The sequence below is a fragment of the Salvia splendens genome, chromosome 22 (assembly GCF_004379255.2).
Source record: "Salvia splendens isolate huo1 chromosome 22, SspV2, whole genome shotgun sequence".
Classification (NCBI taxonomy): Eukaryota; Viridiplantae; Streptophyta; class Magnoliopsida; order Lamiales; family Lamiaceae; genus Salvia; species Salvia splendens.
In genome coordinates, this window is record NC_056053.1 from 6693566 (window position 1) to 6765654 (window position 72089).

General features: G+C 38.4%; 6 protein-coding genes and 1 long non-coding RNA gene across 13 annotated transcripts; 5 read left to right on the plus strand and 2 right to left on the minus strand.

Moving 5' to 3' along the window:
- Positions 1-504: 504 nt before the first annotated feature.
- On the plus strand, positions 505-7571 carry LOC121787526 (rac-like GTP-binding protein RAC13). Of its 6 annotated transcripts, XM_042186277.1 has the most exons (7): positions 505-696; positions 789-876; positions 1215-1324; positions 6675-6762; positions 6853-6917; positions 7053-7096; positions 7207-7571. In XM_042186277.1, the coding sequence occupies exons 1-7, from the start codon at positions 598-600 to the stop codon at positions 7211-7213; spliced, it is 501 nt and encodes a 166-aa protein (XP_042042211.1). In that variant the 5' UTR covers positions 505-597; the 3' UTR covers positions 7214-7571. The 6 variants fall into 6 exon arrangements, 3 of the variants coding, with proteins under 3 accessions (XP_042042211.1, XP_042042210.1, XP_042042212.1); XM_042186276.1 differs by having other exon boundaries at positions 510-696; positions 7053-7571; XM_042186278.1 differs by lacking the exons at positions 505-696; positions 789-876; positions 1215-1324 and adding an exon at positions 1806-2104 and having other exon boundaries at positions 7053-7571.
- Positions 7572-11712: 4141 nt separating this feature from the next.
- On the plus strand, positions 11713-13770 carry LOC121786654 (WUSCHEL-related homeobox 9-like). Its single transcript, XM_042185288.1, has 4 exons — positions 11713-11821; positions 11919-12539; positions 13268-13443; positions 13765-13770. Exons 1-4 carry the CDS (start codon positions 11713-11715, stop codon positions 13768-13770), a joined length of 912 nt encoding a protein of 303 aa, XP_042041222.1.
- A 2457-nt stretch (positions 13771-16227) lies between these two features.
- LOC121786121 (ras-related protein RABA1f-like) lies at positions 16228-17620 on the minus strand. Its single transcript, XM_042184660.1, has 2 exons — positions 17270-17620; positions 16228-16753 (listed from the first exon to the last, which is right to left on the minus strand). The coding sequence occupies exons 1-2, from the start codon at positions 17488-17490 to the stop codon at positions 16321-16323; spliced, it is 654 nt and encodes a 217-aa protein (XP_042040594.1). The 5' UTR covers positions 17491-17620; the 3' UTR covers positions 16228-16320.
- Positions 17621-21657: 4037 nt separating this feature from the next.
- On the plus strand, positions 21658-22128 carry LOC121786655. The gene has a single exon (XM_042185289.1). The coding sequence runs from the start codon at positions 21658-21660 to the stop codon at positions 22126-22128; it is 471 nt and encodes a 156-aa protein (XP_042041223.1).
- A 710-nt stretch (positions 22129-22838) lies between these two features.
- Positions 22839-24173, plus strand: LOC121786395 (diacylglycerol O-acyltransferase 3-like). Of its 2 annotated transcripts, none has more exons than XM_042185022.1 (2): positions 22839-23331; positions 23570-24173. In XM_042185022.1, the coding sequence occupies exons 1-2, from the start codon at positions 22987-22989 to the stop codon at positions 24029-24031; spliced, it is 807 nt and encodes a 268-aa protein (XP_042040956.1). In that variant the 5' UTR covers positions 22839-22986; the 3' UTR covers positions 24032-24173. The 2 variants fall into 2 exon arrangements, with proteins under 2 accessions (XP_042040956.1, XP_042040957.1); XM_042185023.1 differs by having other exon boundaries at positions 23582-24173.
- Positions 24174-42874: 18701 nt separating this feature from the next.
- On the minus strand, positions 42875-44233 carry LOC121787148 (cyanidin 3-O-galactoside 2''-O-xylosyltransferase FGGT1-like). Its single transcript, XM_042185802.1, has one exon. It carries the CDS (start codon positions 44231-44233, stop codon positions 42875-42877), a length of 1359 nt encoding a protein of 452 aa, XP_042041736.1.
- Positions 44234-48029: 3796 nt separating this feature from the next.
- On the plus strand, positions 48030-48512 carry LOC121786995. Its single transcript, XR_006047234.1, has 3 exons — positions 48030-48226; positions 48301-48388; positions 48475-48512. It is a non-coding gene; the product is annotated as an uncharacterized LOC121786995 (long non-coding RNA).
- Positions 48513-72089: the final 23577 nt, after the last annotated feature.

Below are 72089 nucleotides of genomic sequence, written 5' to 3' on the forward strand. Positions count from 1 at the left end.
CAATGGGACTGGCGTATTCTACGAATATTTTGTGAAGGATTTTCCCGCCAATATTGCGTTTAATAAAGACTAATTTATCTACCAATAATAGTACACTATGTATAGTGACAATTGGTAGCCAAGTTGGTGTAATATTACCCATTTTACAATATAATTCCAACCACCACATATACCATAAAACTATAATGTGGCACGAACACCATCCTAATTTTGATATGAAACTTCAAGATCATCATTTCCCGAAATCAGACAAAGCCAAAAAAACAAAACAGTTAAAAGTCCAACTTTCACCAATTTCCTAAATCATTTACAAACCACATAATCATAGTACATTAGCACCTGGTCATAATTTTTCATTCCTTCTACAACACTTAACCAACAAACCGTCACCACTACACCTAATTTCCTACAACATTTATATCCTTCAATTTTAAGATAACAAAAAGTCATGCACCTATCATTTTTAAGGTTGCTAAATAATTCCAAAACTCTCTAACAATTATTGATATTGCCCCTGAATTTCTTACATCAAATCAAATACTATATATTGCAGTATCATAATTATATTAGTGAAAGAAATAGGTTCTTGCAAAGAAGATGAGTGCAGCTAGGTTTATCAAGTGTGTGACCGTGGGAGATGGCGCCGTGGGAAAGACGTGCATGCTCATTTCCTACACCAGCAATACCTTCCCTACGGTATGAAATTAAATTACTTTGGAATTTCATATTATTTTCGACGCGAATGATTATAATTTGTAATTTGGGATCAAATTATTTATCTTATGCAGGATTATGTTCCAACTGTTTTCGACAATTTTAGTGCTAACATGATCCTTGATGGGAGCACAGTTTACCTAGGCCTTTGGGACACAGCCGGTAATTCAAATTCTTTTTAATACATTCTTAGGGTTCCATTACCCTAAGACCTAGAATCATATAATTTCTTTGATTCGTTAATATCAGTTGGCATCACAAAACATATCAGTTACTACTCAACAGTTTATTGATTCATGAATATCAATAAGGTTTTGTGATATTGAAAGTCAACAACTAATATATTCTCTAATGTCAACTGATATTAATGAATCACCGAACTGATATGATTCTCAGTATAATGTATTTCTCATTTGATCACAACTATATATATATATATATACACGTCCATATTTAAGTTACAAGGGTGTAACAATTTATGAAATTAATTTCATTTTTAGGGCTAGAAGATTATAATCGGTTGAGGCCTCTAAGTTACAAAGGAGCTGATGTGTTTCTACTAGCGCTTTCTATAACCAGCAAAGCCAGCTACGAGAATATATACAAGAAGGTTTACGCTTCCTTCAATATCATATATATCTCCTATTTTATTTAATTCATTCGTGCACTCATACACAATGGTGAAATTCGGTTGTTAGATAAGATAACGGTGAGATAAATATGTGACAATTCCAAAATGCAGTTTATCTAGATTTAAATTAGTTACAGGGGTAGAGGTGAGATGGATAATCAGAACAAAATACAATCTAATCTTAGCATTGTGGATACGGGCCAAGATATATTGTCACGTGATTTCTTTTGTGAATATGAATGGCAGTGGGTGTACAATTGTATAACTGTTATATTGATTTATTCACAATGAGATTATACATCATATATAGGCTAAGGAACATATTACATATGGTAAGATTCTATCAATCAAATCTCCTAATTAATCGCCTAAATATTTTCTTCAATCCCTTCCTGATCTTATGCAATCTTCTCTGTTTTGCAGGATATTCTCTTTGATCTCCAACACTCCCCCTCAAGTTAAGTGACGGGATTCCCAAAACTTAACTTGCTCAAAACTTCTTGAAAGTTCTTTGCCGATACGGCCTTGGTCAAGATATCAGCTAGTTGATCTTCGGATTTCACATATGGGATTTCCACTATCTTTTCTTCAAGGTTCTCCTTTATGAAGTGTCGGTCAATCTCGACTTGTTTGGTTCTATCGTGCTGTACTGGATTTTCTGAAATACTGATCGCTGCCTTATTGTCACAGAGTAGCTTGCAAGTCTTCTGTGATTCAAGGTTTAATTCCTTCATTACCCTTCTAAGCCAAAGGATTTCGGTGAGCCCACTTTTAATGCCTCGGAATTCAGCTTCTGCACTCGACAGAGCCACCACTTTCTGCTTCTTGCTTCTCCAAGTGACCAAATTGCCACCCACAAAAGTGAAGTACCTTCCTGTCGATTGTCTATCAATCGGCAATCTGCATCAGTGTATCCATGAATGTCGAGATGTCCATTTTTTTGGAATAGTATTCCATGTCCGGCGGTTCCCTTCAGATATCGCACTACCCTGAGTGCTGCCTCCCAATGTTCTTCTTGTGGATTATGCATAAACTGACTAAGCACCCCAACTGCATATGCAATATCAGGCCGAGTGTGAGATAGATAAATGAGTTTTCCCACTAGTCTCTGGTATCTCCCCCGATCAGTTGACGCTGCTCCTTTGATTATTTGAAGTCCGTGATTCTGCAGGCTTGCACTCGAGCATTCCTATTTCCGTCAAGAGGTCGAGAACGTACTTGCGTTGACTAATGAAGATTCCTTTTCCAGATCTAAGCACCTCGATCCCAAGAAAGTATTTGAGGTCTCCTAGATTCTTCATCTCGAACTCCGTAGCCAATTGCCCCTTTAGGTCGTTTATTTTCTCAGTATCATCCCCTGTAATGATCATATCATCCACGTAAATTATCAGACAAGTGATCTTTTCTCCTCTTCGTTTGATGAACAGTGTGTGATCAGAGTTACTCTGCTGATAGCCGTATCATTTCATCACATCCGTGAATCTCCCGAACCAAGCTCTCGGGGACTGCTTCAACCCATATAGAGTCTTCTTTAACTTGCACACCTTATTCTGTCCAAATTCCTCTTTGAAGCCTGGTGGGGCCTCCATATAGATAGGATCCTTCAATTCTCCATGAAGGAAGGCATTGGTGACGTCATACTGATGAAGTGGCCAATCCCTGTTTGCTGCAACGGACAGTAATACTCTTATCGTGTTCATTTTTGCGATTGGGGAGAACGTCTCTGAATAATCTACTCCCTGAGTTTGCGTATATCCTTTCGCCACTAACCGAGCCTTGTATCGCTCAAAACTCCCATTTGGTCTCCGTTTAATTGTGAAGACCCACCTACACCCCACTGTATGTTTCCCATCAGGCAAAGGGCCTACCTCCCAAGTACCGTTTCGCTTTAGTGCTCTCATCTCGACGAGCATTGCCTCCCTCCAGTCCTTGCTTTTGGAGGCTTTTTCAAAGGTTCTAGGAATCTCTTCTTCACATAGTGCTGTATGGAATGCCCTTGCCATTTTGGACATGTTAGCTTCAGCAAAGTTGGCCACCGAGTATCTACTTCTCCTCCCTATTCGTTCCGGGGAGTATTTCTTGGGTGGAATTCCTCTCGTACTCCGTGGAGGAAGCACGTATTGTCCTGTGTCCTGATCAATAGACGGATCTTCTTCCTCTTCTACTTCTATACCAGGTGAGTCAGGAATATAATCTGAACTTTCATAATTCGGACTAGAAATTACCTCGGATTCAGTCACGGTTGGATCAGAGGGTCACGGCGGAAGCGTCGTCAGGACTATGGTCTCAGCAGACGGCGCCGGCCACAGTGCAAGCTTGTTCTGTTGGATCCGAATCAAAGTTACTTGGCACATACCACCGAAGGGAGTCATTTTCTTGGGTCTCCCCCTATCTTACACTCTCCCCCTGAGTCCCAAGGTGGTAGCAGAATTCGGTTTCAAGGAAGTTACAGTTCATGGTGGTAATAACCCGTTTGGTTTTGGGGTCATAACATCGATAGCCCTTCTGGTTAATCCCATACCCCATAAAAACGCACTTAATTGCACACGGGGAAAATTTATTTCGCTCGTGTTTGGGAATGTGGACATAGACAGAACACCCAAAGGTTTTAGGTGGTAAGAATAAGGCTGATGGAATTTTGGTTAAGGTGGAAAGGTGATCTAGAGGGGTTTTCCGATTCAGTATTTTAGTGGGAAGTCGATTGAGAAGGTAAACTGAGGTAGCGACTGCTTCAGGCCAAAAGGTTGGAGGTACTTTTGAGTCAAATAGGAGGGCTTGGGTCATTTCAAGGATGATTCGATTTTTCCGTTCTGCTACCCCGTTTTGCTCTGGTGTGTGTGAATAGGAAGTTTGGTGTACTAACCCATTTTCGTCAAAAATTTTTGTCATAGAACTGTTTAGAAATTCCCCCCCATTGTCTGATCTTAGGATTTTGACAGACGTCTGAAATTGAGTTTGAACCATTTTATAAAACAGGACGAATTTGTCATATACTTCAGATTTATGTTTCATGAAATAAACCCAAGTAGTTCTACTGCAATCTTCAACAAATATCACAAAGTATTTAAAGCAAAAATAGTTCCTATAGGCGATGGGCCCCACACATTAGAATGAATCAGGGAAAAAAACAGTGTCAACACGAGTATCATTTGGTTTAAACGAGTTTCGGTGGCTCTTGGCCAAAACACATGCTTCACAAGAGAAGTTCTTTGGAACAAAAAGATTAGGAAATATGGATTTTAAATAACCCGGAGAGGTATGGCCCATCCGACGGTGCTAGAGCCAAGTATCTTGATTAGTGGATCCGTGAGCAAGCATCGCCTCACCATCTCGTCGAGCAACCTCATCCACAAAGTACAGCCCACGACGCTCAGTGCCACGCCCAATAATCTTCCCCGTCCGGATATCCTGTAACATACAGAAGTTTGGGTGCATCAACAGGGAACAATTTAAATTCTTAGTCACATGACTAATTGACATTAACTTCTGAGATAATCTAGGCACATAGAGGCAATTAGGAATATGAACATTTGGAAAAATTTCTATAGTTCCCGCTCCTTCTACTGGTGTTACTCCTCCACTTGCTGTTTTTATATGCGACTTAGGAGTCTTATGAATTTCCAAAAAATCATTCATGTCGTATGACATAGTGTCGGTCGCCCCCACAGTCAAAAATCCACCCCGTGTCATTAACAATATCACAATCCTTGGCTTCAAATGCATATGATAGATTTTCTAAGGGTGCAAATGAGTTTTTGCAGATAATGGGGGTAGTTTTACAATTATCAGTCACCTGGGGGCGATTTCTACTATAATTATCAGGATGGGGTCTGTTTCCATAATATTCAGAATCTAGGGGCTTAATTGAAAAAGGGATTTTACTAGGGTTAGGGATTTCGATCCCCAACCCTTTATCTGTGTCCCCTCCGCCTCTATCTAGTCGGAGCGATGCCACCATGGCTGCCGTCTTCACCCCACCACCTCCGTCGCCGCGCCTGCCACCGCCGGTTGGGAGACCGCCGTTGTCTGGTCCTTTCTCCTGGAACCCGGTAGTTTCTCGGTTTCCTGCGTTCTGATTTCTTCCTCCAGTCTCGGTTCCGATGGCAACTTTCGCCTTCCCGGTTTTGTCTTCTTCCCACCATTCCGGGTATCCCACCAATTGAAAGCACGTCTCCTTTGTGTGTTTGTGCATTCCACAGTGCGAACACCAGAGTTTGGGCTTGTCTGGTTTGCCGTTTCCCCAGCGGTTGGTGGCGGAGCGTGATGTAGGTGGCTGACCCCTGTTCTGCGGCTGTGATGGGCGGTATTCTAGGGCTCCAAATCCAAATCCGACCCCCCCGATGATGTTTCGTTACCGACTGCGATGGAGTGCGAATCGGACTCCGATGACATGACTTTAAGTCGAGCTGCCTCCCGTTTCACCCATCCATACGCTACGTCGGCTGAGGGGTATGGCTCCTCTTTGAGGATCTCGCGTCGGATCCAGTCATATTTCTCATTCAGTCCGGTGAGAAATTTAAATAATCGCAGTTCCGATTTGATTTCTCGGTATTGCTCGACTCCTTTGTCGCAACAATTGACTGTTTTGTGTGAACACCGATCGATGTCGATCCAAAGTCCGTGTAGTCGGCTCTAGTAGGCTTCCAGCATTGAGTCCCCTTGTAATATCTTGCTTGCCTTGTCTCGCAGGTCGTATATCAGATACGAGTCCGATGAACTCGCAAATGTGACAGCGAGTGTGTCCCATAGCGACTTCGCCGTCTGATGATGTGCGAAATCCGCTATGAGATTGGTTTCCATGTTGTCAATAATCCACGGAAAGACTATTAAGTCTATTTCTTCCCAATCGGTAAATCCGACTTCGCCCGGTTGTGGTGGTGACGGTACTCCAGAAATATGGCGGTAGACTCCTCGGCCGCCAATGGACACCTTCATTAATCGTGCCCATAGTGAGTAGTTTGAGCCGTTCAATTTGAAGGCTATGGTAACACTCTTACTCGATCTAATCTTTTCGGCAATGGGTTCGATTTGGGGTTTTTCTGGCTTGTCTTCTGCCATTTTCAGGCTGGCTGTTTCTTCTCGCCGTTTCGGTCGAGAGAGGTATATTTTAGGGGGCTATGATGATAGTTTTCTGAGCCTAACCTGCTCGGATGCCATGTAGAATTGTATAACTGTTATATTGATTTATTCACAATGAGATTATACATCATATATAGGCTAAGGAACATATTACATATGGTAAGATTCTACCAATCAAATCTCCTAATTAATCGCCTAAATATTTTCTTCAATCTCTTCCTAATCTTATGCAATCTTCTCTATTTTGCAGGATATTCTCTTTGATCTCCGACAGTGGGTTCCCGAGCTAAGGCACTACACCCGGAACATACCAATAGTTCTTGTGGGAACTAAATCGGGTAAGATTCAAATAAATATGATTAGTCCTTTATCATTTTGATCAATAAATAGACAGAATTATTCACGAATTTATTCATTTACAAAAGCAGATTTGAGAGAAGATAAACAATATGTTGGTGATCATTCTGGTGCAGTAGCTATTACAAGAGAGCAGGTATGGTTTTTATGTATACTTCTCCTATATTTTTTCATATTGATAGAATATTTTTGGCTTACAAATAGTAATATTAGTAGTACTAGTAATTAGTGAATAATATATCATGATTATTTTATTTTTACTGTGTGGCAGGGTGAAGAACTGAGAAAGATTATTGGAGCTGTGGCGTATATTGAGTGCAGTGCTAAAACTCAACAGATAAAATTAATTTATTATTATTGTTATTATTATTATTATGTGGTTACCTAATTATAAAATTTTATATATTTTTGCACTTATTTTTCAGAATGTGAATGCCGTGTTTGATAGATAAAAGTTGTTCTGCGACCTCCAAAAATGAAGAAAAAGCTTCACCAATGGAGAGGATGCATATTCCTTTGATATATTCAAGATTAATTTCTCAACAACTTTATATTATTTTCTATTATCTTTCACCCTTCCTTCACATTCTCTTGTATCATATTTTCTACATTTTGGCTCTTAATTACCGAGAAAATAAGTTTCGGCCATGTTGATTTGAAAAAATGGTGAAAGATAAGCCCAACTTTAAAACATTCATGTTACCGTTTATTCAAATAAACAAATAAATAGCATATGTTCTATGTACTCTTGTATTTTGTGATGTATAAAAAGATTTGGATCCTTTATCAATCCTTATATTCTTCTTCATAATTGTTAACATATACTACATATTTGAAGTCTAATATTCTAAATGGAAATGAGGTTGTGCACAAAATAAATAAATTGGGAGGGTACTTAGTATATGAATATATGATGAGTTTGTGCCTACAATAAATAAATTGGAAGGGTACTTAGTATATGAATATTTGTCTGATCACATCTGCAGTGAGGTTAATAGTTCTTATAATAAAAAAGAAAACCTCAATTCCCAAGAATTAGTATATATTGCCAACTAGGTGTAAATGTGTAATAAAGGATGTGACCGTGTTTTGCGGATCATGACACAAATTTCAAACTATAATCTATTCTAGCTATATATATGGCATGCAAATCATACAAATCGATTAATGGAGTTGATTATTTAAACTCGAATTCTACAAGCATTATATATATTCCACATAGAATATGGGAAGGGATAGGAAAGTCGGCAATTGATATGTTAGTAGATAGATTCAAATTTAATTCTCTCCGTGCTCAAAGTACGTCACAAAGGAGTAAAAATTCAGTGGTCACGAAGAAGAGAAAATATTAATGTAATGGTAATCAGCTAGATATATCGTATAACAATATGTTTGGATCACTGAATTTTTATTTAAGTAGTCACGGAGGAGCAAAGTGTAAATGTGGAAAATGGCTAAATTTGGGAAAAAGAAAAGTTAAATAAACGAATATATGAGAGATAAAATTGTTGCATTAAATTAGACCCATTTATGGCATTTATTAAGAGCACGTTTGCATTAGTGAAGGCTGTTGGCGCATTTCGTGCAAGACTCATAGTATAATTATTGCATTTTATAAACAATATTTATCTATATTTTACAAACAATCTTTGTAAACTTTTATTTGTCTTTGTATGATATACGCATTCTATATAATGTAACTATGTAAGCACATTAGGGACGCACATAGAAATAAATTTTGAAAGGGGTTTTACTAAAAATTTAAATAGGTAATATGAGTTGTGATATACGGAAATCACTATTTTAATGCATAACTATAGACAAAACGTGTAGTTCACTATAAGAACAAGTTTACTATAAAGACGTGTTAGTTCATGCATAGATTTGAAAATACTGAGTGAACCAAAACATCATTATTGTGAAGGATTTAGGGTTTAATTCACTATAAGGGCATTATAGTTAACTATAAGAACATTTTAGTTTCCATAAAGGCATTTTTTTCGTAGCACGAATTCTAGAATACAGAGTGAACTAAAATGCTACTATAGTAAGCTCCGTGTTTTTAAAATCCATTCATTCAGTATCATCCTTCCATTTTTTTTGATATAATGACTGAGATTTTGTCAAAAGTTATGCATTGATTACTCTCATATATAATTTTTATGATTTTTATAGAGTAATTTTATTATTTATAATATTATTTAATTATTTAAATTAATTGATAATTAAAAAATAAAAAAATTGAAATTAAAGGGAGGGGTGTTATGCAAAATATGAATAGAGGTACGACGAGAAGTAATTTAGTGTTGTGATGGCCTTATCTATAGACACTTTAATTTATAAAATAGATCAAATATTCCTTGAAAAAACAAAATTGTTGAGGTCAACGTGGACTGAGACTATGTCTCAGAATTAATATAGTACTATATTCTACCAAATTTCAATCTGAGGAAAATGTTAGAGCATGATCTCGAGTGAATTTCAGTGTCTGACGCCTCACCCCCTAATTAATTACATCAATCATGTTTATTATGCAAGTAATATATATATATATAGGGTTGCGTTAAAGATAGAACCATTCTTAAGTGTAGAACCTAGAACTCTACATATTTTATTCATTGGAAGAGGAAAAAATGACGATCAAGATTAAAAATCATACATATTAGACTATGTTTTCACGACATTCCGGACTCAACATGTGAAAAAACTCACATGTTGATGGAAGAATGAATGAAACGAAGAAGAATCCATGCATGCTTTATTTTTTCACTTATCTGCATTCACCCATTAATAATAGTTTTGGTTGTAATGGGAAGTTGTTGTGCAAATCAACACCATTGGATTAAAAGATCTAACGACCTCCGTTTGGCATTTGTTCTACGTTTAAGAATGGTTCTACGTTTAAGAATGTTTCAACCTTGATCACAATCCTATATATATATATATATATATATATATATATTGTAATATTATAGGTCATAATTGATACTTTATTATAATTTTCAATTTAAAAATTATATTTTCTATTTTTGAATTTATCAAACTCTAGTAGTCATTTTAATTAACAAAAATGATACTAGAAAAGTAATTGTATACCTTAATTTGATGCAATAAACTCTTAATAATAAATTCTCAATTAAATTTAATTTTAATATAAAATTTTAAAACAAATAGAAAACAAATTTATATAAAAAACAAAATGATACCTAGAATGAGACACAAATTATGAACAAATGAATCTCATTCCATAAATTTTAGTATTACACGTAGGGAAAGCGTGAATTTAATTGTCTTTGTGAAAAATATCTATTGTTATAAATTTAACAACTGTCAAAAGCCTTTGACCAAACTCATATCCAACATATTTGTTGCAGACAAATTGGTAAAAACAGAAGCTGCAGAAGACGAAAAGCTGACATAAATATGGAAGTTGATTATCTTTTATTTGAGATATTACCAAGTACATTAGTTCTATTTTTAAGTTGGGAATTTATTGAATTTATTTAAGAGAGTGCGACATGAAAGGATTCTATTTCTAGGGGTTGTCCAAAATTTAGATCATCGTTCATTTTACTCCATAAAACATGAGTTCAATTTATTCCAACAAAATAAGATACAATCGAGAAATAAAATCAATTAGTCACGCATGAACCATATCAAATGTACGAGTTAGTCTAATAGTAAAGTGGTTAATGACTAAGACCAAAGGTCTCATATTCAAATCCACAGCGATGTGATATTTAAATTTATGTTTATTTGCCGAAAAAATTCCCTATGTACATGCACTTGAGATGATTCCAATCTCACTTGAAAACATTTTTAAACTGAGTTTTATTTCATTTTCATTAGCATTAATTAAACACAATAACTAAATCATCATAAAATGCGCCTGAAGATGATTAATATAGGATTCAATATTCGAGACAATAATATTTATCCTATGTTTCTAGTCAAATGTACAACGGCCTTCCAACTTTTCACAACTAAATTTGCCTTAAATAATGCATTTTTTCAGGAGTCACAAGGCGTCATTAATTCTTTCAATACCAAGAACCATTGAAAGTACAAGTTTGACAACAAAGGAGACGAATTCATCATATTAAATTTCGAATTAATCAAATCTATCTTAATTACTTCTTTTTTTCGAAGACTTCGTACGACCTAATCAATAGCCAAAATTCCATCTCATCCTTAGTCTCATTCTAGTTTATGTTTTTCCACGTATAAATAATTGCATTAATTAAACTATCAAATTAAACTCCCATTAAGGATATATTTGTCCATACAACCCAAATGTGGGCAAATTCGCAAGCATGAAAAAGTAGAAAAAAAATTACCTAAATGTTTGTGATCGAATGGGACTTGTCCATCCTTAAATCAAAGGTAAATCTAACAAAAAAAAGTAGGAAATTTTTTACAGTAGTCGAGTGAGACTGGTCCATCCTTAATAAAAGATTCTAACAAAAAAATATAAAAAATTACTCTCAAGTGAGACTGGTCCATCCTTAATCAAAGATGAATCTAACAAAAAAAGGAAAGTAGAAAAGTAATAGAAATGGGTGTTCGTCTCTATCCCCACCGCTTCCCCGGAACCCTACGTGCCACCTTCTTGAATTCCAACCCCACCATTTATTCCTTGCAACAACCTCTTCACATTACAATAATATTTATTTTATATTATCTCATCTCTCCCTCATTTTTCATTTCCCAAAAAAACCCTAAGTTGAAGCCCCCTCCCATTGGAAATTGCACACAAATATAAACCAAAAAATGCTTACAAAAACTCATCAAAACCCTCTCTCTATCTCTCTCTGATTGTGACTGAATTTGATGGAATCCTTCTTGTGCAAAAGAGTAGAAATGCTTCTACGTTCAAATGCAAAAGAGTGAAAAACCTCACCTTCCATTACACATATATATTCACAATCATCATGTCTTCTTCAAACAAACACTGGCCTAGCTTGTTCAAATCCAAGCCCACTGCCACCTCTCAATCCCACCATGATCATCATCACCTAACAAGAAATCCCTACACACAAGGTACACACTTTTTCTCATAAATTAGGTCAAGTAAGTTAAAATTAGGTAAAAAAAAATCATTCATTGACAAACTTCAATTCCAAATTGTGTACAACAGATGAGGAAAGAAGCCCCGAGCCGAAGCCGCGGTGGAACCCTAGGCCGGAGCAAATCCGGATCCTTGAATCGATCTTCAACTCGGGCACGGTGAATCCGCCCCGAGACGAAATCAGGCGGATTAGGGCTCAGCTCCAAGAATTCGGCAACGTGGGCGATGCAAACGTCTTCTATTGGTTCCAAAACCGGAAATCGAGGAGCAAGCACAAGCTGCGCCACCTCCAAACCGCCAAGCCCCGGCCTAGCCGCTCGTCGTCGTCGTCTGATAAGTCCGCTCCTAGCTGCTGCAATTCGAGCGAGAAACCCTTGCCCCCTCTCAGCTCCTCTACTCTCATTGATCTGATGAATTCTCCGACCGCGTCGGTGAATCAGCCGTTCCTGCCCGGCCCGAGCCAGTTTGTGCCCGAGCCGTTGGTGTTTCCCGGGCAGGAGGGCTCGGGTCATGGGATTTGCTTTCCTGATTTGGCTCAAAATGTTGGGGATTGCTCCGATGGTTTGGTCGATGGCCTGATGGCGGTGGGCCATGGCCGTACGAGGAAAGACGACGATCAGAAGTCGAAACTTGGGTACGCTATTGAGCCGGCCGCGGCGGATCTTGGTGGTCCATGCCCAATTTCTCAAGGTAATTTTGATCTATGTGTTTCTTTTCTATAATTGTAACTTTGGGTTTAGGAATAGGGTTTTTATTAGGCATGTACCAACTTTTGTTAGTGAATGCTACATTTGTTGGAGCCAATGATAATAAATGGTGCTTCTAAGGTGGCGTTCGGTTGCCATGACTAATATCATGAGACTATCCATCTAGGATTAAATTGTGGGATTATTTTAGTTGGAGGGGGAGGCTATGACTAATTATCATGAGACTATCCATCTAGGATTAAGTTAAAGGGTTCAATCTTATGAACCAAACATGATACATATTTAATCATGAGATTTAATTTTGCCAACCGAACACCCCCTAAGTTGACTAAATAGACATGCTAGTCACGTGATTGTTAACTGCACATTAGTTTGATAAAAGACCTCAACCTAATTAAGATTGGACAGTACTTATATATTCTTCCAACTTCCACGTTCTCAATGTGGGATGGATTTGCAATCCAACAATAAGTAATTAGTAAGCATGAACCAACTTTAGTGTATCTAAAAAACAAATTATTTTGGAATTGATTCCATGATTCATGCCAATTGTCCCTCACAACTCGTGCATTGTGACAATGTCTAATAGTGATACTGAACTACGACAAACAACTGACGTTGATTCCTCATCTTCTGGCCCAGGTTTAGTGGAACCGACGCCCCCAAAATCCATGGTTTTTATCAACGATGTATGTTTTGATGTTGCAATAGGAGTGCCCTTTAATGTTAGGGAAACATTTGGAAACGATGCCGTTTTGATACAGGCCTTGGGGCAGCCCGTTCCTACCGACGAATGGGGCGTGACCCGACAGCCCCTCCAGCATGGTGGCTTCTACTACCTCCTCCGGTCATCTGCGCCGCAGCCGGACCATAGGACCATTGATTTGGTACGTTTTCATTCCTCTTTATTCATCTACTAAAAACGTGTTGTATATTTATTTTAATACATAATTGGTAAAATAAAAGAGATTTGAATGGAATACTGTTAATGAAAAACTCTCTATTTTTATGAGATCGAGGAAGTATTTTTATTTTGAATTAGTATAGTATGAATGCATCGTTTGAAATAGAGGATCTCGTGTGTTTTTAATTCGCTTATTTTTCTTGGATGTTTGTTTTTTCTATATATTTTTCCCTTAGTTCATTTTAGTTTTTTTTATCATTATACAAAGTGTTGGAAGAGCATTAATTTGAATTATTTTCTACAGATTTAGAAGATTGTCGAGGAATTGAAAAGGAGGGAACTGCTAGTTGACTGTCACAGTTTGTAACAGATGAGGGTTTTTTTTTCTTTTTTAATTTAAATCCAGACATTAATTAGGCTCTGTGGTTTCTTTATGGCCACTTTCTCATGATGCAAAATCAATGGTGGATGTATGGTAAAAATTTTCTTAATTTGAGTATGTTTTTATTTATTATTTTTGGTTGGATGTATAGTAAAATCTTTCTTCATTTGGTGTTAGTCATGTGTATGGAACCTCAAATTGGCTAAGCTTTAATATTGTTAATACAAACTAAAATATAGATGGCATATGAGATGTCCAAGAAAAGGGTCTTTAATTAGTTTTTATGAAAATAACGTGTCTCCCAAATCACAGTATATATAGACTCTAAAATTCGACTTAGTTTTGCAAAATATAATGTCATGATCAGTTGATATTTTTGTTTTTGATATCTTTTTTAGAACCGATGGTATGAATACCGATTTCAGTAATTTCAGTTATTTTTTGTTAAGTTGTTCTATTATATTAATTTCGATGTCAATAATGTATTTAAGGATACTATTATTGAGATCTAGTGTCAGTGAATGGCACCAATCATTAAGGAATTAATTTAATGGGATTTTAGGTGAGACACCAATCATTAAGGAATTGATTCAATTTATCTTAAATAAGTATCTAGCTAGCTTAGCTACTTACTTCATTTGAAGTGTATGCAACTTGACCCAAAAATAAATGGAAAAATCGATATTTCAGTCACAAGAACAACAGCAGCACCTGTTTTCCTCTGTAAAATAGTTATTGCTGTCGTTTTTGTTCCTTTTTCACCTCTGCTCTCTCGTTCTCATCATTTATTAATTTATCTGATAGGAGTTTCCAATTTCTATGAAAAATTATTAAATTTTGATGTATATACGACCATCATTGAAAGTAGTCATACATAATTTTTTTTCTTAGATTTAAACCATTGGTGCATGTATCTGTTATTTTTTCTTGATTTCTTTTGTGATTTTATTTTGTTTTAGTATCTTGGCTTTATTGGGGTACCTATTTTAAGATTTGTAGAGAGTTGATTTTTGTCTTTATTGTTGATACTTCCTCCGTCACATCGAAGATAACCCATTTTAATTTTTTGTTTCTCCCAACCAAAATGTCTTATTAATAAAAATAGAATATCTTTATCTCTATTTTATTCCTTCTCTTTTATTTTATTTTTTCCATTTAACACATAAAATAAAGTTGCATAAAATCCTATACCACTTAAGAAATGGGTCATCTTCCTTAGGACTGAGGGAGCAATATATTTTTGCGGCAAATCTATGTCGATTGTTGCATGTCTCGTTGAACTCCTGCTCACTAGCTTTATAATTGGAGCATTTTCTTACATAATCACGCATTCTAAGTTTACTCCTGGAACTAGGTTTTAGGTCAATATATACATGTAAAAATAATATATCTGTCACAATATTGAAGAATTTACAAGACACTGATATTATATATCGATAAATTAATATATACTCCCTTCGTCCTTAAAAATTTGACAAAACTTGAAATTGACACGAGTTTTAATGTGGAATTGATAAAGTAAGAGATGGATGATAAAATGTATGAGAAAGAGGAAAAAGGTAGTGGAGCGAGTGCTAGTGATTATGAAGTCCATATTATAAATGATGTGTAGGATTATATTTGTTGAAAAACTTTCCATATTTAGACTTTTTTTAAATTTTTGGGATGACCCAAAATTATAAAACTAGTCTATTTTTTAGGACGGAGGGAGTGCTATATAATATTAGTAAACTATACATAAAAGAATAAAATAAAGTAATGATATAATATGTATTTTTTATTAGAACACATAATACTATGAAACAGTAACAGTAGAAAGTTCATTATAAAGATTGGATTCGAATGAAATGCATTAAATTTTGCAGGTATGTGCAAACAAAATTTGAATACTGGTTTGAATAAAATCTGTTGCAGCCTTACTACAAAGAATCTATAACCGAATATAAGAGTGTGTTTAATTTGTCTGTTGCAAAGAAAAAAAGCGAAAGCTGAGTCCTTCTGTGATATGATGACTACACTGCCTCCTTCAAACAGTACTCTTCATCAATTCTATTGATGCCAACCACAGTTTCCTGTTAAACATTACTCTATCTTCTTTTGAATTTTATCTTGTAACTAAATTTAATTTTATGTAGGATAATTTTAAAATTTTATGATAGTATGAAAGATTAATTTAAAATACACAATGTTTAGTTTTGGATTAATTAACATGATTAAATATTAATTCAAATAATTGCAACTATTACAAGAATCCAATCAAACAATGCAAACAACTAAGATTGTCAATTTAAGCTGATCAAATATACCACAGTGAATGAATCAATCAAGAAAACAAAAATTAACCAATATTTTCTTCTTCCCTTTTTGCAATCAAGAACTGAAGAATCTAATCGCATTTTTGTTCACACAACCAAACAACTAAATAATTGAAAGGTTTTGCAGTTACTATACATCTCCCGAGATACCTCTCGGTCGTAACTAGCCCGAGCAGCAGCCGCTGTTCTTGACAGCAGACACATCATCCTTGTTCCCGATGTTGATGGTTTGGCCCTTTGGCAGGGCCAAGGGGTCATCCCCTATGTCGAGGGCCTTCTTGCTCACGACGTGGTAGATACTTGTGAGCACCTCCGTGAAGGCATTCTCGACGTTCAAGGCCTCCAAGGCCGACGTCTCCATGAAGAAAGTGTGCTCCTTCTCTGCAAAGGCCTTGGCCTTGTCCGTGGAGATGGCACGTAGGTGTCGGAGATCCGCCTTGTTCCCTACTAACATCACGACGATGTTTGAGTCCGTGTGCCCCCGGAGCTCCTTCAGCCATCTGTCCACGTTCTCAAAGGTCACATTGCGTGTAACATCGTACACGAGCAGAGCCCCAACTGCGCCTCTGTAGTACGCACTTGTGATCGCACGGTACCTGCACTCGATCAATGTTTAAAAGATTTAGGAAAAACGCCAATTTAGGAAACACCAAGAATCAATTATTCAATTATTGTTCAAGATATGGAATAACCTCAAGCCAATTCATGTAAATTATGGCTAACATTCAAAAATTGACAGTGATAAATATATGGAAACATAACTAAGATAATAGAGTTCATCAGAAATCCATTTGGAGTTGAGTTTGAAAGAGAAATTTCACAGATCATAATCACACAAACCATCCTCTCTTATCAATTCCCAAATTCCATTTAACAAAATCACAATGATCCATGATCTCTACCATACACAGAAAAAATAAAAGGATGAACATAATAATATCGATTAGTCAGCTAAATCGAAGCATTATGGTAAAAAAAACAGATCTAAAAAAACAAGCATTAATTAATTCCACATATTGCATCTAATAACGGAAATCACAAAATCGAAGCTAAAAAAGTTCCTGGAAATGAAAATAAAAGGAATTATGGTGTAAATTCAAAGGATTGATCACCTCTCCTGGCCGGCGGTATCCCAAATCTGGGCCTTAACAACCTTATCATCGACCTGAATTGATCGCGTGGCGAATTCGACGCCGATCGTGGATTTGGACTGCTGGCTGAACTCATTCTTCGTGAATCGGGACAAGAGATTCGATTTTCCGACGCCGGAATCGCCGATCAGCACCACCTTGAAAAGGTAATCGTAATCCTCATCCGCCCTGTACGATCCCATTTGTCTAACCCTAAAATCGCCGCGATTCGATCTACAATTTAATTTTGGGGGAATTGCCGCAAATTACATGTCATTTGCGTTGATTGTTGTTGTTCATGAGCTGATTTACAAGGGTGGTGGTGATTTTTTGTTGTTGATATCTAGGAAGAATGAATGTATGGAATTTTTGGTTGTTTTGATTGTTGTTTCCCTCCACATTTTCAGGAAATCCGTTGGCGGTCCAGTTACCCTACCCGTTTAACGATCCGGGTTCGATTACTTAAATCATAGTAGTTCCAATATAATTCACGATATAACTTTGTGATTTAGCATTAAATATTATTCCCTCCGCCCCATAAAAATATTAGCTATGATGCATGAATTAAGATAAAATTAGTAAAGTAAGAGATATGAGGAGAATTGTAGTTAAAAGTAGTATTATTGGATAGTATAACAAAAATGGAATACACATATTTTTGTGGGACGAACGAAAATAGAAAGTGCACATATTTTTATGGGACGGAGCGAGTATTTGAATCGTTCATTCATTACCACATAATTTACGAGAATTCCCTAACTTTGTGATTTAATATAAAGAAAAATTACGATAGTCTGAATGTTACAATATATCAATTCACAAATGAATGTTACAATATATCAATTCACAAAATAGTTATGTGGAAATCTCTATTTTTTTGTAATTCTTCAAGTGGTAAATAATTACTTGTTTTGTAAATTACTACTCCCTCCGTCCCGACTTAGATGACACATTTCTTGGTCGGCACACATTTTTAAGAGTTATTTGTTAATGTGTTTAATTGGAAAGAGAAAAAAATGAATGTATGTATTAAAATAGAGAGAGAAAAAGAGATGAATATTTTTATTGGAGTGAGAAAAAGTAGTTAAGTGTATTAATTGGAGAGAGAAAATTTTCAAAAAGGAAATGTGTCATCTTATTCGAGACAAACTAAAAAAGAAAACGTTTCATCTTAAGTGAGACAGAGGGAGTATAATGGGGCTTGAAGAACTTCACGATATACTCCCTTCATTTTATTCGTTTTATATTAGTGGAGTCATTTTGTTATTTTGGTACGTTCCATGGTAGTGGAGTCATTTCCCTTTTTAGTAAAAGTCACACATTTCTTCTCACTTATTTTTCCCTCTCTCTTACTTTATTATCTTTACTTTTTCTTCTCTCTTATTTTATTATCTTTTTGTTTAATACATTACACATCTTTTTCTTAATATCCTTGCCGAAAAAAATGTCTCCACTACTATGGAACGAAGGGAGTTTTAATTCACAAAATAGTTAGTTTGTAGATTCACTATTCATATTACATATCAACGATATTATCATACTCAACCACCCAACAATGTTCTAGATGATAAAGCACCGACGATATCATTCACAGCCAATGGCCAACAATACAACATGGGGTACTATCTTGCCGATGGTATCTATCCGAGGTGGACCTTCATCACACTATAAACATGCCGCAAGATCCCAAACGAGTTTCTTTACGCAGTGGCAAGAGGCTGCTCAAAAAGACGTTGAAAGAGCGTTCAACGTTCTTCAAGCATGGTTCGTGATTGTGAAGGCCGACATCATTTATGCATGTATTATCATACATAATATGATAATTAAAGAGAAAGGGCCGACTGCGACAAATTGGTGCAATGATGATGCCTCTGGTGCCAAGGTATGTTGGGTAGGGGTGTTAAATCGTGCGTGTTGGGTCATTATCGGGTCAACCTGTTAACGACTCGACCCAATAAGGACAAACATGAATACGGAACCAACCTGCTACCCTCAAACCGGAAAACGACACGAACCCATTAACAACACGAACCATCTTGGGTCAACACGACATAATAACCATATGTACATGACACGACATTATAACAACACGACCTGATAACAACTGCTCTTGATTAACAAAAGTTACTAAACCTTGAATCTGATCATTAAGAGTCCAATTAAAAACCTAAAATCTAATTACACTATCTAAGTTGATGAACATAACATCAATAGATTAATAGCAACAAAATCCAACAAAAAAAATATATATCATTTTTAAAATATGAAAAGTAATAATATTATAATAATATTTCTTAACGGGTGAGATGAACCCAACACGTACATGACACGAAATTTTCGTGTTTTTAACGGGTCAACCTGGTAAGGACACGAACCCAATAAGCTTTAACCCAAACCTATTAATTTCGTGCAGATTCGCGTCAGATTATCGCGTCGTGCCAAAATTTCCAGCCCTAATGTCGGGCACCATTTTGCGAGTACATACGAATGTGGCTGGCAATTCCATTGCCCACACCCAACTCTAGGAAGATCTCATCAAACATTTAGGAGAAATTTGGCAACGATTACCGATTCCACAAAAATTATATATTTTATTGCTTATAATAGTATGCAATTTTAGGATTTCAATTATTGAATTTCGATTGTCATTTTAATTTAATATAAATGTATTTTGATAATTTTAATGTAATGTTTAATTTAAATTATTTTAGTTGAGAAAAATAGAATAAAAAAGAAATGAAATGGTAAGACCCATAAATAGTTAAGAGAGAAGATTAGGGAATGACTGGTTGCAAACCCTTAAATAAGAGATGAATTAAAAATGATTAAAAATGGTGTGTAGCCCATAAATAGTTATAAAATGAGATGAATAAGGAATTACTATTGTAAATAGTCTAATGAAACAAAAAATTATAAAAGAACTTAATAAAATAAAATATATTTGTACAAGAACCTATTGAACCAAAAATTTATGAAAAACCTAAGTCAAGGACCTCTAGAAATGTTTTGTCTTATTTGAAAAACATTACTCCTTTCGTATATGAACTATTTTTTTCATTATTTTGTCATTAAAGTGTGTAAACTTTCTAATTTTTAAATAATTGAATAACACATTACTCCTACACATCATTTTATTTACAACCTATATCATTACACTACACTCTTAATGATGTGAAGCACACTCTCCATGAACACTACTTAAACTAACATTTATCTTTCTTTCATACTTTACTAATTACACCATAAAATCCGTATCAAACAAATGTTAATACTCCCTCCGTCTCGGCTAAGATGATACATTTCTTTGCCGGCACAGAATTTTAGGAGTTATTGTTTAAAGTGTTTAATTGGAGAGAGAAAAAATGGGTGTAAGTATTAAAATAGAGAGAGAAAGAAAGATAAATATTTTAATGGGAGTGAGAAAAAGTGGTTGAATGTATTAATTGGAGAGTGAAAGTTTCCAAAAAAGGAAATGTGTCATTTTTGTTGGGACAAACTAAAAAGGAAAACATATCATCTTAAGCGGGATGAAGGGGGTACTTTTTAGGGAAGGATGGAGTACTAAACTCCCTCTTTTCCAAAAGAATATGCATTTTAGATTCACACGAGTTTTATGCACAATTGATAAAGTAAGAGAGAGATTAAAATAAAAATTTAATTAAAGTATTGCTAGTGGAGAATAAGGTGAGAGTGAGAAAAAATTTCCAAAATAGAAAATGCATATTCATAGCAAACTGATTAAAAAGGAAAAATTGTATATTCATACGAGGCATTTCTTTTCGGCATGTAGTTTAAGAATAATATGTTAAATGGATGGTGGAGATTTTTAGTCTTATTTGGAACCAGGGGTTGACTCCTACCATGTCGGTGTTCATTTGGAGGTTACTTTTTGGTAGGCTGCCGGTGGATGAGAAGTTACAGAGGAGGGGAATTGAGTTAGCGTCAAGGTGTCAGTGTTATAGGTCTCCTTCAGTAAAATCTCTCAGTCATGTTTTCTTCTCGAGTCAGTCGGCGATTTCTGCATGGGAGTATTTCGATGCCTAGTTTCCTTCCTCGCACACACCGATTCACACGAGCACCGATATTGCACTTAGACTAGGTCACTGGCGGAGGTCCTCTTTCCAGTGGGCTCCCGCCATGCACGTTAGTTTTCTTGTTCCTTGTTTGACTGCTTGGTTTCTTTGGACGGAGAGGAACGACTGTAAGCATGGCGGTGGCCCTTTTCGTCATTCACATGTTATTTGGCAGGTCACTCATCATCTGCATGTGCTAGTTCTGGCCGGCAGGATCACCTCGACCCATTGGAGGGGATGCTCGCCGTCGGTTGATTTCATGCCTTTCTCCCCAGACAGCATGTTCTGCGGTCGCTTATGGTCCTATGGCATCCCCCTGATGCACCTTGGGTGAAGTTGAATACAGACGGTGCCTTCTCTACATCTACACTGGCGGCGGGGGAGGGAGGATTGGTTCGTGGGTCTGATGGAGGCCTTCTGCGGGCTTTTTGTGCTCCGATAGCTGCATCATCGAGCTTTGAAGCGGAGCTTTTGGCTCTGATTCGGGGTTTCGAGATGGCTATGGAACTTTCTACTCACATTTGGATAGAGTTGGACTCAGCGGCTCTGGTTAGTTTGTTGTCATCTAGACACTTTGGCTCCGCGGATTTTAGACACCATATGGCTTTGATCCGGAGCATGACAGCTCAGCGGCATGTTCGATTCTCACACATCTACAGAGAAGGAAACAGGGCCGCTGATTTCCTGGCAGGTAGGGGGGTCCAGACCCCTGCCCTTATATATTTTGATCCAATCTCCTGCCCCTCGGTACCTGAAGGCGCTAGTTAGGATGGATAGCTGGGATATCCTAACTTCCGCTTCCAACTTAGAGATGTGGATTGATCTAGCTCTTCTGGTGGTTGGTTTTGGTCTGTTTTCGTTTCTCCCTTTAGTGTATTTAGTCATCTTTTTTCCACTTGATAGAATGGAGGATCTCGACTTGTGGGACCTCTATTTTGCACCTTCATGTTCTTGTTTAGATCTTAGTCACTTTTAGGCTAAGATCATGTTTTTGGAACATTACATTTTGATTTTATTTACGGGTTGGGGGTCTGCCTAAACCCCCAGCCCACAAAGGGCGTTTCTAATTAAAAAAATGTTAAATGGATGGTGAAAAAAGTAAGAGAAAAATAAAGTAAGAGAGAAGAATATAGAATAAAGTAAAAATGAGAATTACTTTTTTACAAAAGTAGAAATGATGCAATTAACTTAGAACTTCTCAAGTTAAAATAGAAAAATGACTATATTAATATGGAAAGAATGGAATGGAGGGAGTTGAATATATGAATATACCATCACAAAGGAAAATTCCTCTTTGAGATGGCAAATCCCTGCCACGTGTAATATGACGTGGTTGGAGAAACCCCAAAGCGGCAGCGATTATTAGCGTGTGAATTCATCAAAAGCACGTGGCTAATTCAAACCGCCGCGCGTACCCTGGCGCCAAGCATAATCTCCCCTCAGCCAATCAGAACCCGTCACGCATGCGTAGAGTTCGCTCGTTCTCTGGTAGAATTGTTCCTCAACAATGGAAGCAACAAAAGCTCCCCCAGATTCCTCATCGGCGGGCTTCAGATTATTTGCCATTAATAATCTCCAGCCTCTGCTTAAATTCGCCTCGTTTTTACCTCTCTTGCCGCCACCGCCATGGTTCTCCAGCAGCCAATTCGCTTTCCAAACGTCGCCGGCGCCGCAGCTGCTTCGTCTCCGACAAAGGAACTCGGGAATTCCTCTGGTAAATTCGTTCAATTGCGGCGGTGGAGGGCGAAAAACAGAGTATTATCATCTGGATTTTGCGATCGGAGTCAGCTGCAGTATTATAAATGTAGCTTCGATTCCGCCGCCTCCACGGTGCAGGATGCGGAGGTGGAGGGGGTTTCACGGCGGCAGATGAGTGGTAAGGAGAAGTCGGTGAAGAAGATGAAGAAGAAGCAATTGAAATTGCTCAAGAAATTGAAACTGCTTGATCGTATGAACGGAAACATGATCACGGTATGAATTGCTTCACAAATCGTTATATCAATTGGAGTAATTTTTCAATTTCACCTCATTCATGTCAATTGTTTTCTTAATCAAGTTCTTCAATCACATTGAGGCTTTTAACCACTTTTAATTTCGTCAAGTTTTTCAATGATAATCAACAAATCGAGCTGCTAGATATAGTTGATAACATAGATATAATAACTAAATTGGATGCCAATTTTAACATATATTCTGTCTCTGATTGAAGGAGCAACTGCAGAAGGTGAAGGCAGAAGAGAAAGAAGCGAGAAGAAGAACGAAAGAGGAGAAAGCAGTAGCAAATAGTGAAATGCCATCATCTAGTTCTTCGTCTGAATCCAGCGACAACGAATGTGGGGAAGCCGTTGGCATGAGCGGCGCAAAGGTGAAGAGGCTTCCGATCATAACTGAGGCTGCTCCGGCCCCTGTTTCTCCATCGAAGAGGATTGAAGTGTGTATGGGAGGGAAGTGCAAGAAATCGGGGGCCGGGGCGCTGCTGGAGGAGTTCAGGAGAGCTGTGGGGGCTGAAGAGGCAGTCTCAGGGTGCAAATGCATGGGGAAATGCAGGGATGGCCCAAATGTCAAGCTTGTGGGGCCCGCAGCGGCGGACTCTCTGCGCATCGGAGTTGGATTGGAGGATGTGGATGTGATCATGGCGAAGTTCTTTGATGAACATCAGCAGCAGCAGTAGCTAGGCTTTGCTGGTGTATCTTGAAATAGTTACCTAAAATGTGCAGTGTGGTTTTTTTTTCCAGTTTTTGGATAGGAAATATATTAGTAAACTGTATATACTGAATTTCCTTGCAAGAAGTTTGCATAAGTGATCATATTCACTAAAATTCAAAAACGAAAAAGCTAAATTCTTTTAATCATAAAAAGGGATTGGGAAAATTGAAGCTTAAGATTTTTATTTATGACATTCATATTAATTTGTCATTAGTACTGGATGGATTATTTGTAACAACTACTAATATACTACTCCCTCTACCTCACCACATTGATTAGTCCTTTACTTGTATAGGATTTAAGAAAATGATATTTGAAAATGATACATGTTTAGTAAGAGAGATAAAGAAAGAGTAAAGTATAATAGAGACTGAATGTTTTGATAATCGTAGTGAGTAACACCATGGTCTAGGGGCTTGATCACCGCAGTTTCTCTCCTTTTGTCTTGCTCGTGTACTGCTCCAAAAACTATCTCTTCAGTTGTCTCAGAACTTTGCTCGTAGTAGGTCTGATATTGAGTGTTCGGTTGTTTCTTCTTGAACATGAGAAACACTCCTCCTACAATGAACTAGGCAGGCATAAACATTCATCTTAATAAAATTATTTTTGTGCAAGAAATATGTCAGTTCAAGAAATTAAATCATACAACATAATGTGAAATCACCTCAAAAGTTGCATTAATAGCTTAAGGTTGATGTCTCCCTCTCTCCACCTATTATGGAGATAGTAATAACATAAATTTTGAGGGTACATAACATGCATTTTTCAGAGGAGTCACTACTTACAATTTTATTATAATATTTGAAGTGAGGAGTGAGGAGTGTGGACTACTATTAATGTTTTGATATTATAATATCAAAACTATATATGCCAAAATCTCTAAACACAATCATAAACTACGCCATCCATCCCTGGAAACGACGCCATTTGAAGCTGCGATTGATTAACTGTGTGTGCTTTTGTGCTAGGTCAAGCCTCTCAAGCCTAGAGAATCCGCTAGATCACAAGGTCTAGGAACTCAGAGGATCCTGGGAGTCTCGGTCGTCGGACACACAAATTCCACGTTCAAAACCCTCAACCCGCTATACTATGAATTGGTACAGGGAAGTAGGGATCGATCCCACGAAGATGGATGCGTAAAAAGGCATTCAAGAGATTCTGGAAACGGGTTTGGCTGCTGCCACACAATTTTAGGTTGAGAAACTTATAACTAGGTTGAGAAATGAAAATTGGTTGACACTAGACCTAGGAAACAGAGAACATCATTCAAACATGAAACATCATCACGACTTCAATAACTCAAACGAGCTTCCTCGACCTAGTAAACAACTTCCTAATCTAGCAAAACAGAGATAAAACGAGCAGCGGGAACCATTTCCAGAAAAGGTAAAGTACGGATGAAAAGCTGCAAATAACTAATTCTGGAATTAACAAACAACGATCTGCATCTTAACAACAGATTCAAATAGAATAACATAATTCGGACGTCGGAAACAATGCGATTAATCGGAAACTGAACAGATCTACACCTACTAGACTAAGCAAACAGAAACACAGCAACGAGTCATCAAATTCATGCACAATCAACCAACTCACCTTCAGATCCACACGTCAGACGCTTAATCCTCTCCGGATCTAAGCAATCCGAACCAAACTACAACCCAAAACAACTCCATGAACTCTGATTCAACAGATCCACTCCGATCAACGATAATCCAACCTCGATTCAATTCCGATTAACCAGATCAAGTGCGAAAAGCATCCATTCAAGTAAACAACCACAAACTCAGAATCAAACACAAACAAACCTCAACATCAGCATCATTCATGACAGAAAATAGAAATTCCGTAGATAGCTAAACGAGATTTCAACAACACAGCGAAAGCCGAGCTTCGAACAGCGAAGACTCGGTAGAAGTCTGAACAGAAAACTAAAACGAAAACAAATAAATTGTTTGTTCGCCCTACACGAGGACGGTGGTACACAACATCAAATCGAAAATGACCTTAAAAACCCCTAGACTTCCGATTACGCCAAGTGTGTGTAGAAGTGTGTAAAAGTGAGCTTAGAGCAAAAAAAAAGTCCTCTTCCAGTGTTGCATGCTCTCTCTTTTATAGAGGTGGAGGCGATCTTCTAGAAGCTTTTCTCTTGAATTCTCCGTTCTGCCCTCTAGCTAATGATCTCCTCCGTCTGGCAAATTTTCTACATTCTGCTCACTTTCTCGCCAATTCCTTCGCCAGGCGATTATCTTCCTTCTTTCCTGGACCTGTCGATTTCTTCAACACACCTGGCTTAAAAGATGTGTTAGACCCCGTAAATTGTTGAATTTAACCCCCTAATCGATGCATGAAATTAGCCTTATCATAAGCCAAAGTAGAACACTTTCTACTATTTTTATAAAAAAATGAGAGGCTGCCTTTTGATATTTAGATGAAAATTGCACAAGTAGTAAGGACTAAAGGCATGAGGACTTAACCATTTGAGCCATTTTTTTCCTTCGTTTCACAAACCCACCTCATCAAACAAGGCACCCCTTAGTAAACCAAGTTGAGTCGGCATACACTTTTACCCGTCTTTTGAAACCTTAAACCAATTTTTTACATTTTATAAACACATGATAAAAAGGGGCCGAAAGATGGACTATTTCAAAAGAAAAGGGGATAGCGATAGAAGGGCCGAAATAAATGGGTAGCCATGTTGATCAAGTGAATTAGCCAGGTCGATCATGTAAAAAGGTTAGGTTGATCAAGTAAAAAAAAACGGGCAGGAAAAGGTTGTAACCTGACCCAGTAAGTCGATAGTTAAGAATGAACCAGGAAGTTAAAGGTTAAGGTTGTAGCCTGACCATGTGAGTGTCGAGTCGCAAGAAGTAAACTCAGCTTGATCCAGTAAAGTTGTTCAGATCTTGGTCTCTTGACTCATGTGTTTTTCATTTTTCTTTTTTCAGTTTATATTTTCAAATTTTAACCTAGAACCCCTAGGACCTTACCTAAACACATTACCCTAAGCCCCGTTACACCCATAACAAAGACCATAAGGAACTATCTTGTGCAGTCCGATTCGAGGTATTAAATGTGCAACAATTACTGAGTGAACAGTCCTAACATCTCTGATGAGAAATGAGTGACTGAGTGAATCCAACAGTTGGTTTAAATTTGAGCTATCTTGACGAGCTGACACCTTGTTCAAGTGAACGTGAAAGGGTGGAAACATGAACTGCTGACAAATGGATTGACCTCGACCTCGGGTATGATTGTTTGAAGTTTATTTGGTTTTATGCATCTATGTGAATATGTGTCTATGTTTTGAGTCTTGTGTTTTTCTTCTTCTTCTTTTACTTTCTTGAAACGGGAAACCATGCCTGAAATCTGCCTTATTTTTTCTTTTCTTTTCTTTATACTTGAGGACAAGTATATTTTAAGTGTGAGCAGTTTGATAAGGCCTTTTTCATGCATTGGTTTAAAGGGTAAAATTTATGCTACTTGTCAGTTTTACGCGGAAAGCGAGTGTTAATTGTGCAGGAATGTCGCTTGACCAAGGGCAGCAAGGCCAAACTGATCATGCTAACGCAGAAGGCAGAAAAGGCTAAAAAGAGTGTGGGTTGATCAAGTTGACGGTCAAGCAGTTAGCCGGGGGACCACTGTGAAACAGAAAGAGGGCACGTATAGCCGATGCGCTGAAAAGCAATCCTCAATCAGTTATCCAAGGACCACGGCGAAACAGAAAAGGAGACACGTATAGCCGATGCGCTGGAAAGCGATCCTAAATCAGTTATCCAAGGACCACGGCAAAACAGAAAAGGGGGACACGTATCGACAGATGAGACGTTCAATTCCAGCAAGGACGAAGATTCGCTGCCAAATTTGTTATCACAGCTGGAGGTTGTTACGAAGAGCCTATAAATAATGGGTGCATCACCATAGCTTGGGACTCTCTTTCTTCTATTTTTTTATCAACTTTCTTTTCCCGTTTATTTTCTTTTATCAGTAGTCTTAGTTCTGTTTCCAGTAGAGAGTTAGAAGGGAGCGCGACAGAGAGTTCCAGATCCATTCACTGCCGCTTCAGTTCTGACCGAGGACCTCTCGGATTTATAGCTTTCTTCCGTTTCAGTTCTAGTTGCTTAGTTAACTTTCGTGTTTGTTTAAGTAGTTGAAAACGACCGCTCTTGTTTTGTATTCTGCATTTTCCAAAATTTGTTCCGAGTTCTGTTTTTAATCAAAGTTGTTTATTTCGGAAATCTTGTTGACTGTTTGAGCTTAGTTTAATCTTAAATACCCAGATCCAAAGTTTGAGTTTGCAAAATGTTGAATGGAAAGGTGTTTCGTAGATTCGTACCATGTTAAAGTAGCTTAGTCATTTAGTTTCAGTCCATCGCTTACCTGATCAGTTTACGGTTTTCAGAATGATATGTTCCTTGATCAAGTGGATAGTTACATTCTGCCTAGTTTAATCCAGTAGTTTAAAACTCCCAACTTAAAGCGTGGCTGCAGCCAAACCCTGTTCACTAAACATACACTCAACGAACCAGTTTCTCTGTGGGATTGACCCCGTAGTTGTTGCTTTACCGTTAAAAGTGGGTTGCATGTTAGGGAGTTATAAATATCTTTTGTGAGAGAGAGAAGCATCTTGATCAAGTCGCAACGACATTTGCAAACTGATCCACCCGGTCGGTTATTTTTTCGTATAACTTGATCCGCGAAACTGCGACACTTCTCTGTTTCTTCTCTATCACCAAATGCCCACATGGAAAATGGGATATCTAGACCAGCGATCTCACTCCAATTTACAAGACGACGAATCTAGTCAACCGGTGTACCAAACAGAATGCTCAAGTTATTATCCACCTTTTCAAAATCGACCCCATCACCCATGGCACTCCAATGCCGAAGATCATCTCCCAGCATGGCAGGGTGAGGACTGGGAAGCTCAGAATCACCAGTCTCACCAGAGCCAAGTCCATTCGGGTCAACATCAGTACCACTCGCATCCGCAACAAAACTTTGAGCTGCCATCAGAAGGAAATTGGCATACAGATCATACGGAGGAAAGGATCGAGGGATTTATCGTACCCCAACAGAACATTAGGTGTCACTTAAAATCAAATGACGAACTGACGCTGAAAATGCAGCACACATATGATGAGCAGAAATCTAGCATGGATGAAATGATCAAGCAGGTCTCTCAACTAGCTGATATCATGAAGGGGATACAAGAGGTCAGGGCACGGTTTAGGGAAGATGAACAGATGGTAGGTGAAAAAGGTGTAAGCCAACTTGAAGAGAAGGGACCGACGAATGCTGAGCAAGAGTCGGAAATACACTAGAGAAGCAAGAAGAGGTAAGAACTGTTGAGGCCGAACCAGCGGATGAGGAGTGCCAAGCAGAAGACGAGTCGATTGTTGCACCTTTCAAGGACGAACTGTCACAGCAAGTGCTTGAGGACGCGAGTGATGAACCTCAAGAGAAGGTAAAAGATACCCTCAAGCGTTGTGAAGAACTCGGCGCTACATTATTCTACCTCTAGACAAGAGCAGGGCAAGCATTTGAAGAAGAAATGGAGAGATTTGTGTCCGGAGTGGAAGGAGAAAATGCCCAGGTAGAGAGACCGCCTCCGGTGATAAATAAGCCAGATGGATGCTACGAAGAAGAAAGACCGAGGCTAAAAGAGGAGAGGTCTAATAGAAAAACTGCAAGACTAAACTACTGCAAGTGGCCGGAACCAGGCCCGAGCCATTTAAGGTGGGAAAGCCTCCTGACCCTGGAGTACGCCCCGAAGAAAAAAGGAAGATTCAAGGAACCTACAAGAATCATAAGAAGAAGCGGGCTACCCTGATGGTGATACAACCTTGGAGATGTGGGTAGAGAAGAAGAACTGCTAGAAGAAAAGTTGTCTCAGGATCTCTAGTTACAGGGAAATTCTTCAACGGATCACCGACCTATGAACTGATCAAGTTGAAAGAAACGTTAACATTACTTGGCCCAGTTAACTGCAAGGATGGCGGCAAAAACTGAAGGACGGAAGACTATGAAGAGGGAAGGAAACTGCCGAAAAATGTGCACAAAGGTGCGATGGATACAAGCAGAACAGAAAGTACTACTCACCCAGACTTGGTGGGATTCAAAATCAATCAAGCTCAAACAAGCAAGGGTCAACTTGCAAGCAAATCGATCCACCACATCCTGGGAATTGCAAAGTTTCAGGGAAGTATCTTGCTCTATAACCTTTTCTTACTAATCCAACTGAGCGAGAAAATTGTAAATAAGTCTGTAGTGTGCACAGCGGGAGAAACCCCACCACGTATACTCACCCCGATCAAGTAATAAATAGTAAGGAACAACCCTCGAGACTCAATTTCTCAGCTCAATACGTATGGGCAGGGTACTTGATCAAGTGGATTCCGAGAACTGTCCGCGACTTGGAATAAAGTTTTTTTATTTTTGTTCTCTTTTAAGAAAATCCCAAACAAATTTATTTCAGAAATAGTAAAAATAATTTTCAAAAATCTTGGATATATCTGGGAGGGAATTTCATTTTCAACGCGATATCTTTAAATTCTTAAAGAAAATCTCTGACCAGTACTCCACAAAAATCCCTTATTTTGTTTCTTACATTTTTAAGTAAGGATTTGACAGGAAAGGTAAGAGATTGACAGTTACTGCGCAATTTTATTTTAACCGGGAAAAGTAAAAACAGGAATCATTTAATCTTGAAATTTGAAAATTGGCCACGAAGGCGAACAGGCGCTGATGTCATAGCGGTCATTCCCTCTTCCTCCCCCCTATATTTCTATTTCCGCAAATCTCTCTCCCCCACTTTATCACGTTTAGCTAACCCCTGCAAGGTTCTTTGAAAAAAAATCCCAAACTCCTTTCCCTCAATTTTCAAGCAAAATCGCTCTCCACTACCGGTGATGGATAAGTCTGCCGCTTCCAGTCGATCCAAAATGCCCGCGTTCGGTCGACGAGTTCGGTTGATTCCATCAACTCCTTGCCCAGAGGCCCAAACACCCACAACATCGTCCTCCTTGACCACCGACACCACTCAGTCCCTAAGCGAGTCACATTCAGGGAGCTTCAAAGGTGTAATGACGAGAGTTAGACCCACAGGGGAGATGACCTACCCGTTCACTTACCAGGCAACAAATATTAGAGAAGTGGAAACTATTCCCTCTAATCCGGTCTCTCCCGAAAGTTCAAGCGAAGCCGCATTCCTCCCGGACACCGAGGCCGCATCCCCTGCTTCTTTCTCCTCTTACAACTTACTTGTAGACACCAATAGCGCAGGAGAGGGGAGTGACAGGCTAGAAAAGGAGATAATCCACGAAGGGCAGTAGGCGGAGAGGGGGAGACTAGCGACAGACGGTGAACAGGTGGAAATAGTTGTGATAGACTCTGAAGAAGATGAGATGGAGACGAGGGGAAATTCTGGACAGGCCAGCATGCGAGATGTGGGAAGGACAAGCAGTCTGCTTGTGGAGATTGCATCTGAGGTGGTTAAGGAGATGCAGGAAATCGAAAGGAATAGAAAATGGAAATCTATATAAACCCAAGATGGAACTGAGGCGGATGATGAGGATGCAAATGTACCCGCCGAGTGGAAGAAACAGATGGAAGAAACAGTGAGCGGGCTGGTGGCTGAAAATGCAACACAACGAACACTGATAAAAGAGCAGAGGGAACAGATGATCAAGGTCGTCGACCTTGTAGGGAAAATGATTTCCTAGATGGAACGGAGATCTGCACTCTCTCACCAGCATCCAATCCTTGTTCCCGCTCCACCAACAAACCAACCACATGAAGCTGGCCCCGACACCACACCTGCTCGAACCACAGTGAAGAGAAATGATACCACCCCAACCACCTGCTGCAGAAAAAAGTAAATTAGAAGAACCAAGTAATTTTTACTTTCTGGTTTTAGTTTTATGTTTTCCCTTTAGCATGCTTCTATCTCCCTCGTATATATGCCTGTGGTTATGCTTCTGTGTGATCTTCTCCACACTTAGCCCATTGATTAGTCTAAGTGTGAGAAGTTTGTTTGTAAATATGTTAACCCTTATCCATGTTTTTCATGTGCTCTGTTTATACGTTTGGCATGCTTGTTGATGTACATATGTGTTGTGTTACCTTCTCCCACTTAACCCACTGCTTGGTCTAAGTGTGAGAAGTTGTGTTTTCTTTTGCCCAAACACTGACCACCTCATTTTCCACTTCATCAAGTTCCCTTGAGGACAAGCTGAAATGAAGTGGGAGGGGGGAAAAGTCAGTGTAGTCAGTGCTTTTGAAGCATACATGTTTAGTTAGGGCCTATGTGTTTTTAGAGATGAACTGATTTAGGAAAATAAAGGCAAGATTCCCTTAGTAAGAGTGATTGGAGAGAGGATACATGTTGATTTGTGAGATTCCTTCTTTCAGTAAATCGAAATCTATTTGGATGAAGTGAGAACGATAGAAATGCTTAATCTAGATCCTCTGTGAAACCCTCTAAATGTGAGTTAGAAGCTAAGGTAGAACACTTTCTACTGAATAGTAGAACACTTTGTACTGAATAAAATAAATGGAGAGGCTGCCATCGATGCTTAGGGGAAAATGGCATTGGCTAGTAAGGACTAAAGGCAATAAGAATAACCAGTTGAGCTCAATCATTTCGAACCACATGAACGCGCCTCATTGTAAGGGCACCCCCAGTAACACTTTTGAGCCTGAACTGTAATTGTCCCTTCTTTTGAAAACCTTAAGCTTTCATGCCATGTGAACAAAGGGATAGACTGGGCAACTCACCAACTAGTAGAAGGGATAGTAAGAAAGAGTTATAGCCAAGTTGGCAGAAAAAGAAAAGAGAAAAAAATACATGTATAGTAAAAAAAAAAGAAAAAGAAAGAGAAGAAGGGCGGGAAATTATAACCTGACCCACAAAAGAAAGAGAAATAAAAAGTATGGGGCGCGAAATGATGTAACCTGACCCTATGAAAAGAGTTGGACAAATAAGGCCAAAGTGGCCAAGGGTGTCTTCAGGTTTGGGAAGGTCTCAAATTTGTACAATGGAGGTTGTTCTAGTTTTGTCCTCAAGTTCACATGTCCTTCATACTTTTATCTTAACTCTTAGCATAGAACCCATAGGACCCTCACATTTATACACTGCGACATTTAGCTCATTATAACCCAAAGAAAGACCTTAAGGAGTTAGCTTCTGTCAACAGAACTTGAGCATCAATGGTTGTAGCACCCCGAAAAATTTGCGACTTTTATTTTTATTAATGTGGATGTTGAATGAGAATTTCTTTTATGGAAATTGATTTTCTATGTGATTGAGTTAATTATGTGTAATTAGTTGTTGTGAGTTATGTGGAATAATACGAATTATGTTCCAATGTGTGAATTAAATTAAATGGGATCATGCATATTTTTCTAGCCATTGTATTTGATATTTTTCGGCCCTCCTAATTATTTGAAATAGTATTTTCTTTCTTGGATTTAATTAATTGTTTTGGGATAATTATCCAAATTAAATCCAAACCAAATTATCCCTATGTTATTCAACATAATTTCCGACCCTTGCCCATTTCTTGGTTTTTTTCGAAATCTCCTATTAATTAGGAGGATAAATTATTTTGTAGATTTAATTGGTCCCTTACTTATTTCCTTCCTTGAATTAAAAATCCAATTAAATCTCTCCATATCCTATTTTAATTAGGATTTGACTATTTCCTTCTTTAAGACCTCATAAATTTTCGCCCCTTATGCCTTTCAATTACCTTGTGGAATTAATTTTATTGTTAACTATTTTATGGGAGCCTTTTCTACAAGAAATTACCAAATTTAAATCCTATTTCTATTTAATTTGGGGATTTAAATATTTCCTTTGACTACTCCCTATTTTACACCCCCCCTTTTCTTACTTGGAGAATTCTTGAATTATTTTGTTACCTTATTTATGGGATGCTCAATATCTTTTTACCCATTTTGTGAGTATATTTCTCTCCAAGTAATACCATAATTTTTGAAAAATTCTCCCCGCACTACACGCCTATTTCTTTTAATTGTGGACCTTATTCATTGACCTCTATTTTATTCTTCCACAATTTTAATTGGTTAGTTAAGTGTGGGAATAATTATAGAATATAAATTAAGAAAACTCTAACCATAATCTTAACTAACACGCCTCCCTCTTTTCCTTTCCTCTCCCACACGTTTTTCTCCTCCACTCCCCTCTCTCTCAAGTGCTCCAAATCAATCCTTCATTGTTGCTTCGATTTGGAGTTGGAAACTCAAGATCCGTTGAGGAATCGCACCAATTGTCTTTTCTACCGATTGTTTTCAAGAGAAAGGTATAATTTTTTATCCACCTTTTCCCTTCTTATCATTGAATCCATGATTCTTGAACCCCTCATGCATATAGTGAGTGGAGAATCGTAAATCTAAGAATTTATTAGTTGGGAAGGATGGTTGCACATGAATGGTTGTGTGTGTGCGTGTATGTACGTGTGTGTGGATGAATCGTTGTGAATGTCATGTGCGAATAGGAAAGCATGGTTGTAATCTCATTTTTGAAGCATGACTATGTGTTGGAAGCATGAATATGTATGTGTGAATGTATGATAGACAAACTAGGGTTTGTGAATATTGAGCATGAAAACTGTTGTGTTCGGACAGTAGGTTCCGACGAGTTTTTAACTGGATGAAGTTTCAGATGTCTTCTGTGTTGTGTCAAAATTTCAGCTTCAATTGATGACGGACGAATTTATAACGAATTTTTCTATTTAACTGCGCAGTCCTGCCAAAAATTATATTTCGTCCAGTGAGTTTCGTTTTTGTTTTGACCGATCAAAAGATATGATTTTTGTGTGGAATTTTAACTGGAAAACCTTTATGTGTCTACTGTGTGGTGACCAAATTTTAGCTTCATATGAGATCGGATGGAATTTAAATGATTTTTACAAAAATACTGCGCTGTTCTGCCAGATTCTGGTTTTGTTGAAATAAGCTTTGTTGACAAGCTTTGAATGCACTACATGACACATGTGTGAATAAGGAACGTATCCTATGATGTGGTTATGTGTTCCACATTGATGTATGCTAGAGTGTTCGTTTCGTTTATGTTGGTGAACGTTTGGGATGGGTAATATTAGAAAACGATGAAAGGAACGATAGGGCATGCATGATAAATGTGTTCATGGAAAAACTGATTGTGTTATGGTGTTGACAAGAGTTGTTGTGCGTACGTGGGTACAAAGAGCAAGGATTACATTAAAGTTGTGAATTGTGTTGTATAAGCAAGTGAAGTGGACTTTCTTTTACTAAACTCTTTTACGCTTTCAAAAGTATGATACGGTGTTATAAGGGTGGTTTAAAGTGTTATGTCATGCCATGATTGTTTTGATGTTGAGATTGTTGCCTGATGCCTAGTTCGTTTGAGCTTGCTCCGTTAGGCTATAGGGCTGTGTTAAACGAATTCGGGTCTGAGTAGGGCCGCAAACCCTATCAGCATGTGTACACTGGTGGGATCGTGAGCCGTCCTTGCTAGTCGGCCGGTCTCGTGGGCGAATAGTGTGGCCACACTTTCGTCGCACTATGGTATGAGTATGTGAATGATTGATTGTTGAGAAAGTGGGGAGATTGTTTTGTCTGGCCAGACAATGAAACTGTTTTTGTGATGCTCGATGATATTTCTCTTCTAAATGTAAAACTCGAGTTCACTATGGTATGGATGACATAACTTTTATCAAATGTTTTCGGCATGAGCCCATTGAGTATATTAAGTACTCAGCCCTGCATATTTTTCCATGTGTGCAGGTTGAGCGATGATGTTGTGGCGGATGTTGAGTCGAGCCTTAAGATTTCCCGGATGCTTCGTGTTTTTATACATGGGCGCCATCCTATGACTCTCTCTAGATACTTGATTTCTGCTGCCTTGTTTGAAATTGTTTTCTTTCTAAAAGTCTTCCGTTTTTTTTTCTCATACTTTGTTATGACATTAATTACCTTGAGACATTAATCCGCTGCTTAACTATTCGATAGACTAAAATATTTCTTTTGGAAGTTAATTGAGTTTTCATATTAAATGTTATCCTTTATTGCTTCCCCGCTTCTTAGTTCCTCCCCTAGTCGCGAGTTCCCCGTCTTTACTACCCTTAGTAAGGGCGGTCGTGACAATGGTATGGCAAAAAGCATGAGAGAATGGTCCTATCAATTCTGGTGAGGGGGGGGGGGAAGAATCTGAGACTGTAGACAAATTGGATTGACCTTAAGCTTGTGGGGACGATTACCGAAAGTGTAAACCAGTTCATTCTTTTCTTTCTATGTGTTAATGCTGTATGTTTGTGTTTCCTTTTCCAAGAGCTCTTACATGCTTTATGTCTGTTTTTTTATGTCTTGAATAAGAACCATGCATTGAAACTTGTCTTCTTTCTTTTTCTTGTCTTTTATACTTCAGGACAAGTATGGTTTAAGTGTGAGCAGTTTGATAAGGCTCGTTTCATGCATGTGTTTTGTGACAAAACTACACCCAATTTGGTAACCTAAGGTGTAAATGTGAGCCAGGGTTTGTGAATTCCGCCTTAACCAGAGAATGAACGGATCAACTGGGCGGAAAGACAGAACGAGAGGAATGATGTAGAAACTGCTGTGCTGAGTTGATCAAGTCAGAATTGAGTGGAGCCAGCAGGAGCCATACCCACATGGAAGATTGAGTGTAATCTAAAGACCCCAAAAGGCAAGGGCAGAAGTGACTTTTCGAGAGGACTGTACTGTAGGGATTTGAGCCCTACGCCTCTCTATATGGAAAACCAGTGCGAGTAGGAGGAGGACGAAGAGGGTGGTACACAGAGATACATCTTAGAATTAAGCTCTCTTCTAGGGCTGAAATGGGAGCTCATTTTACTTCATGTTCTTGAATTCGTCACCCTTCACACACTTGGGTTCTAGTTTTAGTTTTAGGAGGGTGGTAGTTTAAATTAATTTGGGAGTTGTGTAACACCGTTCCGAGAAGGGGCGAAGATAAAATCTTTATTTTGTGTTTTGCTACGTTCATTTTTTAGTTTCCTTGTTGTTATTAACTTGAACGTTTCGTTTGTGAAGTAATTTCGATGTTATGATTTCAGTTTAGTTTGGACTATTCTGTTTTCTGAGCTTAAGTTTTCTGTTTCTCCCTTGGGTTCTGATTTAGGGATATCTTCTAGCTGAGTAGCTTGTCGTTGTTTATTTGGTTGGATCTGAACTGCTGACTTGTGTTTTTGTTTAGTTGTTAAGGAATTATGGATGGAATACGTCGGGACGTTTAGATCTGGTTATTTGCAGCAACAAAGTGTAGATCTGAGCATGATTACGTTGATCGAAGATGCGATCGTGTTTGATTCGTTTCGGTAGTCGTAGATCTGAACTTTCATTTTATTTTCTGCATGAGTATGAGTAGGAAATTTTAGTATGAGTTGATCAAGTTGATTTCAATTCCGTTTAGCAAGTGAATCAGTTCAGTTAGTTTAGTCTCCTCGTTTATTAAATCAAGTAGTTTAACTTAACCTACTCCGTAAAGCATGTCCGCAGCTATTGTGGAACATATCGTCTCTGTGGGATCGATCCTTACTTCCCTATACTAGTTAATAGTATTGTGGGTTAAGGTTTTGAAACGCTCTGAATTCTCCCATCCATCTCGCTCAAGTCGGATTAAGTCAAGTTGACCAGTTTGAATTTCCACTGGATCTACTCTCCAGCATTCGTAGGTAGAAGGCATACATTTGGCTTGCTGGACCAGTTTGACTAGACGTCACCACGGTTCGGGAACCGGCGATTCACGGTTCGGAACCGCCGGTTCCGGTTCAAGAAAGGCGTGAACCTGAACCGGCCCGGCCAAGGTTCGGCGGTTCCGGTTCCTGAACCGTGAACCGCCGGAACCGCCGGTGCATATCCGGTTCCGGGCCGGTTCGTCCGGTTTGGCGGTTCATTTTAATTTTTTTTACATTGTAAATTTGTAATTCAAGTAAAAAATGTAAATATATTTGCATAAATAAAATTAGAATAAAGCGATGTACAAATGCAATTTTATTGATACAAATTACAACTTCAAAATTACAAATTACAACCTTAAAATTGCAAATTACAACTTTAAAATTACAAATTACAACTTAAAAATTATAAATTACAAAAGACTTAAAGTCTTGATTACAATTTACAAATTACATATTCGAAACAAAGGGGAGAAAAAAGAAATAGAGGAAAAGGACTTGAGTTCAACTTAAATTTAATTTAAGTTGAGATGCTTACGTATCCTCAATGCTCAATTGCATTTTGGAATCAAAGTCCACGTAGTTCTCTTACATTGCTAACCTATTTGGCTTGATCGGAGAAATTGGCGCCTACTCTTCTTCGTCGGGGAAGTAGTCTTGGTCGGGTTGTACTACTTGATTGTCCCAATCCGGTTCTTGGTCTCTAATTTCGGCGATGCACCAATCACCAAGTAACATGGTGGCTTCCATGTTTTGCCCGGTGAGTCTACTTCTTCTGTCGTCCAAGACGTTGCCTCCAACACTAAAGGCGGACTCGACGGCGACAGTGGAAGCTGGAACCGAAAAGATCTCCTTGGCCATTGATGCAAGGATGAGAAATTCTTTCTCGTGTGATCCCCACCAATCTAGGACGTCGATTTGTTGGGGAACGAGACCTCCTTCTTCCTCATTGAATGAAAAGTGTGAGTCAAAATATAAATCTAACTCACTTGCCGAATTTGCCGTCCTTCCTCCGCTGCTGAAGCCGTATAGGTCCGCCAATTGGGATTGGGCGTCGGGGTCATCAACTTGGAAGATGCCAAAGTTATGTGTTTGACGGGGGTCTAGGTCTCACTTGGTGGGTACTGTTGTACTTGGCTTCGTAATCGTGAAAGAGAGCCCGCAAGTCGAACCCAAAACTTCTTTGGAGGGTTGGGAGGTGGGGGAGGTTTATTTGGAATGTTTGGGCTAGGTTTATGTAGTTGTCGTCGTCCTCGTCATTTTGCAAAGCTCGGAGTGGTTCAAGATCAATAGAAGCAGAATTGTTGTAATAAAATTCTAAAATTTTTTAAGTACCAACTAGTTTCCACTTTGGATCCAAAACTTTGGCAAGCAAAAAAACCGTTGGGATCTCATTGAAATACTTGAGCCATTTTTCAACCATGTAATATAAAACACACATTAACTCAAGATTGTTTGTGGAATTTTTCATTGCAGTTTTAAAACCAAGTGATATGTACATGCAATGTTCTAAAACACGAACGGATGTGCAATAATACACACCCGATAACTCAACGGTGGCATTTCGAAACCTTTGAATAATTTAAATAAGCTCATGCTTTGATCCCAACAAGAAGAGGTTAGATATAAATCATCAACAGCGAAAGTTCAATAAAAATCAACCAAATATTCTATATGCTCTAATGTAGAATGCAACATATCATATATAGAGTTCCATCTAGTAGACACGTCTAAAGTAAAAGTTGTGTACCTTATTTTCTTCGAGTGGCAATACTTCTTCCACGCCTTGCCAATTTGAGGCTTCCATTGGATCAAGGATATAGCTGTATTAATAGGTTGAATATGTCTTTGCCATAAAGACAAAGCATCTTGTACACATAAGTTTAAAATATGACAAATACATTGTTGGTGAAAATACTTACCACTTATCACAGGGGAGCAAGCCGCAATTAAATCGGGTATACTTGCGGTGTTAGCGGTTGCGTTATCAAAACCAACCGAAAATATCTTGTTGCATAACTCAAAATCATTCAAAACTTGTATAATTAAATATGCAATTGCTTGTGCGGTGTGTGGGGAAGGAAATTGTCTACAACCAATTAAACATTTATTTAAAGACCAACTATTGTCTATAAAATGACATGAAATTCCCATGTAAGAATTTCGTTGGAAAGAATCCGTCCACACATCGGAGCAAATATTAACTTTGTGCCCCAAGTTGGATAGAAATTTTCCAACTTCTCTTTTTTTGTAAAAAAACTGACGGTTGTTAGATCTTTGAGCAGTAGAGGGGGAAATTCTTTTTGTAGCAACATTAAAAGCAGTTTGCATAGTAACTTCATTTTTTTGTCGTTAAAAAAATTAAACGGCAAATATTTCATTGCCGCCCATCTTACCATAACATCGGTAACATTTTTGGGATCATATTTAAATAGAGGCGTACCTGTTTGAGACGATGAGCCGGCAGAGAAGTTTATTTGGCTTTGGGACTTAGTATGCCGATATTCCACGGGGTGTTTTGTCTTCAAATGGCGATGGAGAGTACCATATCCTCCACCGGTAGTTGCAGTATGCTTTGAACTCACTTGTCTCCACGGTAGTGGTCGTATCATTAAGATTTGAAATTACCACCGGGACCTTCTTGTAATGTTTGGTGAAAATATCAGATTTCAACTTGGGAGGCATCTTCTTCTTTTGTTGTCCTGCGGAAGGAGGGGCATCAGCCTCCTCATCATTTTCGCCAACTTGGCCGATGCTAGAAGGGGGAATTGATGCGATCCATCATCGCCTTCATCCGACGATAGATTCACATCGTACTCGAAACGCGAAGCCGAATGTGAATGCCCCCCTTGTTGGTCGTCGTCGGCGAGGGTAAGTAACAAGGCCGCATTTCGATCTTCTTCCTCCTACGAAAATTATACAACTAAGTAAAAATACTAACACAAAAATAAAACACATAGACACAAAGATGTTGAAAAATGAAATTATGAATTTAATAAAAATGAATTAACACAAAACTAAAACATATTAGAACTTAGTTGAGCTCGAAGAGCGGCTCGCCTTCCCACCTCCTCCGCAACTTGTGCTCTAGTAGGGGCACGTCGACGACGAGTATCACTTTGATCTTGGGCAATTCCCTTGCCCCGATCACCACCACGACAAGATGAAGACATGATATTTATGGAAATTGAAAGTGGAGAATAGAGAGTAGTGTGATTGTGTGAAAATGATAACGTGAACAACGTGAGTAAATTATGAGCGCAAATAACGTAAACAACTTGAGAGAATAAGGATGGAGAATAGAGAAATTGAGATTGAGAAGAGAAATTCTAATTAACACAAGAATGGGATGAGTAGAAATGAAGAGGAGGGGGGTATTTATAGGGGAAAATTGTGATTAAAATTTAAAAAAAAAATCAATTTCGAAATTTTGAAAATCCGGCGGAACCGCCGGTTTTAGGCGGAAAACCGCCGGTTTCGTCAACGGTTTCTGACGAAAACCGGCGTCCGCGGCAGTGGTTTCTGAAAAGGCTAGGAGTAGGCCTGAAAACTTATCAGGAACCGCCGAACCGGCGGTTCCGGCCAAACCGGTGGTTCGGAACCGCCGGTTACGGTTTGCCAAGAATTGAAACCTGAACCGGCCCGGTGGAAACGCCGGTTCCGGTCACGATTTGAACCGCCGGTGACGGTTCCGGGCCGGTTCGTCCGGTTCGGTTCGGTTTGGAGACCTCTAAGTTTGACAATCTAACATGAGCAGTCCATAACGACAGAAGAAACCCAAAAGAGAACGAAGGGGAAGAGACAAAAGAGCAATTCCGTTGGCATAGTGTGATGCTCGCCCTATGTGGGCTATACATCGTCCACTATACGGGCTATATGGTTGACATGGTAGTCTTCTCCATGTATGATCTATATGCGCCCACTATACGGGCTATATGGTTGACATGGTAGTCTTCTCCATATTTCGCCCTATATGGGCAATATGCGCCTGCTATTGGGCTATATGACGTGACTTGGTGTGCTTCGCCCTCTACGGGCTATATGTGATCACTATAGGGCTATATGGTGTGACTTGATAGTTAACTACTTACATGATGTGATTTTCTTAGTACATGATATAGTTGGTAGTTATATGAACTGATATGTTACAGTTGGTTGTTATGTAATATGTTTGATTTCTATATAGTATGCTATATGTGATATCAATGTGATATGGCTATCGTACGGATTTATGATGACTATGTGGATGTTGATGCTTATTGACTTGGCATTTGAACTTTTTATGATTAACTGATTGATTTTGGATATGTTGTGCCCTGTTGGGTTCTGGGTATGTGCTAGTTATAAGGGAAATGAGGTAGTAATCAGAATTGGTAAGATAAATATCAACGTGATCATTGTTTGTAGAGAATTATGGCTAAAATTTAGGTTGTGCTACATGTTCGCCGGCTTTGGAGAGTACTAGTTGATGATCCTTAACGTTTGTAGTGGTCCTGCATCCTTGGCGGGTTATTGAACTTATTAGTGGTATCGATCTTTATGTTGTTAGTTATGATATGTGAACACTAAATAACTTCTATTGTGATTGTAAATATTAATGGTTCAATTCTTTGGTTTCTAAATAATTCAAAAAAAGAATAAAATGTTAATTGTCAAACTCAATGGTGCCCCTTGGTGGAATCTCCTATTCGGTCACGGTCGGTCGTGTAGGGGGTGTTACAGTTTGGGGGAGCTGTGTTGCTCCAGAGAGGCACGGCGCGCATCTCCCCCATTGTATCAAAGATTCATAACAATTACCCTACAAGTAAATGAAAATTTATCATTGATAGAAAGAAAAAAAATGCTAGAAATGTTTTTCAATAACTTGGTACTCCCTCTGTTCCTTGTTAATAGAGACAATTCTTTTCGGCACCGAGTTTAAGAATAGTGTGTTAAATGGATCGGGAAAAAGTAAGAGAGAATAAAGTAAGAGAAATGAAGAGAGAATAAAGTAAAAGTGAAAATTACTTCTAAAAATAGAAATAACTCAATTAGTTTGGAATTTCCCAAAATAGAAAAATGACTTTATTAACATGGAACGGAATATATAACTACTCCAAAAGGTGATGCAACTTCTGATCAAATTCATCAATATAAGAATCCTCGAGCCCTTTCCTTTGCATGAATTCTCTCCATTTACTATGGTTTGCCCTAATTTCCCTCCCAATCTGACTTTCCCCATCCATCACCAACTTGATTGCCTTGACAACACCCTCTCTAGTAAACAATCCATCTTCATCTCCCTTCTCCACCTCCACCCCAACTCTCAAATCTCCTCCCATCAACCTTGCATTGATTAACTGATCGCCGACATGCGGCATAAGCACCATTTCACACTCGTTCACCAACGTCTCCGAGATCGACCCCCACCCGCAGTGTGTGACGAAGCACCCCACCGCGGGATGAGATAGGATCAACTGTTGTTGAACCCAACCACCCTCCACAATTCCTCTATTTTCCGTCCTAGACGTAAAACCCTCGGGAATCGCCTCCTCCACCGTCTCAGCCCCAATCGGCGGCTTCAATGCCGCAAAAAACGGCAGGCCTGTCAGTTCGAATCCCAGTAACAACTCCTGAAATAGCTCCGGTTTCAACCTAGCCTCACTCCCAAAAGCACAGTAAATCACTGATTTTGGCCCGAACCGGTCCAACCATTTAACCCACCGGTCATCCAAACCCGAAGTGGGCGGTTCAGGCAAAACCGGCCCGGCTAGAAGAACTGGTTTTCTAAATCTCTTCTCAAGAAAATCATGATACAACCCCTCCATCTCTCTACAAGATTTGAACCCCATGGCGTCGCACTCCTCCGCTGCCATGATCACGCGCTCGACAAACTTCATCGGGCTTCCGAACTCCGCCATGTTGTTGATGGCATCCACGGTTCGCGCCTCGTCTATGTGGAGCCTGATCGCAGACGAGGGAGGGAACCCCGGCGGAGGCCGGGTGAAACCCTCGGCGTTAGGCTCCTGGCGGAAGAGGTAAGCCACGGCGGCGGGGCTGATGACGCAGTAGAGCACCGACTTGATGCCCAAGCTCCGGGCCAGCTGCGGCAGCCAGTGGGTGAAATCGAAGAAGACGAGGTCGGGCTTGATCTCCAGGAGGAGGGCCTTTACCGCGGGCTCAGTGAGGTCCATGGCGTGGCGGAGGAGAGAGTACAAGGGGAAGATGACGTCGGTTGTGGTCTCGGTCCCCGGAGGGAGGCCTTCGACGTGAGGAACGGTGATGGAGATGAATTTGATGAGGTTGGGGTGGAGATTGAATTGGATGAGCTTGGATTGAGTTTTGGGAGGGAGAATGAAGAAGATTTGGTGGCCTTTTTGGGCAAGTTTATTGGAGATGTGAAGGAATGTTGTTAGATGTCCCATTGCAAACCATGGGTACATTGCTATCTTGAGCTTTTTGTTTGACATTTTTGCTTCTTTTCTTTTAGGATGCGAAGCTTTGATGGATATGAGATTTGTGTAGATTTAGGTTTGAGAAGAAGAAGAAGAAGAAAGATGAGTCGTCCGAGGTTTCCTCCTATGTTGGACGAAGCTTTACGCTATAACGTTTGACCCGTGCATTTAGATCTACATGATATTTGCTTTGTGTACAATATATATGTATAGATGCGTCTTCACCAAAATTATTTTGTAACATCATAGATCAATGTTGTACAGAATGTTACAAGAAAAGGTTCAAATGAAATCAAGAATGGATATTAAACAGATCATGTACTTAATTTAGGAAAATATGGACATATATCATATCATATGTGTAGAACTAATAACAAGAGAGGCTTATTTAGTCGATCTCAAAATAACTATAATAAGGGATTTAAAGAACACTTGTTTTAAAACTTTAAAATAAGGTTCAAGGACTGCCCAAATACTTCTTAGGAATAAAAGTACTCATATCACAACAAGAGATTTTCATAAATCAGATGAAGTATGTACCTAATCTGCTCGTTGAAGTTGGAATGGTGGACCTCTCCTAAACAAACCAGACATAGCATATGTTGTTAGAATTGTGAGTAAGTTTTGAATGATAGGAAATTCACGACTGGATACTTTACATTCGTAGGAGGTAACCCTGTAACTTGGACAAGCAAGAAGCAGAAGGTTGTGACACTCTCTAATGCCGAAGCATAATTTCGTGGAATCAACATTGGTCTAACTGAAATATTATAGCAGCGAAAGTTGATGACAGAACTAGATCTTTAGTAATCAAAACCATGTAGGTTGTTTTGTGATAACAAAGCTGCTATTAGCATCTTTGAGAACCTGGTCCAAAATGATCAAACCAAGCATGTGGAGGTAGATCGACATTCATAAAAGAGAAGATTGAGGAAAATATTGTGGAGTTGCCTTTCGTTAAGTCCAAAGACCAGTTGGGTGACATTTTGTAATAGCCGAGATCTAAAATTTATCAAGATTTATGAAATAAATACTAGAAATTTAAAAGAAGAAGAATGAAATAGCATTTATTTATTTCTTGAGCAAACAAAACACAACATTTAGTATTTCAAGCAAAGTCTAAGTTTACAAATGTTCAATTCAATGATGGACATAAAGGAAAAGAAACACATTAATTTCAATAGACACTACGTACATGTTGAGATAAAGAAAATGAGAGAAAACTGAAATCGAGCTACTCTATTACAATCAAGAGTTCCTAGAGAACTTCATGGATCTTCTGCGCGAGCCGTCTCGGCCCAGGACCGGAGAGGCCCGATGGGCTGGGACGTTAGGAAAAGAGCCTTGTGGAACCAGCCCCTGCTCCTGTTAGAAACACACCAAAAGGGATTGGAATGCATGGAATAAAATGAAAACTAACATCATAAGTTGGAAGAGGGAAGAGTAACACTACCTTTAAGAAAAATGAGAAAGAGCTGGGCTGAAAGAAGCAAGTCCAGCCAATAACATTCCACCCCAGCAGCTGCACTCTGCAAAGCTGAGATTTGCAACTTGTACCCTCCATTTATACCTGCCATTGCCAGGGAAGATCAGTCAATTGTGGTGCACCTGCCATAAACCAACGAAGCCTAATAAATGGACTAAGTACTAAAGCACTCATAAAGTGCCAGATGCGGTTAGGGGACAGCCACACCACCCAGGCCAAGGACACTCTGTCTCTGCAACCAAAACAGCCATCTTGCAGCTTTCAGTTACACACCATTATATATAGATCATAGCCTCAGCCCTTGTTTCCTCCACCACCAAGAAAATCATTGAATTTCCAGTGAAACCAACGGGAAGGAGAGGCTGAGACAGAGGGCTGGAACCGAGAGGCAGAGACTAAGGGTCGTGTACAACCCAACCGCAAACCTCTCAGGTAATCCATCCAACAACCAAGGCCTAAGCTCATGTGAATTATAGCATCATGTAGACATCACAAACATGCTGAAAACCCCATAGTTTCAGAAACTTAATCACAGCATGCTAGTCATAGAGTATCACAACACAAAGTATATGCATATCCTTTGAAGAACAAACACAATCTGCCCAATTCTCAAACCATTAAGTAAGAACAAACTCTACCCTAAAGAGGTCAACCAAATAGGCTAAGATAGAAGGCTTAGCTTGAGTGTTGAGAGGCCCTGGTACTGGGCGCCGACGGAGATAACCGCGGAAAGGACCCGCAGCTCGAGGATCAATTCTTTTTTTGGTAAAGGACTTTAATTGAATTCCATTTTTATGAAGAGTATTACTTGTATTCCGCCTCAGGGAGTGACGCATAAGAGTTATGCGTCACTAACAGAAAGACGCATAATAATTATGCGCCGTTAGTTATTGACGCATAATCGTTATGCGTCGCTAATAAACGACGCATAAGAGTTATGCGTCGTTAGATATTGACGCATAACCATTGTGCGTCGTTCATTAGCGACGCATAACTCTTATGCGTCTTTATTTAGCAAAGCATAATTCTTATGCGTCGTTCGTTGAGTTTTAAACAGGGCAGAAGGCAGAACCAGCCAGAAACGAACGAGCAGAAGCAGGGGACGAAACCAAACGACGAAATCAAGCGATTTCCGATGAATCCGAGCAAAATCCGGCGAATTTCCACCATTTTGCAACCATATTCCGGTAATTGTTCTTCAATTTGGCTAAATACATCCTTTAATGTTTAATTTGGGCAGGTTTTCCGTAATTTAGTAAAAGTAGGGTTTTTGATTAAATTGATGGATTTTTGGTATATTTTTGTTGTTTTGTTGCTTATAATTAGGGATTATGATGAAATTATGGGTTATGATGAAATTGATGGAATTTTTGGTCGACTTTCCGTAATTTGTGTATTTCATATGGATTTAATTTAGCAAAATTAGGGTTTATGATGAAATTGTTAGATTTGTTGGTCGATTTTCCGTAATTTGGGTATTTCATATGCATATAATTGAATGGGTAGAAGTAATTGATTAAGTTTTTGTAATTGTGCCCCTTTTGGTGGGCGATTTTATGTAATTTGGGTATTTAATATGCATATATTGCGCCCCTAAGTTGCAATTTAGTTAGCTTGTTGAGTTGTTATGAAAAAAATTGAATCATGGGTGAATGTTTTGAAGTAGATGGCATCTGCAAGTTCCGAACAACAGTTATGCTATGGACCTGAGGATCCATCACTACTGTTTCATCAGAACGAACATATTTCAGTCTCCTTGATGGCGAATGGCACAGCAAATGTGTTGAGCAGTCGTAGGACGGAGAGTAAGGTGTGGGCATTGCCAATACATGAAAATGTGATGTATTGGCTAGATGTATGGGGGTTCAGAGGCGTGGTTTAATGTGGAAGGCCGATGAGGATGGACAATGAGCTAATAACGGCCTTGGTCGAGCGCTGGAGGCCTGAGACACACTGTTTCCACCTTCCAGTTGGTGAAGTTACTGTATCCTTACAAGATGTGCAAAGCCTGTGGGGTTTGAGAGCAGACGGTCGTGTTTTCACTGTCACTACCCTGTTGGATTTGAAGATTGGTCCAGCAAGTGTAGAGATTTGTTGGGATGGATACCTGACGCAGAAACCGAAACGAAGCACGGTGGTTTGTTGATGACGTCTCTGATCCACCAAGTGACGATGCCGTTGGGTGATGGGCTGCCTGAATATGCATACATTCAAAGAGCACATATACATGCTCTGATCTTGTTAGGGGGACTTATTTTACCGGACACCACAGGGTGCAAGGTCCCCTTTATGTGGTTAAATGTCTTAGACAATCCGGATGATGTGGCTAATATCAGTTGGGGTAGTGCTGCTTTAGCATACCTGTATCATTATTTGTGCGAGGCTTCTATAGGCAGATAGAGAAGAGATGTGGGTGGACCTATGGTTCTCTTGCAGCTGTGGGCCTGGGAAAGAATGCCTACATTGAGGCCAGCCTTCTTGATATCGCCTATGCACACGCCGTATACCCCGTGTGGAGCCAAGTAATTTTTTGTTTAAATTAACTCACATAATTATGTATTTTGTTGATAACTTTTGACATTAATATTATGTATAGGTGGCACGGAGTTACTGAAATTGGAAATGCTCCCCGACATTCAGTAGCTCATTATCGTGATCAGTTATCACTGATCCGTCCTGGCCAGGTGAAATTTATTCGTGTTGTCTTAGTTAATGAATTTACTTACTATAGTATGAAAGTAATTGTGTTTTTTATTTTATTTGTTTGTAGTTTATGTGGACACCCTATGCAGACTGTATCCTCCCTGAGTACTACATTGATTCGACTGCATCCTACTTGTGCGATACTTATTTGGTGTGCTGGTCATTTGTCGAGGCACACGAGGCTGGACGCGTTTTCCGACAATTTAACCGCTACCAGCGTATTCCTCAGTACTGTGATAGGATGCTACATAGCTCCGGCCATTTGAGTAAAAGTCCCCGCCGTGGGAGGAAGGACGCTGATTGGGCTAAGGTACATAAGTTCTTCATTGATAATGGGACTTGCGCCACGACAGGTTCCAAGCAACTTTTTACCATGCAACGGCGACAATTGATGGTCGCATTAATCCGGGCTATATGGCGTGGTACAATAGGATCACCGTGTCGTACCTAGTTCAACCTGGGACACAGTCATCTAAAGTGATGAACGAGGCAGCCCCTTCTAATTTATTGGCGGTGTGTGATGTTTTTGTATATAAAAATGTCTTTAGTTTAAAGTTTATATTGCTCACCGTGGTATGATGTCATTTGTATTTGTGTTATCTAGGTTGAGACCCTTCAGGGGATATGGCATTTGACCTCTGAACATGAAACAGACCCTCGGTTACGGCAGATTCGAGAAATGGCTGCTTCGGCACTTCGTGCGATGAACCATGCTGATGCGATGAAGTATCCATCTTCTCAACGGCGAAATGTGTTCATGCCGCCACGCCCACCAACTTCTCTTCGTCATGGACTGCCGGGTGTCCGGACGGGTGGGCACGAGATTACGCGACAGCATAGGTTGTCGCAGCAGCAGCTGCAACCTGAGTATGCGGTACCAGAGCCCTTGAGTCCGGAGTACGATCCACCAGGATGGTCTCAGCTGAGTGGTGCAAGCCACGAGCCATCGCAATGGGGAGCACGCGCGTCATGTGATTCATTCTTTGGCGGTGTGTCTGATTGGGATGCAGCTCAACCAGGACGTGATACGTACTTTCAGAATTATCAATTTATGGATCCTGTGGGGGAAGAAGAGGGTCAGGAAGAAGAGGGTCCGGAAGAAGAGGGCGGGGAGGAACATGACGAAGTAATATTCTGACCACCGACCGCGGGATCCTCACGACCATCAAGTACGATTGGGAGGGCTATGCAGAATGTATTCAGGGGATTTTCAACAAGGAAGAACAAAGGGAAAGCTCCGACAAAGTTCACGCCTCCATCTAGATAGATTTCGGTCATATGTTGGTATTTGTGTCTATTGAAACAGGTTGTGATCGTAAGTTGATTTTTGAACATTTTTTATATGATGAAACATAAATACTTCAGAATGTTTTCTATGGTGGAATGAACAATATTATGATTTTGATAAACAAATATAAGCAAATATCGTCATATGCCTGAAACATGTTTCAAAAATCAACATACGACCACACCGGGGCGAAGTGGCTGGACTCGTTATAAATTTACATAAAATCGCCCGACCGGGTGTTTTAGAAAAATAAACTCGCCGACCGGGCGAAGTTTCTGGACTGAATAGTGCGTGATGAAATTCACCCGGTGACGCATAACGATTATGCGTCGTTCTTTGGTGACGCATAACGATTATGCGTCGTTCATTGGTGACGCATAATCGTTATGCGTCACTGGGTGAATGTCGTCACGCACTGTTGAGTCCAGAAACTTCGCCCGGTCGGGCGATTTTATTTTTCTAAAACGCCCGGTCGAGCGATTTTATGTAAATTTGTATTGAGTCCAGCCACTTCGCCCCGGTGTGGTCGCCCGGTTCAAGGGATTCAGAATACTTATAGAGATGCAACATAGAAAGACTAGTAAGTCTCAATGGTTTACACCATAGGAGACGAGCAAATGAGTTAAGATCAGTAGTGGGAGTTAAATCCTCGTTGACTACTCCAAGCATTCTTCTAAAGAATGGGATAGTCATATAAGAAGATATCGAAGTCTCTCGAAGACAAGTTCGATAAGTAAACAGTTTTACTCAATAACACCTTATAATTGATGGGATATACGTTGGAAACAACGAGTTATACCTTAAAGAAACTACCATAACATCAGTACCTTCTACAACACACGAGTTGTGGACTAGAGGTAAGTTTAGTCCAGCACATCTCAAGGTGTGGAGTTATTCCAAGACATGTTTTGGAAAAGATATCCAAGTAATTGGAGTTGTGTACTGAGGTATGTTTTAAGGTTGTCCCAAATGATAGAAAAGATACAGGTTCTATAGTCTTCACGGCAAGATATGTGTTTGTTTACACGAATACTAGATTCTTTGATGAAGATTATGAGGAGAACTACAAGCCTAGCAAATATGATAATTCTCAAGATAATGAGAATATCTATTTTCCATCTTAACCAAGAAGTCATACCATTAGAAACTTATGCACTAAGAAAATCAACGTTTGTACCTAAGATTGTAAGAGTCGTGTCGTAGTGGGAGCGTTCTTTGCGAACATAATAAGTTCATGGGTCTAAAAGAGTCTTAAGACTCAGTCTTAGATCAACTTGAACATAATCCCTGTAACTACAAGGACGCAATGACTTATTCAGATAATCATTCTTGATAAGATGATAGATTCTGAATAACAATCTTAAATAGACAAGAATGTTTGCAAGATTTGCGATACTACCCATAGACTATTTCAGTCAGTGGGAGCTAGTGGACCTGCAAGTGTAAGCATGGATCTCAAAAGGCTAGAATAATGGCAAAGGGTTATACCCAGAGGAAATTATAATCTCGCCTGCCATTTTTTTCCTAAGTCGATCTGTATATTATCTATTGTAGCCTACATAAATTAGGATGTATGTGCTATGATTGTCAAGACAGTTTTCTTTAAGTAGAAGTCTTGAGGAGATCATCTGCATGGAACATCTTAATGGTTATGTAATACAGGGCAAGAAAGTTGAAAGTGCACTATATTTGGTATTCTTGGTACTCTACGATGATGACATCTATAAAAGTTGATAAACAACTAAGAGGGTTATCTAGCGTAGGAAACTGGTCGTCTACCCAGTTTAAGGATGATGGATTTAAGATAATCTAGTTACATTCTAAGCATCTATGTCATTAGATTGCTAGAAAAAGAATGTTATGTTTCTTAAAGAATCCTACATCTACACAATACTTAGACACTTTAGCATTGAAAATTCCAAGAAAAGGTTTTTCTTTTTCTAGACGGAATTATTTTGTCTATAGTCAAGTGTTTTTCGACATTGAATGAGATCAAGAAGAATGAGACAAGTTCCATAATTGGAAGTCTCATATATGCTTTGATGTGTATTAAGTTAGATGTTAGCCTTGCCGTTGGCATAGAAGCATGATATCATTTTAACCATGGCCAAGGACATTGGATTGGGTAAAGAATATACTATAGTACTTGAAGAAGACTAAACGGTATGCTCTAGTTTACCAGACATCCATGTTATATCCTTTAGGTTACATCGACTCGATTTTATAATTGATTGATGATCGAGTTATCCTCTGACTATGTGTTAACGTTAGGAGTTGAAAACTGAGTCATGAAGGAGTGTGATTACATCACAGACTCTATCATGAAAATTACAAGTGTGGTTTCATCCGAAACTACTAAGGTAGTTGTTAATCTCAGTAACTTCCTAATAGCCTTGATTGTGATTCCGAGTATGTGTATGAGTATTATATTTTGTTATAATTACTCTAGTCATATGTCTAACTCGAGGGAAACACGATCTGATAAAGCTAAGCAATCACATAGAGATGAAGTATGAAATTAATTAAGGATTAAGTGCGCAACAAGACGTTATGGTTTCCAAGATATCATCAGAGAACAACCTGGCAGAACTTTTCACAAAAAGCCTATATGGCAACATGTTTTACACATGAGGTGAAAAGTACGGTAGTTCGATGTATCATGGCCCGAGACCTGCTTAGAGTATAAGTGGGAGAGTTTTGGCAGTGGGTATACTCGAAAGCATGATTTTGAGTATAAGTGGGAGATTGTTAGGATTGGTATACTGAAAAGCATATTTCGAGCATGTTGCACGGATAGAATTGTTTGTATACAATAAACTCTACAATCCACTTTTAACCCAAGGCGAGAATAATTAATTTTATCGCATTGGTGTTTGCTTATGCATTTATAAGATGTTTCTCAAACATTTAAATGTATAAGAAGCACATAAGCCTAATTCTTCTGCATAGTAGACTGGTCGTGAACGACGTTCACAGAAGGTGACGCAGTCGGTCCTTTGTAGAAGAGAAATAGAATTTCACAACCTAGATAGGCTTTGGCTACCTATCGTGAAAGGTTGCAGTGTCAGTCCGCATGTTTCCTTACCTTAGGAAATAAACGACACTGGTGTGGTATAGCACTGAAGGATCTAACAGTTGAGATAAGTCTTTCTTGCTATTTACTGAAAGACGAGGTCTCGGTGATTGTTATTTCTTAATCATTGTTGATATAACATTGAGCATACGATATTGATTATGCACTACTTTGATTTATCAAATGGTGCGGATTTTTCACAATCCAAGACTCCTGATATCTTGGGTAGTGGTGATTAATGTCTAGAGGTGCTAGTATTGTTATTGCAATGAATTGTGTGCTGGGTGAGTCCAGTTTGATAATATCCTCAAGAGGTGTTCGAAAAAGGTTTTATTATTCAGAAACCCGGCCGGTTGGAATTTATTCCAGAATAATAAATAAAGATTTTGAACTAGACTACTCTTGGAAAAAGATATTAATTAATTAAAGTCAAATAGCAGACTTAAATTAATTAATGGATATTTATATCTTAAACTCGAGAAATAATAAATTAAAGAGGTAAAGCCCGGATTACTCGTAATTTGGGATTGGACGGGCAGTCAATATTATTATTCTATAGTGGATGATAATAATATTCTATTGGACTTGTATTAAATTGGGGCTCAATTTAATTAGTAAAAGTCCAACAGGTTTGGCCCAAGTCCAACCTCCATGGATCCCTAATCTGGTCCATCATAACTCTATATAAAGGAGACTAAATAGAAGACAAAATGAAGTGATTTTACTCTTAATTTTCGTGCTCCTCAGTGGGAGTGGACGAAAAAATCGGTTTTTGAGAAAACTGATATTCTGTCTTCTTTCTAATCTAGCCCTTTTCGATTCTGACAAGCTTTGCCCACCCAAAGGTCATTATCTGAGTTCGGGATACAGATTAGAAGGTTCGTGGTTGAGTACGAAGAACATCACGTGGAGAAGGCGCAAGCAATCGTCGATTCTTTAGAGAATCAGATCGGTAATTCTAATCCGTAGGAAATTCATGTTTTAGGTTTTAATTCCTTTTACATGATTTATGTGCGTTCTTGGATGCAATTCTGTGTTTAACATGTAGGTAATTAATCCCATAATCGGTCAAATAGATCCGTAGATCTGATTTATTTGTGAATGCATGACTTCCGCTGTGCAAGGGGCTCCAAACCCCAACAATTGGTATCAGAGCCAATTTTTGGCTCTGATTATGTGGATTAATTTCATGTTATGTGAATTGCTTGATCGCATATTACTCTCACATGTTCGTTGTTTATGTGTTTTTTAACGTGTAAACAAAGTTCGAACTTTATGATCACGATATTCACGTTTTAGCGACGACGACGCTTTACTAATACAATCTCGTGAATTGGGTTGTATAATTCATTATAATTTTATAATGAGTATACTTAATATTCAATTTGTAATCATTATATACATGTAATGATTACATGGATTTGAATTATTTTATGTTGTTGCAGTAATTTTGAATTGTGAATTGATATGCGTGAATAGCCGTCTGTTAATTGCATATAGCGGTGCGTAATTATGAGATCGCCCTTGTAACTTATTTGATGGGTTTTCAATCATGTATTGGGATCATTACATAGACGTAATGATTAGATCCATACATATTAATTGATGAATTCAGTTATGTATCACCGCATGAATCCACCGCGAAATTTTGTTTGTTGTTTGCAATTATTTCGCGTGAATATGGAATAATTCGCGAAGTGGAGTATTGCACCGCTATGTTCGCGGAGACGGTTTTGACAGCTGAACAGGTTGATACATCAGCAACATTCCGATCAGCGAAGTCGAACACTACAGCAGTGACTGTTCGAGTGGGAGCCCAGCAGCGGCATTTCCCGGGCTCGTGTGGCTGCACCAATTTCCAAATTTAGTTAGGGTTTCCTAAATCCTAGGAACTAATTTGGAGAAAAATTCTAAATTAGTTAGGTATCCTAACCCTTGGAACTAATTTTAGATTTAATTTCAAGATATAATTTGGAATAAGTTTTGAATATATCTATTAAATTGGATTAATGAGATATTTATCCTTATTTTGTGGATTTAGATAGATTGAATTCTATCTAGATAAATCCTAGATAAATTTGGATAACAATAATGATTTTATCTTATCTTATGGATTTATATAGATTTAATTCTATGTGAATAAATCCTAGATAGACTAGATAAATAATTAATTATATTTGGATTTTATCCCCATTTTATGGATTTAGGTATATTTAATTATATCTAGAGAAATCCTAGATGAATGTGGATGATAGTAATTAAATTTATTTACGTCATATGGATTTAGAGAGATTTTTTTCTATCTTGATGAATCATTGATTGACTAAGATAAATATTAATTAAGTTTATCCATATCTTGTAGATATTGATAGATCTATATCTATCTAGAATATATCTTAGTAGATTTGGATAATTATAATCCATGTTTATCTTTATCTTGTGGATATTTATAGAATTAATTCTATTTAGAAAATATCCTAGTAGATTTAGATAATTAAGTTTTATCTCTCTCTTATAGATATTGATAGATTTATATCTATCTAGAATATATCTTAGAAGATTTAGATAATAACTAATCCAGTATAGTAATTATCTTTTGGATTAAAGATAGATTTAGTTCTGTCTAGTTAAATCCTAGTTGAATTACTTGATATTAATTCTAGTTTATCCTAATTTTATGGATATAAATAGATTTATTTCTATTTAGAAAATATCCTAGATAAATTTAGATTAAGATAATACAAGATAATACTTATCTAATTGGATTTTGATAAAGTTAATTTTATCTAGAATAAATCCTAATAGATAGTATGACATATTCTAGTTTCTTATTCAAATAATCTAAGATTTTCTTAAATTTTAGAGTGATTGGATTTTATCTTCATCATATGGATTTGGATAAATTTGTTTCTATCCTGAAATATCCTAGTATGATTTAGATAATGATAATCCAAGATCAATCTTATCTTGAATTTAAGGATTTGATTTTATTCTTATAAAATCTAGAATAATCCCAAAAAGGATTTAGATAGATTCAACTCTATCTAGATAAATCCTAAATTAATTTGGATAGTCATTATCCAAGATAAATTTATCAAATCCGTAATTCATATTTTGGATAAGATAAGGAATTAATTATTTATTTAAATCTCCCTGGATTTATTAAATAATTTCAATAATTATCCAGTGTGATTAATTACCATGAAGTAAATAGATTTATCTGTTTATTTGGTGTTAATCTGGTTTAAGTGGATTATCTGCCTTTTCTGCTTATGTGATAATTATGCAAAAACCATGTTTAAAATGACTAAGCGATAATTACAACAGTGCGTTGTATATGGTCTCCATAAATTGGTCTATATATGAAGCAGTTTCTAATATTATCGCGACTCATCTTAGTGGGAGCAATAATCCTACGAAATAGCAAGTTCATAAGATTAGACTTCTTAATGGTAAATTGTTTAAATTGGAAGCATGTTTCTAATATTATCGCGACCCACCCTAGTGGGAGCCATAATCCTACGAAATTACAAGTTCATGTGTTTAAACATATTTATAAGATAGCTATGGAATTTTGTTAGTGGTGTGCGACCTTCCCTAGAAGGAGTATCAAAACAGAAACGAAATTCCTAGATGTTAATATTTATGGTTAAAGCTTAGGCAATATTTGACGGCCATGCCACCTTAGTGGTCTCTGGACTATTCGTCGGTATTGTGACCAGGAAATTGTTGGAATCCGAATTTGTATGACCTCCCTAGAGGCGTACTTATTTTGGTTTTCGCGGTTGCGAGATACATAAATTGTTTTGTGGTTGTTTGCGATTATGTATTAAGCATAGTATGTGATAAATAGTTTTATTTCTTCTCAGCCAAATTTTTAATAATGTCTGCGAACCTTAAAGAAATCAAACTCGAAGGCCAAAATTATGTAGACTGGAAATATTAAATGGATAAGTTTCTCATTGCTGAAAACTTAAAGTTTGTACTCACTAATTCATGTTCTCCATTTCCTCGACAAAATTCTACAAAGAAAGTTTGAGAATGCATTTTATGCATGTACCCCATAAGTTCTTTGAGGAAGAAGGTCAAACTACTTTCTTTTTAGTAGTGAGACAAGTCTTGGTTTATACCGATGATAAAGGAATATCCAATGAGGACGTTGTCCAGATTCTATTGAAGCATCCAAAAGAGTTAGAATATTTTGAAGAATCTTCTGATTCAGTTACTCAAATAATTTTTATACTCAGTTCATCGCCAAATGTAATAAGAAGTGAGTACAAGAAGGTTGTTACTGAAAAATTGGAAACCTTCAGCATTGTATTCACTTTATTACTTTTGGAGGAAGATAACATGATAGTTGACGAATTCATTAAGGCTGCATCTTTCCTATGTCTTAGTTCAATCGAACAGAAGACTAGGAATGGAAAGAGGGAAGAGCTGAATTGTCATCAATGCCTGCTAGAAAGCAAGAAAGGCAAGAAAAATTTGGTGAAAAAGCAAAGAGAAGATGCATTGTAAGTCGGATTGACCTCTTCTATAGAAGGACAATGACTTAGATAACAATGCAATTTCTAAAAGAGAGATCTAGATCCAGTTGGGCAGTTGTTGCAGTGGGAGCTATTTTTTTATGCTCACTTTATTGTTTTATTTTGATGTATAAGACTTTGTTTTATTGGTACAGTTTAGTTTGGAAAGAATTCAGTTTCAGTTTCTAAACTTGTTAATGATTAAATGATGTTCGATGTCATTTGATAATGCGTGCATTATTGAGAAATGTGGATCGAATATCTATCATAGTACCATAGAAAAACAAATTATACATCATAGTATCTAAACAATATAATTGCAAAAGATTGAGTTTAACACCACAGTTCAGCTTCTTAAACAATGAATGATAAAGTATTTATGGTACTTAATCATAAGGCCAAGAAAGTACTTAGTAATTGTTCAAACTGATTTTGTCTAACTCAAGTGACTATCGAGATTTTAACAACTTACTTGTTAAATAGCTTGAAAGTCAGGTAAGTCTGGTTGATGCACAATAAGTTAGAATCTTTTGGTGGTTCAAGGGATTCAGAATACTTATAGAGATGCAACATAGAAAGACTAGTAAGTCTCAATGGTTTACACCATAGGAGACGAGCAAATGAGTTAAGATCAGTAGTGGGAGTTAAATCCTAGTTGACTACTCCAAGCATTCTTCTAAAGAATGGGATAGTCATATAAGAAGATATCGAAGTCTCTCGAAGACAAGTTCGATAAGTGAACAGTTTTACTCAATAACACCTTATAATTGATGGGATATACGTTGGAAACAACGAGTTATACCTTAAAGAAACTACCATAACATCAGTACCTTCTACAACACACGAGTTGTGGACTAGAGGTAAGTTTAGTCCAGCACATCTCAAGGTGTGGAGTTATTCCAAGACATGTTTTGGAAAAGGTATCCAAGTAATTGGAGTTGTGTACTGAGGTATGTTTTAAGGTTGTCCCAAATGATAGAAAAGATACAGGTTCTATAGTCTTCATGGCAAGATATGTGTTTGTTTACACGAATACTAGATTCTTTGATGAAGATTATGAGGAGAACTACAAGCCTAGCAAATATGATAATTCTCAAGATAATGAGAATATCTATTTTCCATCTTAACCAAGAAGTCATACCATTAGAAACTTATGCACTAAGAAAATCAACGTTTGTACCTAAGATTGTAAGAGTCGTGTCGTAGTGGGAGCGTTCTTTGCGAACATAATAAGTTCATGGGTCTAAAAGAGTCTTAAGACTCAGTCTTAGATCAACTTGAACATAATCCCTGTAACTACAAGGACGCAATGACTTATTCAGATAATCATTCTTGATAAGATGATAGATTCTGAATAACAATCTTAAATAGACAAGAATGTTTGCAAGATTTGCGATACTACCCATAGACTATTTCAGTCAGTGGGAGCTAGTGGACCTGCAAGTGTAAGCATGGATCTCAAAAGGCTAGAATAATGGCAAAGGGTTATACCCAGAGGGAATTATAATCTCGCCTGCCATTTTTTTCCTAAGTCGATCTGTATATTATCTATTGTAGCCTACATAAATTAGGATGTATGTACTATGATTGTCAAGACAGTTTTCTTTAAGTAGAAGTCTTGAGGAGATCATCTGCATGGAACATCTTAATGGTTATGTAATACAGAGCAAGAAAGTTGAAAGTGCACTATATTTGGTATTCTTGGTACTCTACGATGATGACATCTATAAAAGTTGATAAACAACTAAGAGGGTTATCTAGCGTAGGAAACTGGTCGTCTACCCAGTTTAAGGATGATGGATTTAAGATAATCTAGTTACATTCTAAGCATCTATGTCATTAGATTGCTAGAAAAAGAATGTTATGTTTCTTAAAGAATCCTACATCTACACAATACTTAGACACTTTAGCATTGAAAATTCCAAGAAAAGGTTTTTCTTTTTCTAGACGGAATTATTTTGTCTCTAGTCAAGTGTTTTTCGACATTGAATGAGATCAAGAAGAATGAGACAAGTTCCATAATTGGAAGTCTCATATATGCTATGATGTGTATTAAGTTAGATGTTAGCTTTGCCGTTGGCATAGAAGCATGATATCATTTTAACCATGGCCAAGGACATTGGATTGGGTAAAGAATATACTATAGTACTTGAAGAAGACTAAACGGTATGCTCTAGTTTACCAGACATCCATGTTATGTCCTTTAGGTTACATCGACTCGATTTTATAATTGATTGATGATCGAGTTATCCTCTGACTATGTGTTAACGTTAGGAGTTGAAAACTGAGTCATGAAGGAGTGTGATTACATCACAGACTCTATCATGAAAATTACAAGTGTGGTTTCATCCGAAACTACTAAGGTAGTTGTTAATCTCAGTAACTTCCTAATAGCCTTGATCGTGATTCCGAGTATGTGTATGAGTATTATATTTTGTTATAATTACTCTAGTCATATGTCTAACTCGAGGGAAACACGATCTGATAAAGCTAAGCAATCACATAGAGATGAAGTATGAAATTAATTAAGGATTAAGTGCGCAACAAGACGTTATGGTTTCCAAGATATCATCAGAGAACAACCTGGCATAACTTTTCACAAAAAGCCTATATGGCAACATGTTTTACACATGAGGTGAAAAGTACGGTAGTTCGATGTATCATGGCCCGAGACCTGCTTAGAGTATAAGTGGGAGAGTTTTGGCAGTGGGTATACTCGAAAGCATGATTTTGAGTATAAGTGGGAGATTGTTAGGATTGGTATACTGAAAAGCATATTTCGAGCATGTTGCACGGATAGAATTGTTTGTATACAATAAACTCTACAATCCACTTTTAACCCAAGGCGAGAATAATTAATTTTATCGCATTGGTGTTTGCTTATGCATTTATAAGATGTTTCTCAAACATTTAAATGTATAAGAAGCACATAAGCCTAATTCTTCTGCATAGTAGACTGGTCGTGAACGACGTTCACAGAAGGTGACGCAGTCGGTCCTTTGTAGAAGAGAAATAGAATTTCACAACCTAGATAGGCTTTGGCTACCTATCGTGAAAGGTTGCAGTGTCAGTCCGCATGTTTCCTTACCTTAGGAAATAAACGACACTGGTGTGGTATAGCACTGAAGGATCTAACAGTTGAGATAAGTCTTTCTTGCTATTTACTGAAAGACGAGGTCTCGGTGATTGTTATTTCTTAATCATTGTTGATATAACATTGAGCATACGATATTGATTATGCACTACTTTGATTTATCAAATGGTGCGGATTTTTCACAATCCAAGAATCCTGATATCTTGGGTAGTGGTGATTAATGTCTAGAGGTGCTAGTATTGTTATTGCAATGAATCGTGTGCTGGGTGAGTCCAGTTTGATAATATCCTCAAGAGGTGTTCGAAAAAGGTTTTATTATTCAGAAACCCGGCCGGTTGGAATTTATTCCAGAATAATAAATAAAGATTTTAAACTAGACAACTCTTGGAAAAAGATATTAATTAATTAAAGTCAAATAGCAGACTTAAATTAATTAATGGATATTTATATCTTAAACTCGAGAAATAATAAATTAAAGAGGTAAAGCCCGGATTACTCGTAATTTGGGATTGGACGGGCAGTCAATATTATTATTCTATAGTGGATGATAATAATATTCTATTGGACTTGTATTAAATTGGGGCTCAATTTAATTAGTAAAAGTCCAACAGGTTTGGCCCAAGTCCAACCTCCATGGATCCCTAATCTTGCCCATCATAACTCTATATAAAGGAGACTAAATAGAAGACAAAATGAAGTGATTTTACTCTTAATTTTCGTGCTCCCCAGTGGGAGTGGACGAAAAAATCGGTTTTTGAGAAAACTGATATTCTGTCTTCTTTCTAATCTAGCCCTTTTCGATTCTGACAAGCTTTTCCCACCCAAAGGTCATTATCTGAGTTCGGGATACAGATTAGAAGGTTCGTGGTTGAGTACGAAGAACATCACGTGGAGAAGGCGCAAGCAATCGTCGATTCTTTAGAGAATCAGATCGGTAATTCTAATCAGTAGGAAATTCATGTTTTAGGTTTTAATTCCTTTTACATGATTTATGTGCGTTCTTGGATGCAATTCTGTGTTTAACATGTAGTTAATTAATCCCATAATCGGTCAAATAGATCAGTAGATCTGATTTATTTGTGAATGCATGACTTCCGCTGTGCAAGTGGCTCCAAACCCCAACAGGTGCAACCCAATACTCTTCGTGTCTTGGTGCATCAAATGAAACTTGAGTATAGTACTGTGATCTCCATGTACCTAGGTAGTACTTCTCATCAATGAGGTCAATCATAACATGACCTCGGTCTCTAGCAACCGCACAAGCATGCGAACAAGGGATTCTCCACATCTGCCACTTACCACAACTGCAACTCGATTCCAAATACCTCACTAATTGAACATTGTTGCCCTTTGACACTCCTTGTACGATTCTTCCTCGAGTTCGGACATGGTACTTCCTTGTATCTCGGTCAATGACAGTGATGTAATGTTTTCGCCCCTTTGAGTCATTCTTAGCAAGTTTGTCCCTCGCCCATGGGGTTAATTCACCTTCAGTGTGTTCGATTGTTGTCTTCTTCTCCACCCACCATTTTACCGTCCTCCAAAATGTCAAATCAACCAACGCTCTAATCGGAAACTCTCTCACACCCCTCAAGACGTATTGTAGCACTCCAACATGTTTGTTGTGGCCACCCCCCACCTAAGTCCACCATCGTAGCACAATGACCAACATTCTTTTGTAATCCTATTCAGCATTCGAACCGCACCAATGTTGACATCATGTAGTGCTCGACGTCTTCTAGCAAATTTAAGTTCCTGAGAACTGACCCCCAACTTCCATATAATGGCCTTCACATTGCGGCCATTGTGCTTCTTCAACACATTTGCCCTCACATGAAGCAAACAAAATTTGTGGTGTATCTGCGGGGCCCTTGTCATGATTTCAGACTCCATTGCATTCAAGAGTCCTTTATGCCTATCTGATATAATGCACACATCCCTCTCGTATTTCACCACATGAGTTCTGACATGATCCAAAAACCACGACCGTCATTGGTTTCTTCATCCACCACAGCATATGCAATAGGCAAACATGTCTTGTTAGCATCAAAACCACAAGCAACAAACAACTTACCTTTAAATCTTCCTCGCATGTGAGTCCCGTCCACTGTTAACACCGGTGCGGCCTTCTGGAACGCATGTATTTGTCACGACCGCCCAAACAAGGGGTACCACAGACGCGGCGATCGTGATCGACATGCATGGATAACAGTTTAAAGGAACAACTTAATTAACATAAAGAAAGGAAAACAACCTAGCTTTAAGAAATTTAAGGTTATAAAAATTTTTGAGAAGACATAAGGTAAAATACTTGTAAAAAAAAAGACAATGGAAAGAATTTGACTTAAGTAAAACAACAATTAATAACTAGAGCAAAACAACATTTAACTTAAATCTCGGAGAATACCATTTTCAAAAGGCAACGTAAATATTTGTTTAAAACCTATCACCACCATGCATGTTCAAACACAAAACACAAAGAAAAGATTAAGGTCTTGAGACATAGTTCAAATTATAGCAGCGGAAAAATAAGGTTTAAGGAGAGTCAAGGATAACGCCTATGTATGGAGACACAACGCATCCTAAGTACTTAAGCCAGCTCAACATCCACCGCAACATCCCGCTCAACCTGCACATAAGGAAAAATAATATGCAGGGCTGAGTACTTGTTGTACTCAATTGGCTCATGCCGAAAACATTTTAATAAGTTATGTCATCCATACCAGCGATCTCGAGTTTTAGATAGTAAGAAATATCACGAGAAACACAAAAATTCAAGTCTGGCCAGACAATTTATCTCCCCACTTTTCACACCAATCCATCAATCACAATCACAATCACAGTGCGACGAAAGTGTGGCCACACTATTCGCCCACGAGACCGGCCTACTAGCAAGGACGGCTCACGATCCCACCAGTGTACACAGCCTGAAAGGGTTTGCGGCCCTACTCAGACCCGAATTCGTTTCACAACACAGCCATATAGCCTAACGGAGTAAACTCATACGAACTAGGCATCAGGCACAAAATCTCATAATAAAAACAACATGGCATGACATAACAGTTAAACCACCCTTATAAATAGGGTTTCAATCCTCCATCACACAACCGCCAATTTTTCATGCTCGAAATCACATAATCATGCTTACATGTTTCTCATACACATATTTGCACATAAACTCACATCATTCACCAATACTCCAATCCAATATCACATGGTTTCAATCAAACACACAATACCATCCAAGTTCTTACGAAAACACACTTTTCCCCCGTTAAATCTTGCGATCTATCAATCCTACAACCACTACATGCATGTAGGACTCAAGAACATGGTTCAAACGGAAAAGGATGAGGAAAAGTGAGCAAATATACCTTCTTTTACAAAAACAAATCGGTAGAAGCAAAGAACGAAGTGATCCGTCGGAAACTCTTGAAGGTACTTTCAATGGTTGCAAGAATAAGCTTGAATGGAGGATTTTTTTGGAGAGAAAGAGTGGGAGAGGAGGAGAAAACGTGTGAGGGAGAGAGGGAGAAGGGGTGGGCGATTTTTTTGAGGGAATGGGGGCTAGGGTTTAGTTTAGGTGTTTTTTGTAGTATTAGGTTAAAGTTTAAAGAAATATTTAATTAATTATGGAGGAATAAAATAATGGCCAAATGAAATAAAAGTCCCATAATTAAAAGAATAAAATAGGCATGTGGGAAGGGAGGAATTTTCGAAAATTTCATGTAGCACACAACAAGGAATTTATTTGGTATTTACTTGAAAATATATTCATAACTTAGGAAATAAAAATAATGAATATAAGGAAACAAATAGATTAAATCTCCAAGTAGGAAAAATATGGTGGGGGCCGAAAATCATTGAGCAATTGTACAAGGAAATTATTTAAATCCTCAATTAAGTAGAATAGGATTTAAATTAGGTAATTTCTTTATAGGGAAAAGGCTCCCATAGAATAGGTAACAAATAAATAAATTTCCATAAGGAAAATTAATAATATGGGGCGTGTGGTATGGAGGGTGCAACACAAGGAAATATTCACATCCCCAATTAAATTGGCTTAGGTATTAATTTGAATAAAAGGTTCTCAAAAAGGAAACAAATAAATTCTCCTCTATAAAAAATAATGAGGCCCGAAAGTGTGGCTTAAAAGGCCAAGGAATTGTTTCAACTCTTTTAATTAATTTGGGAGAAGAAATAAAGTATGACATGATTTAATCGGATTTAATTCAAAAGAATGGAGTCAACGAAGCACCAATTAAATCAAAGAGAATAATTCATTCTCCTATTTTAAATAGGAGATTTTCGAAACTCCCAAGGATAATAGGATAGAGTTCGAATTTCATGTAGTGCAATTTAGGGATCTTTTGGTTTGGATTTAATTTGGATAAATGTCCCAAAACAATTACTTAAATCCACGAAATGAAATACTATCTCAATAATTAGGGAGGACCGAAACTTTCAATGAATTGACTCGAAAAAGGATAAATGCATGATCCTATTAATTATTTTCCCGCATTGGAAAACAAATATAAAATCTCAAGCTCATCATTCCACATTAACCACGACAATTTATTTCACACAAAACACTTAATCACATAGAAACAAAAGTTTCATAATTCCAAGAATTCAAAATTCAAATAACATATAAGAAGAGTCATAAAAGTTTGGGATGTTACAGTATTGCAGGCCCAAATGCCCAGAAAACATAGTTGAACACCATTGTACGCCTCCGACTCAACAGCTCGTTATGCTTCCACTCAACAATTGTGCCCGTATTCTGTGACTGTAGTTCAAACATGTAGCTTGGCAACTGCCTAAATGATTCCTCCCATCCACCGTACACAAACTCTATAGCCTTTCTCTTTGCATACCATGCCTTTTTATAACTGATTAACACACCAAATCTGTCTTGAACATCAGCTATTATTGAGAAGACCTTGAAATCGGCACATTGTCGCACATGATGTCGAATCAACAGAGCTATCATTGGGGATGAAAAGTTAGCATGATCTCTATTAGCCCGATGGCCTACACAAGTATGTCGATCCTTCCACTTCCTAACTTCCCACATATCGTCATGCGACCTTTGTGTAACTGAAGCCTCCCACTTACATTCCCTCGCCTTTTCAGCGTCGGTGGTGCTAATGATGCCTGCCCCTGTTACCGTCGTTCCTGCTGGAAATTTGCATACAACATGCCACCTTCTTAATTTGCTCTCGACAACCTTAAACTGTTTTTCATTCCACAAACTCCACATAGTTATAGCGGTCTTCACGTGTAGCTTGGAATCAAATTTTGTTCCCAACACAATCCGATGCGGCTCATTCTCATTCCAATACAAAAGGTTGTGTTCATTACCACCCACATCATCCGATACTCCAGAAGGACGACTTGATAATTCATGAAAGAATCTAAACCCACTAGGATTGTATTTCGGAAGTGGTTGTTCACCTTGCATAACAGGTTTACATGGTACTATCTCATCATCAGAACTAGCACCGACATCATCAGCACCATCACCATCACTGACATCGGGGTCTGGCTCTGTCTCAGATAGTGGCCTTGGCTCATCAAGATCATCTGCAACATCTACCTCATCATTCAATCCAACACCAACATCAGCAACATCTACAACATCTACAACATCTCTCTGCTAATTCATACTACGATCAAAGCTCATTTGATCCACCCTCGCAGATGATCCAACACCACAGTCAAAACTCATTTGTTCAAACCTCGCAGATGCTCCAATACCATAATCAACAACTGGTGGGATTTCTACACTCCTCACCGGTGAATACTCAACAAATAATTCAATACACCCACTTAAATTTTGAGCATTGTTGAACATAAACATTACACTTTCATCATTGCAAATCACAGAACATGTATAACTCATACGGGAAGCATAGACTATACATTCTCTCCATAATAATTCAATTGTGTGTTGGTTCATATCTATTCCCATCGCATCACAGATCATTGCTACCAACCCAAAATAGGAAACACCTGAATTTAATATGATGGAGCTCCTCGCACGAGGTAGTTCATAACCAATACCCATATGTGGTAGTTGAACTACTCTACCACCCCAATACAAACTCACAAATACTTGCATGATTTCTGCATAAAAAACATTTAAAACAACGACAATTAGGGACATTTTTCCTACAAGCCCTAATTTGTATAAATTGGGTAAAACTAACAAATGAAAGCACAATAAACATGAATAATGATGAATGTAGCTAAATTGATTAACAAATTACCGGATCTTATGGAGAAATCGCCTGAAAACGCAGGAAATCACCGAGAGAGGAAATGAAAGTGTGTGAAAGTGCGTTCTGTGAGCTGCGTCTGCCTGCAGGGGGTTAAAAGCCGCCTTAACGACACATAACCCTTATGCGTCGTTCTTTAATGACGCATAACCCTTATGCGTCGTTAAGCGACGCATAATCCTTGTGCGTCATTAAAGAACGACGCATAAGGGTTGTGCGTTTCATTAAGAACGACGCACAACCATTATGCGTCACTCGCTCAATTAGAATGAATCTATTCTCCTTCATTAAATTGGAATTCCATTATTTTTTAAGCACAAAAGAATAAAGAAGTACAGCTCGACAGAAGGATAACTGAAGCCGTCTACGCGAGCGGTCAGCAGCGGCGGCGGCGCTGGTCTGCGAAGCCGACCGAACTGTGTTGCCACAGTCGGAGGCGTCAGCGGCAGAGCTGTGCGCGCACGGAATATGCGATACCTCTTTAGTCCTGACGGGGAAACCTGCCGAACCCCGGTGATGCGCGATGACGACGGACGGCGCGATCAGCGTCTCCACCACCGCGAACATGCAGCGGCAGCCACTCGCCGAAACCGGTACAGAGGCGGCGGCGATGGGGTGTCGCGACAGCGGCGATGCAGCCGAGAGAAAGAGAGAGATCTTCTTGATACTGATCGTCCCTCACCGGAGACGGAGAAACACCGTCGCGACGTCAGTGACAGAGGTTCAGAGGCGGTGAGGCAGCCTGACAGCGGAGATTGACGCCGCGACGGAGAGAGATCGAAGGAACTAGGGTTTTCGAATTAGGGGAAATTGGGATTGTGAAAGAGTAATGAGAGGGGGAGGCACACGGTTTAGGGAGTGTAATTGGGCCACCACCCTAATTTTAAATGGGCCACTCCACATTTGGGCCAAAGGAATTATTTAAAAAAAAAAAGAAAAGAGAAGTGGGCTTAGGGATACATTCTGGGCCAGATTAATTGATTCTTAACTGGGCCTGGGAATTAATTCACACGGACCATTATTTTGGTTGGAGCCATTATCTTAGATTAATTCAAAGTATAACGGAAATAATTTCCTAAGCCACGGAAGAAAAGAAAAAAATATTAGCCGTGATGAAATAAAAGCCAATAAATAATTAAGCTGACTTTTATTAGTCCGGGTAAGTATTTCAAAATACTTAAATAAAATAATCCAGGAATTTATTATACCCGGGCAGTTCGGCAAGATTCTGAATAAATTAAATCGCCGATTTAATTAAGGATTTAAGATTCTTAAAGAAGGAAGTAAAATAATAAACACACGCTTAGGTATACATACATGCAAGATAAATAGTTACTTAAAGCCTAATTTAAGTATTTTATTGTTATAAAGGAACGTCGTCGCACGACGAGTAATCCCAAGTCAGGAAACGCCCGTTTGAAAGAGTTTAAGCAAACGAGGTGGGCATTTTCTTTCAAAGATGTGATTTATGTGAAAATGTGAATATTTTGAATGAGTTGTCATGCCCAGTTTTTGTTTTGTGATTGCCTATCTGTTGGCTATGCCAAACCAGTTAAATCGAATTCGGGTCCCAGTAGGGCCGCAAACCCTACTCGAACTAGTGTACACATAGGGACTGTGTGCTAGCGCTAGCGTTGGCCGGTCAAGTGACCGTCATGGAATGTGGCCACATTCCCGATTCACACAGATCAAATATGGTATTTCATGAGAAGTTATATGACTGCAGTCAACTTTCAGAAAGAAACAAAAGTTTTAGTGACCGGGAATTGTTTTCAGAAAAACCCCGTGTTCACTCAAGTTTGGTTGACAACTAAAAGAGAAATGTTTTTGTCATGAGCCCACTAAGTATACTAAGTACTCAGCCCTGCATATTGTTTTCCTTAATGTGCAGGTTGATCGGTGTCGAAGCAGAGGAGGTGTTGGGAAAGAAAATAAATTAAGAAGTAAGGTAGCTGATGTAGTATGTCTTCATACATATTACATCATCTTGGTACTCTTCCTCTGCAAGATCTAGAATTTGCTTTAGAAAAGACTATGCACCCAGAAATTACTCTGATTCGATATGGTTGTATTCTTTATCACATCCAGAAAAAGTTTTTCGTTGAATTAAGTATAACCCATGATGAGTTTGAGACTATTTAATAACTTAGTCGCGAAATAGCTACGCTTTCTTTAACTAGGGAGTTGTGGTCGTGACAGAGTGGTATCAGAGCACCGTTCTTTCGCTCTGACCCAAGAATTTTTCTTATAAGCCTCAGTCCAGAATAATAGTACTAGGGTAGGAAGTGTGCAGGATGATAAGCATAAAGACCCCAACACCTCGGCTCGACACGATCAACTGCAGCAAAAATAGGGGTTGACGTCCGCTCGTCCAGGAGAAAGTTTTAAAGAAAGAAATATTTTTCATTTTGAGAAGGAAATTGAATTTTATGAGATTTAAAAAGTATTTTCACAGCCCTATAAGGGAAAGAAAATGTTTGTTTGAAATGTTTGCGTGATGCAACGTGATAGCTGATACTTTGCATAAGATATGCTTAATGTATCTGTGATTTTTATGTATAGATGTCATGTGGGACTATGTATGCGAACCTAGAGTGCTTTAGAAAAGTACCTTAGGTGAGACATATGCGACCAAGAACTAGTAGAATGAGAATTTGTTACCGCCTTCAAGGGCGACGAGACCAACTGAACCCATCAGTTAGGGAGAACCCTTAATTCTAAGGAATTATGAGAAAGTAACAACGAACCAGGGAGTACTATTGTACGACCTATAGACAACAACGAAAGGAAGTCCATTCCTTTGAGCACGCAGATAGTATATATATATAGGTGCATTATAATGATAACCTCAATTTCCGTAATAACCCTATAACTAAATCTGGACCACACATTTTTAAAATCACGTGGTCTAGATTCAAACTTAGATTTACTTCATAAAAAAAGCGCGGGGGTAAATATGTCATTTCGCTCATGATAAAATTTACGTATCCAAATTTCGCTCATTTAATTTCTGAATTTCGCTCATTTTATCATTTTTTCAGTCAATCAACAGTATCATTTTATCAACTCAGAGTACCATTCTATCCGAAAAAACTATCATTCTATGCAATAAACCTAACATATATCATTTTATCAGTCAGTCAAAAGTATCATTTTATCAACTCAGAGTATCATTCTATCCGGCAAAACTATCTTTCTATGCAATAAACCTATCATTTTATCATTTTATCAGTCAATCAAAAGTATCATTTTATCAACTCAGAGTATCATTCTATCCGGCAAAACTATCATTCTATGCAATAAACCTAACATATATCATTTTATCATTTTATCATTTTATCAGTCAGTCAAAAGTATCATTTTATCAACTCAGAGTATCATTCTATCCTTCTATCCGGTAAAACTATCATTTCATGCAATAAACTTAATATAATCGGCACAATACATAATATACAAACCTACAAAGCAGTAAACGTATCATTTTATCAACTCAGAGTATCATTTTTATAAGGTTACTGTCATTTTATCCGCTTAGATTATCATTTTATCAAGTAAAAATATCGTTTTATTAAACAAAAATGTCATTTTATACACCAAAAATACCTATCATTCTATCGGCTGAAAGTATCATTCTATCCGGCAAAACTATCATTTTATGCAGTAAACCTAAAATTTATAAGCTAAAAGTATCATTTTATCAACTCAGAGTATCATTCTATCCGGAAAAACTATCATTTTTATAAGGTTTCGGTAATTTTATCCGCTTAGATTATCATTTTATCAGGTAAAAGTATCATTTTCTTAAACAAAAATGTCATTTTATACACCAAAAATACCTATCATTCTATCGGCTGAAAGTATCATTCTACCCGGCAAAACTATCATTCTATTAGCTGAAAGTATCATTCTATCCGGTAAAACTATCATTTTATGCAGTAAACCTAACATTTATAAGCTAAAAGTATCATTTTATCAACTCAGAGTATCATTCTATCCGGCAAAACTATCATTCTATGCAATAAACCTATCATTTTATCATTTTATCATTTTATCATTTTATCAGTCAGCCAAAAAGTATCATTTTATCAACTCAGAGTATCATTCTATCCGGCAAAACTATCATTCTATGCAATAAACCTATCATTTTATCATTTTACGTGATATTTGGCAAAATTCATAAATTAAATGAGAGAAATGACAGTTTTACCCCCGTGTTTTTTTATGAAGTAAATCTAAGTTTGAATCTCAAGCGCATGATTAGAAATATGTGTGGTCCAGATTTGGTTATAGGGTTATTACGATATTTAGGGGTTAACATATGATCACGACTATATATATATATATATATACGTACCGAGCGTTGATCAGATATAGCCTCAAAAAGATTTAGTATGATTTTTTCGGGAGACGACGAATCAGTTCATACCATCCTTTACGCAGCTTTTCATATACCTATATATATACACACTTTCAGTCACGAGCCTTTTGAGAGACTTATTCTTTTCATGTAGAGATGGCACGTCAGCGCTATACCCACCGACGACCACTCCAGACGAGAGCCGACTCCGAGGCAGTCGTGCGCTACTACAGGACATACCGGCGCTGTCACGGGGATACTCTAGCCAAATTCGTCGCCCATTATGGAAAGCTGTGGGACGAGGTGAATTGGTACGGGGTGAAGCCCTATGAGGACATAGTCAGACTCGTAGAGTTATTCCCACCGGAGTGGCAAGGGTGGATGGCGGCCACAGCTCAGTTATATACCTCATCTAAGCCTCCTACCTATGAGCCGATTGGAGACATGTCGGGCTTCTTTAGTGCGGTCTCGGCAGGGTGTTTCCACTTTGGGAACGGGCCTCCGCCAGACACACAGGCACCAGGAAGTGAGAGGTTCCGCAGTCTGCCACCACAGGCACTCATGCGGGCGGCAGACGGGATCTTTGAGGAGGGACAGTCGTCCCGAGTTCCCAGCCGCCGGAGAGGCAAGGCAAGGATGGAGGACACGTCAGATTCTAGCGACGAGCTGGCGCTATGGAGAGCGGCACAGGAGATGGAGACGAAGAGGAGGATCCAGAGGAGGGTCCAGAGGAGGAGATGATAGAGGACGACGACACCGAGGAGCCACAAATTGGCGGCCTCGTAGACTTGATGATGGGATCATTCCCCCACAGCCTATCGAGCCTCCACCTGCGATCCCTCCACCTCCCATGGAGCCCTATCACGAGGAGCTACAACAGCCCCTCCATCCGGTAGATCTAGCCTTCTACAAGGGCCTATATCTCTACGCAGAGCATGTGGATAGAGATTTCGCCGCCGACCCCGACATCCCAGTGGCGCCATGGCCCCAGAGGTTCCACAGCCTACCGTCGCACCCGAGCACGAAGAGGAGCTGTGGTCACCGATTAAGATGCCCTTCCAGG

Excerpts from the sequence above, each read along its gene's own strand:
- LOC121787526 (XM_042186276.1), top strand. The coding sequence starts at position 598 with ATGAGTGCAGCTAGGTTTATCAAGTGTGTGACCGTGGGAGATGGCGCC. Across the intron at positions 697-788 it reads CCAGCAATACCTTCCCTACG|GATTATGTTCCAACTGTTTT; the intron begins GTATGAAATTAA and ends TATCTTATGCAG. Across the intron at positions 877-1,214 it reads AGGCCTTTGGGACACAGCCG|GGCTAGAAGATTATAATCGG; the intron begins GTAATTCAAATT and ends TTTCATTTTTAG.
- LOC121786654 (XM_042185288.1), top strand. The coding sequence starts at position 11,713 with ATGTCTTCTTCAAACAAACACTGGCCTAGCTTGTTCAAATCCAAGCCC. Across the intron at positions 11,822-11,918 it reads AAGAAATCCCTACACACAAG|ATGAGGAAAGAAGCCCCGAG; the intron begins GTACACACTTTT and ends TGTGTACAACAG. Across the intron at positions 12,540-13,267 it reads TCCATGCCCAATTTCTCAAG|GAGTGCCCTTTAATGTTAGG; the intron begins GTAATTTTGATC and ends ATGTTGCAATAG.
- LOC121786121 (XM_042184660.1), bottom strand. The coding sequence starts at position 17,490 with ATGGGATCGTACAGGGCGGATGAGGATTACGATTACCTTTTCAAGGTG. Across the intron at positions 16,754-17,269 it reads GATACCGCCGGCCAGGAGAG|GTACCGTGCGATCACAAGTG; the intron begins GTGATCAATCCT and ends GATCGAGTGCAG.
- LOC121786655 (XM_042185289.1), top strand. The coding sequence starts at position 21,658 with ATGGTCCTATGGCATCCCCCTGATGCACCTTGGGTGAAGTTGAATACA.
- LOC121786395 (XM_042185022.1), top strand. The coding sequence starts at position 22,987 with ATGGTTCTCCAGCAGCCAATTCGCTTTCCAAACGTCGCCGGCGCCGCA. Across the intron at positions 23,332-23,569 it reads TGAACGGAAACATGATCACG|GAGCAACTGCAGAAGGTGAA; the intron begins GTATGAATTGCT and ends CTCTGATTGAAG.
- LOC121787148 (XM_042185802.1), bottom strand. The coding sequence starts at position 44,233 with ATGTCAAACAAAAAGCTCAAGATAGCAATGTACCCATGGTTTGCAATG.